Below are 72,089 nucleotides of genomic sequence, written 5' to 3' on the forward strand. Positions count from 1 at the left end.
TAAGGCTTGGTATTTGATGCACCTTGTCTAATAAAAGGAAACTCACAAAAAATATTTTATGTGATAATTCTTATTCTGTTGAAGAACTTAACTAGAATTGTTTGAGTGTCACAACTGAATAGTTCAGGTTGTAAGGTTGAGTTTGAGAACAATATTGGTAAGATATATGATACTGATGGAAATCTAATGGGGAAAGGTAATCAAAATAGAGGTAATCTTTTGTATCTTTATATGGATGATGCTACTTTTCTAGTTGTAGAATTTGATGATGTGTGGTTATGGGATAAGAGTTTATGTCATGTTAATTTTGATAACTTGGATGGTATCAATAACATGAGAAGAGTAAGAGGTTTTCCTAAGTTGAAGAAACCTAAAAATATAATTTGCAAACAATGCCAGTTAGGCAAGATGACAAAGTCAAGTTTTAAGAGTAAGACTCGTACCTCTAAAGAAATTTTGGAGATTGTTCATATTGACTTGTGTTGACCAATTGATGTGCAAAGCTACGAACGTGATAAGTATGTTGTGTTATTTGTTGGTAAGTCCTCTAGGATGATTACAGTCATGCTTCTGAAATATAAATTTGATGCTTTCCAAGTATTTAAGTGGTACTTAGCAAGAGTTGAGAGGGAAACAAGAAAAAGTCTGAAATGTTTGAGTTTTGATAGAGGAGGATAATTTACATCAAATGAGTTTGGGATGTTTTGCAATGACAAAGGAATAAAAAGATAAACATCTTCCCCTAGAACCCCTCCACAAAATAGAATTGCTAAAAGGAGGAACATATCTATAATGGATTGTTCTAGGAAACTCATGATGGAGAAGAATGTTGCTTTAAAATATTGGAGAGAAGTTGTAAGTATAGCTCTCTATACCTTGAACTATGTAAAAGTCAAGAAAGGTACTCATTCAACACCTTTTGAACTATGGTATGGATACTCACCCAATGTAAAATATTTTAAAGTATTTGGAAGCAAATGATTTAGTCTCAAAGATTTTAGGAATGGTAAACTAGATGCAAAAAGTGAAGAAGGTATGTTCCTATGTTATTCCACTAGAAGTAAAGCTTATAAGTGTTTAAATACTAACACTAACAAAGTTGTGGAAAGGAAAAATGTGAAATTTGATGAATATATAGAAGTATATGAGGCTGAACCTATGAAGGAATCACAAGAGTACAAATCATTTGTATACTTTTATGAAGGTATGCCTATTGAAGAAAATGTTGCAAATCAAGTTACAAACCAACATCAAGTTTTAGTGATTGTTGAGTCACATACTATGAATACTGAGTTGCATTCAGGAACTGAGCTACATTCAAGTGCTAAGTTATAGAAAGAAGTTTAGGCTCTTCTGATTCTAAGGTTAGTATATATGAGAGAGATTCTAAAGTACCTAATAGAGATGTACATAATGAGTTTGAAGTTGAAAGACCAAATAAAGAAACTAGAGCTAAACCAAGATTGTCCAAGTATGTCAATAGACATCATCCTACTACAAAAAGCATTGGAGATATAGATGCTAGACTAATGAAAAAGAATTAGTTGAGAAATGATACATGTTCGTTGAGCATGAAGGAACCTAAAACAGTGAAATATGCCTTAGAAAATTTAGACTAGAGTAAATCCATGGAAGAAGAAATTGAACAAATTGAGAAAATAAAACATGGACTCTAGTTCCTAGACCAGAAGACAAAAATGTGATTGGTACCAAGTGGGTATATAGAAATAAGCTAGATGGAAATGGTGAAGTCATCAGGAAAAAGGAAAGATTAGTCTACGAAGGATATGTGCAAGAAGAAGGAATTGACTATGAAGAAACATTTTCTCCCATTGCTAGATTGGAAGGAGTAAGAACTCTGCTTGCTTATTCTACATACAAAAGTTTTAAATTTTATCAAATGGATGTTAAATCTGCATTTTTGAATGGTATATTAGAGGAAGAAGTTTATATAGAATAGCCAAAAGAATTTTTTGATGTTAACAATAAGAACATGGTATGTAGATTTCATAAAGCTTTACATGGTTTGAAACAAGGACCATAAGCATGGTATGAGAGACTTCATAATCATCATATGAAGATTAGATTTGGAAGGACTGATGATAAGAACAATATATACTTGGAGATAGAGAAAGACAAAGGTATTTTGTTATCTAATTTTTTTTTGATGATATCATATTTGAAGGTCAAGATGCTTTATGTAAGGATTTTACAAGTGAAATGAAGCAAGAATTTGAGATGTCTATGTTTGGAGAGATCAAGCTCTTTGTGGGTTTGCAAGTACACCAAATTAAATTTGGTATATACATCACTCATTCAAAGTATGTCAAGGAGATACTAAAAACTTTTGGATTGGAAAATTCCAAATCAGTAAGTAAACCTATGGTGACAAGACAATAATTGTCAAAGAACGATGATTTAGCTAAGGTGAATCAAACATTATATAGGCCTATGATTTCCAAATTACAATATGTAATACATAGAAGACCTAATATTGTATTATCTATAAGGATAGCTATTAGATTCTTTCCTAATCCTAGGGAGAATTATTTGATAGTTCTAAAGAGAATAATGAGATATATGAAAAGAATAGAGGAATATGGTCTATATTACAAGAAAAATGAGAAATTTGAATTAAGAGCCTATACTGATGTTGATTGGGCTAGAAATGTTGCTAATAGAAAGAGCACTAGTGGAGGAGCATTTTTCTTAAGCAAGAGGTTGGTTACATGGACTAACAAGAAACAAAATTTCACTTCACAATCTACTACTAAAGCTGAATATGTTGTTGCTGCTATAAATTGTACAAACATTGTATGGATCAAACAACAACTCAAAGGTACGAAGGAAGAGATCATTGTTCCAATGATACTTTATTGTGATAATACAAGTACTATAAATATATCAAAAAATCATGTGACGTACACAAATACTAAACACTTTGCAATCAAGTGCCATTACTGGAGAGAATTAGTTCAAGATAAAGAGGTGAAGATTGAATATGTGAATACAAAAGAGAAAATAGCTGATATATTCACAAAATCATTGTCTAAGGATTTTCATGAGTATCTAAGAGGTAACCTAGGGGTGATACCACTATCTAAGGCTATTTAAGAAGCATGAGAAGTGCCCTCCATCAAGTAAGATGATTGACATATGTTAGACATTGATGGAATGTATCTTGCTTTAGGAGCTTCTTAAAGTAATCAAAGAGTTGGAGCTACAAATTAGTCACAAGTTAGGTGATAGAGGGAGAAATTGAAAATGTTCATATCTACATATTAAGATGACAAGTCTTTGGTATTATTGTCAAAGAGGGAGATATTGGTAGAAATATTATAAAGATATAAGAAATATGGAATATCTACTCAGAGGTAGCTAGTGTACCTATTGATTACTACAGAGAAAGAAATGATTACATCTACCTAGTAAGAGGGAGATAGTACTGAGGGAGATATAAGAACTGATCAAGAGAGAGTCATAAGGATGAGTTTCTTTTTTGTTGATTAGAACACAATTTTCTAACCTATATAGAAGATGAAAGTTGTTGATAGAGGGAGAGATTTCAATACAAGGAATTATTTTCTTTTTGGTATTATTTTTGGTTGTACTAGTTGAACTAGTTTTCCATCAATGCCAAAGAGGGAGATTGTTGAAAGTAGCTTGATACAAGTATGAGAATGTGTTTCAATTATTGTTTTGTCACTGATGTCAGACCTGTTACTTACTGGTAAGACAACTACTTAGATGATTTGAGTACTATCATTTGTTTGATTGATGAGGAGGTTTTGATCAAATGAGATAACAATAGGACCTAGAGGAAAGGTTGAGTTATAGTATGAAAAAGGAGTACAAAGACCAGTAAAGATAGTGATGTTATAGTGCATTCATTATCTACTTAAGGTTGCAAATGATGGATACACTAACAAAGTCTCAAAGAACAAATAAGAAGAATTGAGTCTGTTAACCTTGACTGAGTGGACAGTAGGTTCTGAAAAAAGTTAGTGCAAGTCGAGTAGAAAATTTGTTGGAGCTGAGCAAAGTCAAATTTCAGTGTATGCCAAGTGATATCGTGTAAGTTGAGTAAAGTTTAGTTGATGCCAAGCACCAATAAACTTTAATGTTTGTTGATTGATCTAGTTGATGATGAGTGGAAGAACAATATGGAAGCCAATTGATAACATATTAATGCTAAGTGTTAGTATTCATGTTAAATTGTGAATTTGATGAATTTGAGCCAAATATTTTTTTTTCTTGAATTTTGTGAAGTGTGTAGAAGATAACTATGATGAGTTGGTGGCACAAAATTTATGGTAAACCATTTTGAGATGAATTCAAAGAAGATTGAAGGAAAAATTTCTAGAAGGGAATAAAATGAAAATATGGTTAGATTCATTGAATCCTACCTAATCCTACCTAACCCTAAAATGGATGATAGAGTTTGAATGACAAAAGATATTATTTTCTATTTATAGAGATGGTTGGTCAAAAGCAAAGGTGATCATGTGCGAGAACCTAAGGAAGAGAGGGAGTGTAAGGTGTTGCTTCATCCAATTACCAAATAGAAGATATTGCTATTGGAAAGCAAAGCAAAAAGGTTTAAGGCTATGGATGCTTGAAGGGTGAACATGCTATTAGAGCTAAAGTGTGTGAAAGTCAAGTAAAATGAAGGACTGAAATAAAGATCTGTAATCTACAAAGTGAGTTGTAAGTTGTTATTAGATCAAGCCTTGCTATTAATTTCTAAGCATTGTACTAGTCTACTGTAAATCCTTTGGATTAGGGTTTACCTATCAATCATTTGTAAATCCTTTAACTAGGTGACATTCCAAGTGAATGATCTAAAGTCCTTTAATAGGGCTCACTCCTAATAGGGTGATTGAAATCCTCTAGCTAGATAACATTTAATAGTGTGTACTATAACCTTTAATAGAGTTGGCCTTTTATAGTGCATCACTTCAAAAGAGTGAGAATGAGTAGCATGTTATTGATGGTTTTTACGAAATTGGGTTTCCATGTAAAATCATTGTGTCAAATGTGTTATTGAATCTATTATGTTTCATACTTACATTTCTACAAATTTGATTTGATAGCAACCTACAAGTTTAAGTGATTGTATGATCTAATGGATGCACGCATGATGAATATTTTTTATGGATATGGGTTCATTAAGTTAGGTATGTACAGGATCATGGTCAACCAAACTATGGCCTTAAGTGATAGTGAAAAACCAACAAATCCGGGTTACGTCAACTTGACACATAATTTTAAAGCAGTTTTGGACTTTGTATCAAAAAATTTTAAGAAAATAATCTATAGGAAATTGAATGTAGTTTCTAAACTACTAGGTCTTATCGAGAGAAAAAGATAGTTGATTGGTCAATAGTTTGGATTTTAATGCAGTACTACAAAAAATTTAGGACGAAAATAAAAAGTAGGTGTACATATGATCACCTTAAGCAAGTGTGGACATTATTATTACATATGATTATGATTATTATTATTAAATATAATATAGTTATAAATATAATTATTATTATAACTAAATATAATATAGTAATATATATGATTATTATTGTTATATGATCTAATAATATATATTATTATTATATTAAAATATATAGTTTTATATTATTATTAAATATAATATTGACATGAAATCCTTCGAGAGGGGTCATAGGTTAACTTATGACACCTCTCGATGCATTTCATGAAAACATATGTCCCTAAGGCCCCTAGTGGCCCCTTTCAAAGCATTCTCAATGGGACCCTAGGGGTTATAGGGCTCCTAGGGACACATGTTGTCATGAAATGCATGGAAATGGTTCATAGATTAAACTATGACCCCTCTTGATGCATTAGAACCAACTAAATGCGTCCCTAGGGGTCCTATAGATCCAAGGGACATATGTTGTCATGAAATATGTCGAGAGGGGTCATAGGTTAACCTATAACCCCTCTCGATACATTTGAACCAATCAAATGCACCCTTAGCGGCCCTAGGGCCCATATCGACATATGCATCATGAAATATGTCGATAGGGATCATAGATTAACCTATGACCCCTCTTGATGCATTGGAGCCAACCAAATTGGTCCCTATAGGTCCTAGGGACCATAGGGACATATGTTATCATGAAGTGCATCAAGAGGGGTCATAGGCTAACCTATGACCCCTCTTGACACATTAGAATGAATCAAATGTGTCCCTAGGGATCTTAGGACCCATAGGGACATATGTTGTCATAAAATGCATCAAGATGGGTCCTAGGTTAACATACAACCCCTCTCAACGCATTAGAAACAACAAAATATGTCCCTAGAGGTCCTAGGGCCCCTAGGGACATATATTGTGATGAAATGTGTCGATAGTCTATGACCCCTCTCGATGCATTGGAACCAAAAAAATGTGTCCCTACGGGCCCAAGGGCCTCTAGAGACATACATTGTCATGAAATGCATTGAGAAGGATCATAGGCTAACCTGTCTCCCCTCATGATGCATTCAAATAACTCAAATAGGTCCCTAGGGCCTATAAGCACATACGTTGACATGAAATGCATTGAGAGAGGTCACAGGTTAACCTATGACCCCTATCAATGCATTAAAACCAACTAAATTTGTCCTTAGGGCCCCTAGGGACATTTTTTGTCATAAAATGCATCAAGAGGGGTCATAGGTTAACATATGATCCCTCTCGATGCATTAAAACTAACCAAATGCATCCCTATGGGTTCTAGGGCCCATACGAACATATCTTGTCATGAAATGCATCAAGAGGAAACTTATGACCCCTCTTGATGCATTAGAACCAACCAAATGCATCCCTAAGGGCCCTATATCCCCTAGAGATATTCGTTATCATGAAATAACGTATGGCCCCTCTTGACGCATTGGAACAAACCAAAAGGGTCCTTAGGGGTCCTAAGGCCCCTAGTGACATATGTTATCATAAAATGCATTGAGAAGGGACTTAAGTTAACCTATGACACCACTTTATGCATTAGAACCAACCAAATGCATCCCTAAGGGTCTTAGGGCCCCTAGGGACATATATTACTATGAAATGCATCAAGAGGACCTATAACCCCTCTCGATGCATTAGAAACAAAAAAATGTGTCCCTAGGGGTCCTAGGGCCCCTAGGGACATATGTTATCATGAAATGCATCAATAGGGATCATAAGTTATCCTATGATCCCTCTCGATGCATTGAAACCAACCAAATGCATCGCTAGGGGCCCTAGGGGCCCTAGGGCCCTTAAAGATATACATTGTCATGAAATGTGATAAGAGGGGTCATAGATTAAACTATGACCCCTCTCGATGCATTGAAACAAACAAAATGGGTCCCTAGGGGCCCTAGGGCCGTTAGGAACATACCTTATCATGAAATGCATTGAGAGGGGTCATAGGTTAACCTATAACCCCTATCGATCCAATATAACCAACCAAATGCATCCTTAGTGGCCCTAGGGCCCCTAGGGACATTCATTGTCATAAAATGTGCCAAGAGGAGTCATAAGTTAACTTGTGACCCCTCTCAATGCATTAGAAGCAACCAAATGTGTCTCTAGGGGTCCTAGGACCCCTAGGGACATATGTTCTCATGAAATGAGTTGAGAAGGAACCTATGACCCCTCTTGATGCATTTCATGACAAGATATATGGTTTGTTCCAACATGTAAAGAGGGATCATTGGTTAAAGGTTAACCTATGACCCCTCTCATTACATTGGAACCAACCAAATGGGACCCTATGGGCCCTAGGGCTCTTAGGGACATTCATTGTCATGAAATGTGTTGAGAGGGGTCATAAGTTAACCTATGACCCCTCTCAATACATTATAACCAACTAAATGGATCCCTAGGGGCCCTAGGGCCCCTAGGGACATTTTTTAACATTAAATACATCATAAGGTATCATAGGTGAACCTATGAACCTTGTCAATGAAATAGAAACAACCAAATGCATCTCTAGGGATCTTAGGGCCACTAGGGACATATGTTGTCATGAAATACATCAAGAGGGGTCATAGGTTAACCTGTGACTCCTCTTGACACATTACAACCAACCAAATGTGTCCCAATGGGTCCTAGGGACTCTAGACACATATGTTGTCATGAAATATATCAATAGTGGTTATAGGTTAAACTATCATCCCTCTTGATGTATTAGAACCAATCAAGTATGGCCCTCGGGCCCCTAGGGACACAAGGAACATGTCATGAAATGCGTCGATGGGGGTGATAGGTTAGATGCATTCAAACCAACTAAATGGATCCCTTGGGGCCCTAGGGCCCCTAAGGACATGTGTTGTCATGAAATACATTACCTATGACCCCTTTCAACACATTAGAACCAACCAAATGTATCCCTAGGGGTCCTAGGGCCCCTAGGGACATATGTTGTTATGAAACACATTGAGAAGGAACCTATGACCCCTCTCAACACATTGGAACCAACAAAATGAGTCCTTAAGGGCACTACGACCCCTAGGGACATTCATTGTCATAAAATGCATCAAGAAGGGTCATAGGTTAACCTATCACCCCTCTCGATGCATTTGAACCAACCAAATAATTCTCTACAGGCCCTACGGCCCTTACGGACATATGTTGTCATCAAATGCATTAAGAGGGGTCATAGGTTAACCTATGACCCCTCTTGATACATTAGAATAGACCAAATGCATCCCTAAGGTTCTTAGGGTCCCTAGCAACATATGTTGTCAAGAAATGAGTCAAGAGTAGTCATAGGTTAACCTGCGACCCCTCTTGATGCATTAGAATCAACCAAATACATCCTTAGGGGTCCTAGAGTATGTAGTAATATATGTTGTCATGAAATTGATTAGTAGGGGTCATAGGTTAACCTATGACCCCTCTTAATGCATTGGAACCAACCAAATGGGTTCATAGGGGTCCTAGGGTCCATAGGGACAAATATTGTTATCAAATGTGTCAAGAGGGGTCATTGGTTAACCTATGACACCTCTCGATGAATTATAACCAAATCAATGCATCCCTTGAGGCCCTAGGTCCCCTAGTGACATACGTTGTCATGAAATGAGTTAAGAGGGGTCACAAGTTAACCTATGACCCCTCTCAATGCATTGGAATCAACTAGATGGGTCCTTAAGGGGTATTCATTGTCATGAAATGCATTGAGAGGGGTTACAGGTTAACCTATCATCCCATTTGATGGATTATAACTAACCAAATGATATATTTGTTGTCATGAAAAGCATCGAGAGGCATCATAGGTTTACCTATGACCCCTCTTATATATTCAAACCAATCAAATGCATCCCTAGTGGTCCAAGGGTCCCTATGGACATATGTTGTAATGAAATGTGTCAATAGAGATCATATCTTAACATATGACACCTCTTGACACATTAGAACGAACCAAATGTGTCCCTATGGGTCTTAGGGCCCCTAGGGACATATGTTGTCATGAAATGTATTGAGAGGGATCATAAGTTAACCTATGACCCCTCTTGACACATTTTAAACAACCAAATGCATCCCTATGGGCCTTAGGGCCCCTAAGGACATACATTATCCTTAAATACATCGAGAGGGGCCATAGGTTAACCTATGACCCCTCTTGATGCATTCGAACCAACCAAATGCATCTGTCAGGGCCCTAGGGCCCCTAGGGACATTTTTTGTCATGAAATGCATTGATAGGGGTCATAGGTTAACCTATGACCCCTCTTGATGCATTATAACCAACTAAATGCATCCCTAGGGGTCTTAGGGCCCCTAGGGACATATGCTTCCATGAAATGCATCAGGAGGGAATCTATGACCCCTCTTGACACATTGGAACCAACCAAATGCATCCGTGGGGGCCCTAGGATCCCTAAGGACATTCATTGTCATGAAATGCATTAAGAGGGGTCATGGGTTAACCTATTACACCACTCAAAGCATTTGAACCAACCAAATGGTTCCCTAGGGGCCCAAGGGCCCCTCGGGACATATGTTGTCATGAAATGCATCGAGAGGGGTCATAGGTTAACTTATTACCCCTCCTAACACATTAGAAATAATCAAATGCATCTCTAGGAGTCTTAGGGCCTCTAGGGACATGTTTTCATGAAATGTGTCAAGAGGAGTCATATGTTAACTTATGATTCCTCTCAATGCATTAGAACCAACCAAATCCATCCCTAGGAACTCTAGGGACATATGTTCTCATGAAATGAGTTGATAGGGTTCATAGGTTAACTTATGACCCCTTTCGATGCATTGGAAGCAACAAAATGCATCCCTAGGGGCCCTAGGGTCCCTAGGGACATACATTGTCATGAAATGCATTGAGAGGGGTCATAGATTAACCATTGATCCCTCTCAACTCATTAGAACCAACCAAATGTGTCCCTTGGGGCCCTAGGGCCTTTAGGGATATATGTTGTTATAAAATGCATCAAGAGGTGTCACAAGTTAACCTATGACCCCTCTCAACACATTGGAATCAACTAAATGGGTCTCTAGAGGCCCCAAGGCCTGTAGGGACATTCATTGTCATGAAATGCATCAACAAGGGTCATAGATTAACTTATGACCCCTCTTGACACATTAGAACCAACCAAATGCATCACTAAGGCCCCTAGGGAAATTTATTGTCATGAAATGTATAGATAGGGATCATAGGTTAACCTATGACCCCTCTCAAAGAATTCAAATAAACCAAATGTGTTCTTAAGGGCCCTACTACTCCTAGGGACATATGTTGTTATGAAATGCATCGATTAGGGTTATAGCTTAACCTATGACATCTCTCAAAGCATTAAATCAAACCAAATGCATCCTTAGGGGTCCTAGGGCCCCTAGGGACATTTTTTCATGAAATGAGTTGAGAGGGGTCATAATTTAACCTATTACCCCTCTCAATGCATTAGAACCAGCCAAATGTGTCCATAGGAGCCCTAGGGACCCTAGAGACATATGTTGTCCTGAAATGCATGAAGAAGGGTCATATGTTAATTTATGAACCCTCTCAATGCATTTGGACCCACCAAATGGGGCTCCCTAATGACATATGTTGTCATGAAATGCTTGGAGGGGGTCATATGTTAACCTATGACCACTCTCGATGCATTAGAATGAACCAAAAGTGTCCATAGGGGTCCTAGGGCTTCTAGGGACATATGTTGCCATGAAATGCATCAAGAGAGAACCTATGACCCCTCTCAAGGCATTATAACCAACCAAATGCATCCCTAGGGGCCCTAGGGCCATTTGTTCTTATGAAATGCATCGACAGGGGTGATAGGTAAACCCATGACCACTCTCAATGCATTCGAACCAACCAAATGCATCCCTAGCAGCCCTAAGGACCCTAGGGACATATGATGTCATTAATTGCATCAATAGGGATCATATTTTAACCTATAACACTTTTTGATGCATTTGAACCAACCAAATGGGTCTGTAGGGGTCCTTAGGCCCTTAGGGACATATGTTGTCATGAAATGCATCAAGAGGGGTCATAGGTTCTCGATGAATTACATTCAACCAAATGTGTCCCCTAGGAACATTCATTTTCATGAAATGTGTTGACAAGGGTCATAGGTTAACCTATGACCCCTCTCAATGCATTAGAACCAACCAAATGCATCCCTAGTGGTCATAGGGCCCCTAGGGACATATGTTGTCATTAGATGCATTGAGAGACAACCTATGACCACTCTCGACATATTAGAACCAACAAAATGCATCTCTAGGGGGACTAGGACCCCTATAGATGTTTTTTGTCATGAAATGTATTGCGAGACATCATAGGTTAAGCTATGACCCCTCTCAACATATTGGAAGCAACTAAATGGGTCCATACGAGTCCTAGGGCCCCTAGGGACATAATTTGTCATGAAATGTGTTGAGAGGCTCAACACATTAGAACTAACCAAATGCATACATAGGGGCTATAGGGCCCCTAGGGAGATACATCATCATGAAATGCATTGAGAGGGGTCATAGGTTAACCTATGACCCCTCTTGACATATTCAAACAAACCAAATGGGTCCCTATAGGCCCTAGGGCCCCTAGGAACATATGTTGTCATGAAATGTGTTGAGAGGGGTCATAGGTTAATCTATGACCCATCTCGATGCTTTAGAACCAAATAAATGCATCTCTAGGCCCCTAAGCACATTCATTATGATGAAATGCATCAAGAGGAATCATAGTCTACTATATGATGCCTCTCAATGCTTTAGAAACAACCAAATGTGTCCATAGCAGTCTTAGGGCCCCTAGGGACATATGTTGTTATGAAATATGTCAAAAGGGAACTTATGACCCCTCTCGATGCATTAGAACAAATCAAATGTATCCCTAGGGGCCCTAGGCCCTAGGGACATTTGTTGTCATGAAATACATCAAGAGGGGTCATAGGTTAAACTATGACTCCTCTTGACACATTGGAACCAACAAAATGTATCTCTAGGGGCCCTAGGGCCCCTAGGGACATTTGTTGTAATAAAATGCATTAAGAGGAGTCATAGGTTATTCTATGACCCCTCCCAACACATTGGAACCAACCAAATGTGTCCCTAGGGGCCCTAGAGCCTCTAGGGACATATGTTGTCATGTAATGAGTCGAAAGGGGTCATAGGTTAACTCTTGATGCATTCAAAGAAATCAAATGGGTCTATAGGGGCCCTAGGGCCCCCAAGGACATATGTTATCATGAAATGCATCGAGAGGAGTCATAGGTGAACCTATGACCCCTCTTGATGCATTGAAACTAACCAAATGTGTCCCTAGGGGCCCTAAGGCCCCTAGGGATATACGTTGTCATGAAATGCATCCAAAGGAGTCATAGGTTAACTTATGACACCTGTCAACACATTAGAACCAACCAAAAGTATCATAGGTCATAATAATAATAACAACAGTAAAAATATATATGTTCTATACTATATTTAATAATTATAGTAAAAAACATAATAATATATTATAATAATCATATAATATATATAGGTCATAATAATAAAAATAATAGTAACATATATTATGTTATTATATTTAATAATAAAAGTAAAAATCATAATAATATAATATAATTATCATATATTTGTATATATATTTTATATATTTATAGGTTATAATAATAATAACATATATTATTATATTTCATAATAATATAATATAATAATCATATATAATAATAATAATCATATATATATTAATCATACATTTAAGTTAATGAAATTTGTTTACATTTCCTATAATTCCCTCCAAAATTTGGGAATCAATATCAGATATGTGATCTGATATCAGATACCTAATTCCGCTGGCATGATTTTCCCAAGATATTCCCTGTCACTGTAGACTTGACAATATTGCATTTTGTGGGCTATTTTCATGGGTTTCAAGAAAACTAACTTTTTGGGACCTAAAAAATCAAAAAAAGGTTCGATAATATATCATTAGGTGTCTAATATTGTAATCTAAATGGGGAGTAGTAGTCATCAAAAGACTAAACACAAAAGCAAGGTACCGAATGAAGACATTGCAACATGTAGGGAAAGGGACAAGGTATGTTAAATCTGAGTCAAGTTGATGATGTATTGGTTGAAGGTGAAATCATAGTTTTAGATAATGAATATGTTCAATTGGGGAATGAAAATGTACCAATTGATAACGATAATGTTAGGATTAAAAATTTAGAGAATGAAAATTTGGAGAATGAAATGCTACCAGGTCATAATGTAAATTGCATGATTGACCATGTCGAACATGACAATGCATAAGAACCTTACATATCTCCTAATTATAATCAACATGAAGGTTCTAGAACACCAAAATGGATAATTAAAATTGATGAAATGATTATTACCAATTTGGAAGGGAAAAAATCACAAAAAACCATTCGGTTATAGGCTTGAAGACTATATAAGATGTTTTTCAGCAACGAGATAGTGGTGGAGCAATGTCAAATTTTTATGCACTTATTAAAGATGCAAAAGATGAGACCTATGCTTTCGAAGTTGAAGATTCATATCAATAAAAAATTGGAAAGAAATGTCATTATTGTGAAGAATCTTTTTAGTGCTCTCAATAGTATTGGAAAAAATAGTTGGGAGAATGATAAGAGAGCTGCTTGAAGGGTTATCACAACCTCTTTGGTAAGTTATTATTTGAGAAAGGGTAGATATATGAGACAAACTTGTATTGACTTGAATCTAAATCACACTGCTTTAAGAAGAGCACTTAGTAGATGAGAGAGAATTGATGATTCTCTTCAAAATGAAACAAGGTTTTTTGGTGGGAGACTTCCATGTTTTGATAAGAAGCTATTCAGTGATGTGAAGGAAGATATTATACAATTTTGGCACTCTAGCTCAAGAGTATCACCCAATGCTAAAATTGTGTTAAAGTTGAGAATTGACATCAGAGACTGCACGCCACATCCTAAATGTTATTTGGAGGTAAGTCAAACTATGTTGTTCAAATAATTTAGAGAGAGTCATCCAAGTCTTCATATATCACAAAGGGCTTTTGAATCTTTGAAGCCATTTATTGTGTGCCACTTAAAATTTGAAATACATGTTGTTGCAAATATCATGTCAAGTTTTCTATGCACCATGAACTATTATTCTCCATCCATTCTACTTTGCATAGTAAAGAAATTTTAGAAAATTGTGGTGCTAGTGGTCTTCCAAAATCATCAAGAGACTTTCTAGATCAATTTTTATGTCAGAGAGTTGATGGTTGTTTCTTTTATAGAAATGTTTTCTTAAATGATAAGTGTTTAGAATGTGGTGGCTTATCCAAGTTTGACACATGTTTCCATGAGGGGTGTGAGTAAGATCTTGGGAAGACAATAGTTAAAAAAAAAAGTATATGAAATGGTGAAATACACATTGAAGAGTGAGGGTGAGGGCTCTAGATGTGAATTGGTTGCAAAAGAAATTAGTGTGGCTAGTTTTATTTCAAATTTCAAGACAAATATTTTCTACAAGTATGCAAGACATAGTCACAGGTCTCAGTGGTTGTATCAACAATTTAGAATGTGTAGGGAGACTTATACCATTAGTACTATTATATCAATTGTTGAATTTTTTGAGAACTACACATTGCAGCCTCAAAATGAGACACAATCTCAGTATTACAACTCCATTCATATTGTTATTTTCATCCACATAACATATAGACATGCCCCTAATAGTGCAGAAGATAATTGGAAGATTATTAGAGAGTATCATTTTTATGAGTGATGATAGATCTAACTCTCATGAGTTTGTGCAACATTGTTTTGAGAATTTTTTTAATTTCTTATAGGAGCATGCAATTTCTATAGATAGACATATCATTTGGTTAGATAACTATACAGGTCAATTCAAGAATGGTCACATGTTTTATTGGTTTTGTAGGATGCATGTAGAGAGGGGGTACCTCATATTTGGAGTTTTTTTGAGTCCATCCATGGGAAAGGGGAACATGATGGAGTAGGGGCATGTGTGAAGAGAGCTCTAGGTAAGGAGGAATTGAAGATTTTAGGCATAGAGCTTCTTGATGCTCATAGAATTGTTGATTGGTGTAGTTCAACATTATCATAGGGAGGGGACTCTTGATTCAGTAGTACATAGGTTCTTTTGGTTGGTTAAGGAAGGGTCTAGAGGTGATGGATAAGATTGTGCTATAGTGAGTGACCCATTAAAAATGCATTCATTCTAGGGCTCTGATTCAAGTACATGGACCATTTGGACATGATAGCTAGCTTGCTTTTGTCTTAGTTGTTTTCAGTGTGATTGGGATCACTGTGAGTTGAGTGGGTGGGTGGACACATGGGCTCCTCATTATCTTACTCAATTTCTACCATACCCTCTATCATAAATAATGACATGGAAAGTTCACTTGAGCATAACCATCTATCAAAACTTCTTCAGCTAGGACATGTCTTTGCATTGGTTGCACCAAAAGGGAATGATGAGAAATTAGATTCTTGGTTAGCACATTGTGGAAGAGGTAAAAAAAAGATTGCATAACCAATCATATATGATGATAGATTCACATATCCTACTGGTTCAGTGGTTTTCGCTGGAACATGGTTACAGACATACATGCTTAGAAGGAATGGAATTCTTACATTTGAAGACTATCAAAAGCACAAAATAATTCTCAAATATTTGCATCTTGTTATAGCAACAAATGTAAAGTTGTTGAAGAATCAAGGGAGACCAAAACTAAAAGAACTTTTTAATATTACTAATGTTGATCATGAAGCCCTATTAGAGACCCTAAAATAGAGAGAGGACCCTACTAGAACACTTGACTAGGTATATTTACTTCTTATATTATTTTGTTCATAATGATCCTATGAACTGATGATTATCTTGTTTAATACAATAAGTTACTAATATTTTTTATGATATTGGAATGTAGGTACATCATAAAGAGTAGCCATGCATGAAGATAAAAACACTAAATAAGGAGTAGAATGAACAAAAATCTATTATATTTTTGACACTACAATTTTTGGTATTTGTCTATTGATGTAATAATGATGAAACACTTGATATATTGTAAATGTAAACTTTTTTATTTAATGTAAGAAACAAAGATGATTTTACTTAATGCAATTTATGTTAAGGGACCTAAAAAATGATGGTTTTAATACATACTAACACCAAACTTGCACTATTCCCAATGCCAAAAACTTGAGAGAGGTAAAAAAAAATATTTTTCTTTTAATACTAACCCTAGTGATACCCTTGTTATAGCCATGGAGAACCTCCATTTTTCGAGGTCACCTTGTACCGAGGAGTCTCCAAGGTGTTCTAAGTGTGTGTCGAGGTCAATATTCCGAGGGTCGTAACTCAAAGCTCATGGAGGCTATCAATGAAATGTCAAATGCTACAAGATTTTCATGTCGAGGCCTAAAGTAACCTATCTCATTTTTTAGAGATTACATTCCATTTGAATTTGGCACAACGATCTTGCTTGATGCCAAAACTTGTAGTGTGCCTTAGTTCACTGGTGCACCACAGTATATCTTTGAAATTGTTGATTTTGGCATCAAATCATCAGTTTCATTAGCTCTAGATGGGTGGGTGAACCCTATTGAAACCCTTTTCTGACTGCAAAGAGCCTCCATAGTCCGCAGCCACCCTATACTGAAGACTCTCCAAAGTGCTCTATGTGTGTTTCGAGGTCAATCTTCTGAGGGTCATAACTCAGAGCTTGTGAGAGCTGACAATGAAATGTCAAATGCTATAGGATGGTCATGTTGAGGCTTAAAATAACTTATCTCATTTTTAAGAGATCATATTTTGTTTGGATTTGGTACAATGATCTCGCTCGATGTCAAAACTCGTAGTGTGCCTCAGTTCACAGGTGCACCACAATGCAACTTTGAAACTTCTAATCTTGGCATCAAATCATTAGCAGCATTAGCTCTAGATGGGTAGTTGAACCCTAGTGACACCCTTGTTTCAGCCATGGAGAGCCTCCATCATCTGTGGCCACCCCATACCAAAGAGTCTCCAAGGTGCTTTAAGTGCGTATCAAGGTTAATCTTTTGAGGGTCATAACTCAACACTCGTGAGGGCTATCAATGAAACATCAAATACTATAGGATGGTCATGTTGAGTCTTAAAATAACCTACCTCATTTTTGAGAGATCATATTCCATTTCAATTTGGCAAAATGATCTCGCTCGATGCAAAAACTCATAGTGTGCCTCAGTTCATAGGTGTACCATAGCTTAACTTTGAAACCACTGATCTTGGCATCAAATTTTCAACACCATTAGCTCTAGATGGTCAAGTGAACCATAGTGACACCCTTTTTATGGCTGTGGAGAGCCTCCATTATCTGCGGCCACCTCATACCGAAGAGTCTCCAAGGTGCTCTAAGTGTGTAGTGAGGTCAATCTTTCGAGGTTCATAACTCAGAGCTCATGAGTGATATCAAGGAAACATTGAATGTTATAGGATAGTCATGTCAAGGCCTAAAATAACCTATCTCATTTTTTAGATATCACATTCCATTTGGATTCAACACAATGATGTTGCTCGATGCCAAAACTTGCAGTGTACCTCAATTCATAGGTGCACCATAGCTCAACTTTGAAACCACTAATCTTGGCATCAAATTGTCAGCACCATTAGCTTCAGATGGGTGGGTGAACCCTAGTGACACACTTTTTCTGGCTATGGAGAGCCTCCATCGTCCACAACCACCTTGTACCAAAGGGCCTCCAAGGTGCTCTAAGTGCATATCGAGGTCTATCTTTTGAGGGTTGTAACTCAAAGCTCGTGAGGGCTATCAATGAAATGTAAAATGCTACAAGATGGTTATACTAAGGCCTAAAATAAACTATCCCAATTTTGAGAGATCACATTTCATTTGGATTCAACACAGCGATCTCGGTTGATGGAAAAACTTGCAGTATGCCTCAGTTCATAGGTGCACCATAGGGTAACTTTGAAATCATTGATCTTGGCATCAAATCGCTAGCTCCATTAGCTTTGGATGGGTAGGTGAACCCTAGTGACACCCTTGTTCTAGTCATAGAGAGCCTCCATCATCTGCAACCACCCTGTATTGAAGAGTCTCTAAGGTGCTCTAAGTGCATATCAAGATCAATCTTTTGAGGGTCATAACTCAGATCTCATGAGGGCTAATGATAACCCCTTACCAAGTTTGGGGAACTCATAAAATTAAGAATTTAAAGTTATAGCAAAAAAATTTCAAAATTGCAAAAGGTGCAAAATTGCAATTTTGCAACTATTGCAACTTTTTCTTACAAAGTGAAAATGAGTGAAAAGAGTTATTTAGGGATTTTAACATGACCATACAAGGTTGGAAACACCTATATAAGGTGTGAAATGATAGAATGCATTAATAAAGTTGGTTTACATAAAAGTTACAATATATGCAAAATATGGCGCAGAAGGCTAATCATGGGAATGTAAGGGATTATAGGGCTTGTAGTACTATATAGGGTGGGAAATGTCTTATTAGGGCCTTTAGATGTTGATTATATCAATAATGGAAAAAAAATGTAATGATAATTTAAATTGAAATTAAAACTTGACAATAAGTTGTCATCAATTGATTCAAAGGAAGTAGAAGTCAGTTACTGGAGAAAGTTGGTCAGTTTATAACTCTTAGAGAGCATATTTAAGGTATATTTTTCAAATACATACAAGATTTATGGTTTATGATTAATAAGAATTAATAAAACAAAGTTTATTTCTTCAATTTGCATCATTTTCCATTGTTACACTTTGTTGGTAACATGTTTTAAATGAGTTTGTCAAAGGAAGATTGTTTTAAATGAGTTTGTCAAAGGAAGATTGTATCTTAATTTTCCACCATTGCATTGGCATAATTTTTGGATATTTTATGAAGGTTCAAGTGATCTAATTACTAGATGGTTGGATTGAGGAAATGAAGTATGGTTCAAAAGTTATGAATGATTATGTTTGGGTCTATAGAAAGGACAACAAGAAGCTATGTTTTGGATTATTTGGTTCCTAAGTTTTGTTAAGTGGATCAATATGGGTAACTTGATCAATGTGAGAAATGTATATATGTTATTCATATGGATATGGTATTGGGGAACCAAGTTAAAAAGGTTTGATCCAATCAAGTCTCTTAAGTTGGGATATTTTGAGGTTATGTTGAAACTGAAAAGTTGTAGTATGAGGATAGTAACAAAATGAAGGGCAAGTTGTCAAATATTATGAGTCTAGGAATGAGTTCATGGTTGGGAATAGAATCCATGGTTGAGGAGTGGAGTTCTTAAGTGTGTTGAGATTAGATTTGAAGCCAAGAGTTAGTTTCAAGGTTGAAGGTGGAGTTTAAAATAAAATTTGGGGTTATGTGAACCTTGTGTAGGAGGCTAAAAAGTGTGTTGATGTTATTGTCTAAAATGCCATGGATATTTGTTGAAGCCTTCGAGTTCATCCCAATTCCTTGATAAACTACCATTCTTTTGTGAATCCCCTTACTTCAATTATTGTTTATTAAAGGTGTACCAAAGGGCTCTACATCATTCTACCAAGATAAGGAATAAATCCAATCTAAAACTAAAACCACAAGGAAAACAATGGTTTTTTGTATGTCAATCGTTTCTATGGTTTCTCTCTATAAATAAGGTTTCCCTATTTTTCTTACTCTAAATCACATGATAGAAAGTGACCTCTCATATATTAAATATAGAATTTTTGATAGAAAAAAGATATAACTCATGATAGCATTTCAAATTAAACATTGCATCTAAATTTGATAATAAAGGTTGTTAAAATGTTATTCACAAATTATTGCATTTGAATTGAATATAACAAACATGATCAAAATTAATGATATTTCATAAACACGAACAATAAACACGATTCATGATAAATTGAACAATACTAGATAGTAAATTAATATGTATATCATTGTGCACATAAATGACAAAAATATATCAAAATACATGTATCCATAGACAAATTACACAATCTAATTGAAAAGCTCATTGTTTAAGATAAAAAAGGGAGATTGTTGTTTTCAATCATTATTTTGTCATTGATATCAAACCTGCTATTTGTAGGAATGACATTTTCTTATAAGATCCAAGTACTATCACTTAGTTGATTGATGAAGAGAATTTGATCAACAAGATGTAACAAGAGTAACTAAGGGAAAGGTTGAGTTATGATGTTGTAATGAAGTGCAAGGATTATTTAAGACAATGGTTAAATGATGTATTGATAACTTACTCAAAGATATAGAGTTTGGTCACACTTAGAAACATTGGAGGAGGAAGTTGTAACAAGGTTGACTGCAAAGCTTAAACTAAGATCATTAGTGGGTGCCGAGCAAGTTAGTTGAAGCTGAGAAAAATATTAGTTGGAGTCGAGTAAAAGGAAATCTTAGTGTGTGCTGAGTGATTTTCAAGTGTTGAGTGAAGTTCAAGTGTCGAGCATTAGAAAATTCTTAGTTGATGCCGACTTAAGATTAAGTGCCAAGCATTAGGAAAAATATAGGAGATACCAAGTAACACAGTATGTGTCGAGCACCTATATTTCAATAGTGCTAAGCTACTAAACTATTTCAAATGAAAAATATTTTCCAATTCTAAGCCAAAATAATTATTTTCTTGAATTTTGTGAACAAGTTGGAAGATAAGGATGATGAGCTAGTGGCATAGAATTCTATGTAAACCATTTTTAGGCAAATTCAAAAGGATTATTCAAGAAGTTTTTAGAGGAAACCAAATATGGGTTAGATGAAATGAATCCTAATCCATAAAAATTTGAATTAAAGGAAGGATGAATTGAGAAGGAAAATAGAACTCCAAGACTTCTATTTAAGGAGTCATAGATGAAGAAGCAAATGCTACTGATGTTGTTGCTTCCAAAAGAGCCAAATTGAGAAGTGGTTAGAAGGGTGTCAAGGAGAAGATATTTAGAGGAAGGAAGAGCATAGAGGCTCTTCTTCTACATGTGGTTAGGAGGAGATGATTGCATTGATATATTTTGCATGGAGACTCAAGGAGACTAAGCTTGAAGGGTGGACAAGATGTCAAGTGTTGCAGAGATTGTAAGCCAGGCAATGCTATAAGCTAAAAAGTGATCTAAGATCTACAAGTTTAGTTATATTCTATAATTAGGTCAAAATCCCTAATTGTTATTCTCTAGAAATTGTATCAATTAGGATAGAAGGAAAATCCTATGGACTTAAGTTGGCCTAATAGCCATTTGTAAATCCTTTAACAAGGTCACATTCCAAGTGAATGTTCTAAAGTCCTTTAATCAGGCCCACTTCTAACAAGGTGGTTAAATCTTTTAACTAGGTAACATTTAACAATGCATTGTAAGCCTTTAATAGGGCATCACTTCAAAAGAGTGAGAATTGAGTAGCATGTTACTGGTGGTTTTTCCCAAATTGGATTTCCACATAAATTACTATGTCATTTGTTGATTTTTCATGTGTTATGTTTGCATGTTGATTTACAGTAACTTGCTGATTAGAAAAGTTAACTCTTGGATGAATAAATGAATGAATGGGCTTACTATACTTAGTGAAAAGTTTGAATAGGACATTTGGACCTTGAATAACTGATTCAGTGCACACCCACGCCCCCCAGTTGTTCTAAAGTATTTCTAACAATTGGTATCAGATCCATCTCTTGATTTACTTTTAAGATACTAGAAGTAGGAAGATTAAGATGTCTAAGAGAGAGGTTCCTAAGCTTAACAAGGAGAACTTTATTACATTGAAAATTTTAATGAAGCTGCATCTTGGATCCATATGAGATTATGCACAAGCTTCAATTACAACTAAACATGTTGACCCAATCAGCGCTCCTACTACAAATGATTTGAAGAAGAAGAAAGAACACAATTAGGCAATGTTGGAGATTGCCTCTGCACTCAACTATGCTGAATTTGATGACATGAAGGGATGTGACACTCCATTCAAGATGTGGAAAGCTTTGTCAAATATCTATGGAGGAGATCAAAATGTACAAAGAGCCAAGAGAGAAAGCCTCAGAGAAAAATTTGATGATATGAGAATGGAAGAAGGTGAGAATGCTACGCAATTTGCTGCTAGAATAAAGGAAGTGGTAAGTGCTATAAGAATTTTAGGTGGTCAATTGGATGAAGATATTGTTAAGAGAAAATAATTAAGAGTTCTACTCCCAATCTATGCTATTAGAGTTTTCGATGTCTAGGAGTTGAGATGTGTACCAAGAAATGCACTAACTTTTGAAGGAATAGTAGGAAGACTCATTGCATTTGAATTGTCCAACTTTGACAACTATACACCTAAGAACCTTGAATCTACTTTCAAGGCCAAGCTAACTTTGAAAGACACTGAGGAGGTAACATCAAAGAAGAAGAGTAAAAAAGGAAAGCATGCATCCAGTGACAACAAGACAAATGAGGAAGATGTGGAAGAATTGGAAGCATTATTGGCTAGGAGATTCCATAGAGGCAAAGGTAAATTCAAAGGTAAGTTGCCTATCATTTGTTTTAATTGTAATGAAGTAAGCCATATTGCTGCTAGGTGTACATAGAAGAAGAAATACAAAGAAGGAAACAATTAAAAGAACAAAAGAGAAGATGATAGCGAAGACTACAAGGACAAAGGCAAGAGATGCTACATTTTTGAAGAAAATCTTGATGAGAATGATGATGAAGTAGCCTATGTGGCCATGAAGAATGAATCAGATGAAGATGAAGCAACAACATTGGTTATCTATGTGAACAAAAATTACAAGTCTATCATAGATAGTGGATTCTTACATCACATGATAGGAGATAAAAGTAAGTTCATTACCTTTACTCAATATAATGGAAATCATGTTAGATTTGGTAATGATGCTCCATGTCAAATCAAAGGAAAAGGTTCTATCAATCGTATAGAGAAAATCTCATGTGATAATGCATAGTATGTTGAAATATTGAATTACAATTTGTTGAGTGTATCACAGTTAGGCAATTAAGGTTGCAAAGTAATACTTGGAAACAAATCTGATTAGCATCAACAACAAGAAGAAAGTTAGAGGATTGCCAAATCTGAAGAAACCTAAAAACACAATGTGCAAATAATGTCAACTAGGGAAAATGACTAAGTCTAGTTTCAAAAGAAAAACATACACTTCCAAAGAAGTATTGGAATTAGTCCATACAAACTTATGTGGTCCAATAGAAATTCAAAGCTACCCAGGAGCCAGATACATAATGGTACTTGTAGATGACTATTCCAAGATGATGATTGGTATGTTTTTAAAGAAAAAGTCTGATACATTTCAAATGTTTAAGTGGTATGTGGCTAGAGTTGAGAAGGAAATAGGAAAGAGTCTAAAATGCCTAAGGTCAAATAGAGGAGGTGAGTTCAAATCGAATGAATTTGAAATATTCTGCAATGATAAAGGTATTAAAAGACAAACATTAGCACCAAGAACTCCACCACATAATGGTATTGCTGAAAGAAGGAATAGGTCAGTAATTGAATGTGCAAGAACTTTGATGATGGAGAAAAATGTTGCACTAAAGTATTGGAGAGAAGCTACAAGCACTATTGTTTACACCCTGAATAGAGTTCAAGTCAAGAAAGGTACAAATGCAACACCTTTTGAATTGTGGCATGGTCACTCATCTAATGTCAAACATTTCAAATTATTTGGCTGTAAATTCTATATTCTTAAAGATATTAGAAATAAAAAGTTTGATGCAAATACTGATGAAGGTATATTCCTTGGATATTCCACTAGAAGAAAAGCATATAAGTGTTTGAATGCTAACACTAACAAGATTGTGGAGAGTGCATATGTAAATTTTGATATGCATTCATAAGTTCAAGTTGATAAAACTAAGAAATTAGAGGATTATAGATCCTTTTCATACTTTTATGAAGGAATGATTGTTGAAGACAATGTTGCAAATCAAGTTGGGAATCAACAATAAATTTTAGTATTTGTCAAGTCATAGCCAGTGAATGCCAAGCTACATTTAGAAGCTGAGCTACAGAATGTAGAAAATGCATATTCTAATTTTGAAAATAGTATATATTAGAGGAATGATAAAGTGCCAAATGAAGAAGACCAAAATGACTTTGAAGCTAAACAATCAAACATGGAAAGAAGAACAAAACCAAGATTAGCCAAATATGTGAGAAGACATCACCCTGTAGATCAAATCATTGATGACAAGAATGCCAGACCAATGAAAAGGAATAGAATAAGGAATGAATCATGTTTTCTGAGTAAGGTTGAACCTAAAATAGTGAATGATGCACTACAAGATGATAACTATTATAAAGTCATGGAAGAGAAGATAGATTAGATTGAGAAGAACAAAACATGGACCCTAGTTCCTAGACTAGTTAACAAGAATGTGAATGGTACCCAATGGGTGTTTAGAAACAAACTTGATGAGAATGGTGAGATAAAAAGAAACAAAGCTAGACTAGTTTGCAAAGGCTATGCACAAGAAGAAGGACTAGATTATGGGGAAACATTTGCCCCTGTTGCAAGAATGGAAGAAGTAAGAACATTACTTCCATATGCTGCATACAAAGATTTTAAAGTGTACCAAATAGATGTTAAGTTTTCTTTTTTGAATAGTATATTGGAAGAGGAAGTCTACATGGAACAACCTAAGGGATTTTTTGATGAGAAGAACAAGAACATGGTCTGCAAACTACACAAATAAATTTATGGATTGAAGCAAGCCCCTAGAGCATGGTATGAGAGACTAGACAAATATCTTGTGAAGATAGGATTTGAGAAAATAGATGACAAAAGAAAATTATATATCAAAGCTAAAAAAGGTAAAGACATTTTGATATCAAAAATCTTTGTTGATGATATAATATTTGGAGGAAAAGATGTTCTTTGCAAATATTTTTCTAATCAAAAGAAACATGAATTTGAGATGTGAAAGTTTGGAGAAATCAAATTCTTTGTTAGATTACAAGTACATCAATTGAAACATGGTATATTTGTTACCCAATCCAAATACATCAAGGAGGTACTCAAAACATTTGGGTTAGAAGATTCAAAGCCAGTCAACACACCAATGGCAACTAGACATAAGCTATCTAAAAATGATGAGTCTGTTGAAGTGAATCAGACATTGTATAGATCAATGATTGGTAAGCTACAATATGTTGTACATAGTAGACCAAACATTGCATTAGCTATCAAAATAATGGCAAGATTTTCATCAAATCCAAGAGAAAATCATTTGATGGTAGTAAAGAGGATACTGAGGTATCTAAAAGGAACTAATGACTTATGTTTGTACTACAAGAGAAGTGAAAAATTTAAACTAAGAGCCTACATTGATGCAAATTGGGGAGGAAACATTGATGTTAGAAAAAGCATCAATGGAGGAGCAATTTTCTTGGGAAAAAGGTTGATTACATGGACCAGAAAAAAGCAAAGTTGTATCTCATAGTCCACTATTGAAGTTGAATATGTAGTAGTTGCTATCAATTGCACAACTATTGTATGGATCAAAAACTTGTTGCAAGGTATGAAGGAAGAGGTAAATGAGCATATGATACTTTATTGTGATAATACAAGTGATATAAACATATCAAATAACCCTATAATGCATGCTAAAATAAAGCATATTGCAATCAAGTATCACTATATATGAGAGTTGGTGGAAGACAAACAAGTGAAGATGGAATATGTTAGCTCAAAGGAACAAATTGTTGACATCTTCACAAAATCTCTACCTAAAGATTCTTTTGAGTATCTTAGAGGTAAGTTAGGGGTGATACCCCTAGCTAAGGCTACTTAAGCAAGAGCAAGTATGCCCTACATCAAATGAGCCAATTACTAAAAGATATTACACATTGATGTAGAGGATGTTTACTTTAGGATTCATGCCTAAAGTAGCAGAAGTGCTAAAGTTCCAAATTAGTCACAAGCAAGGTGATAGAGGGAGAAATTCAAAGAACCTACAAAAGCTACACTTGCATATTAAGATGCTAATATGTCTTTGGCATTGTTATCAAAGAGGGAGAAGTTGTGAGAAACTGATCAACACCATGTGATCCAAATGAAGATAGAGAGAGAAGTTGACAAAAATAATCAGAGGTTGATCAAAATAATAGAAGATGAGCAATACAGAGGGAAGAGAAACAAAGATCAAGGTTACAACAACTAAGAGGGAGAAGCAGAAATGAATTAATCAAGATAGTAGAAGGAGATGTGAAAAATGATGGTGATATAATTAGTTTTTGGCATTTGACTTACTGTTCTAACCTATTTTAGTCTAATGGTTTATCAGTTTGGTTTGCCATTAATGCCAAAGAGAGAGATTGTTGGAAATCTGGTTGAAAAACTCATTGTTGAAGATCAAAGAGGGAGATTGTTGTTTTTAATTATTTTTTGTCATTGATTTCAAACCTACTATTTGTAGGAATGCCATTTTCTTATAAGATCCAAGTACTATCACTTAGTCGATTGATGAAAAGGATTTGATCAACAAGATGTAACAAGAGTACCTAAGGTTATGATGTTGTAATGAAGTGCAAGGATTAGTTAAGACAATGGTTAAATGATGTATTGATAATTTAATCAAAGATATAGAGGTTTGTCACGCTCAGAAACATTAGAGGAAGAGGCTATAACAAGGTTGAATGCAAAGATTAAACTAAGATCATTAGTGGGTGCTAAACAAGTTAGTTGAAACCGAGAAAATTCTTAGTTGGAGCTAAGTAATAGGAAATATTAGTGTGTGCTAAGTGATCTTTAGGTGCTGAGTGAAATCCAAGTGTTGAGCATCATAAAATTCTTATTTGATGCCAAGTGAAGGTTAGGTGCCGAGCATTAGGAAAAACATAGTTGATGCCGAGTAACACAGTATGTGCCAAGCACTAGTATTTCAATAGTGTCAAGCTGCTACATTATTTCAAATGACAAAGATTTGCCAAATCTAAGATGACATAGTTATTTTCTTGAATTTTTTGAATGAGTTGGAAGATAAGGATGATGAGCTGGAAGTATAAAATTCTATGTAAACCATTTTTGGGTGAATTCAAAAGGATTATTCAAGAAGTTTCTAGAGGAAAAAAAATATAGGTTAGATGCAATGAATCCTACCTAATCCAAATGAATTGGAATTAAAGGAAGGAAGAATCAAGAAGGAAAAGAGAACTCCAAGACTTCTATTTAAGGAGTCATACACCAAGAAGCAAATGCTACTGATGCTGCTACTACAAAAGAGTTGAATTGAGAAGTGGTTAGAAGGGTGTCAAGGAAAAAATATTTAGGAGAAGGAAGAGCATAGAGGCTCTTCTTCTACAAGTGGTCAAGAGGAGATGATTGCACTGATATATTGAGCATGGAGACTCAAGGAGGCTAAGCTTGAAGGGTTGACAAGCTATCAAGTGTTGCAGAGATTGTAAGCCAGGCAATGGTATGAGCTAAAAAGTGATCTAAGATCTGCAAGTTTAGTTGTATTATGCAATCAAGTCAAAATCCCTATTGTTACTCTCTAGCAATTGTATCAGTTAGGATAGAAGGAAAATCCTATGGACTTAGGTTGGCCTAACAGCCATTTGTAAATCCTTTAATAGGGTAACATTCCAAGTGAATGTTCTAAAGTCCTTCAATTAGGCTCACTTCTAACAGGGTGGTTAAATCCTTTAACTAGGTCACATTTAATAGTGTGTTGTAAGCCTTTAACAGGTTAGGCCTTTCATAAGGCATCACTTTAGAAGAATGATAATTGAGTAGCATGTTACTAGTGGTTTTTCCCAAATTGGGTTTCCACATAAATCAATATGTCATGTGTTGATTTTTCATGTGTTATGTTATACTGTAACTTGCTAATTAGAAAAGTTATAGCTTGGATGAATGAATGGGCTCAGTATACTTAGTGAAAAGTTTGAATAGGAAATTTGGACCTTGAATAACTAGTTCACACCCCCTCACCCCCTCTCAATTATTCTAAAGCATTTATAATAGCATCATCAAAGATACAAAACTCTATTGTCCAACCTCCTATGCACTAGAAGTTTCCTAGGAGATACAAAATACTAGTTGTTAACATCACGAAAATTAGTTTTGAATTTATTTATGAAAATGAGGAAAATAAAAAATAAATGATACTTATACATACAATGGGGCTCTCAGTGCAAATGGAAATGCTAGAGCATCTACGACACAAAATCTGCATGGGCTCATCACCAATAGCCACAGCCTATACAATAAAGAATGTAATTAAATTTCATTACCATAAACATTTTACAAGAATGCACTGATATTTAATCAAATAGAAAGTACCTAATTACCTTTCCCTTGTCAATGGGTCCTAGCTCATCCCTGCACTTTGATGCAGGCGCATCTCATTACTAAATCATTTCAAAGGTCCAAGATTCTCCATATATTTTAAATGGTCAATTTTAATAATTTAGGATTATGTCTTAGTGGATAGAATTAGGTGTTTTATTAAATAAATGTTATAATTTTTATTCAAATATGTTAGAGAGTTAGAGGAAAGGGTTAATGATGTTAGTGTCAGTTTTAGAAAGGATAAAATTAGTAATAGAAATGCCATGTGGTCAATAATTAAAAGAATCTCATCAGAAAGTTGGTGGAAATTTTAAGAGTGTTCATAATGATGAAAAAATGGCTATGGAATAAAAGAAACTGTTTCATAGTCCTTCTATTTGAAGGAAAGTTGGTTTTCTTTAAAAAGCCAATCCTATTCTTAGCAGTTACAAGAATATCCATGATTGCTGCATGGTATTGATGGTAAAGCATCTTTCAGATTCCTATTCTTAGCAGTTACAAGAATACCCATGATTGCTATATGGTATTGATGGTAAATCATCTTTAGATTCCTATTCTTAGCAGTTACAAGAATATCTATGATTGCTGCATGGTATTGATGGTAAAACGTCTTTCACATTCCTATTCTTAGATGGAAAAGAAAACGTTTTTATTACTACTGAATAACAAGGCCAGTCAGACTTTGGTTATTAAAAAGCCAATCTTTTATGTAAAAAAATGATTTGAACTTGGGGAGGAATTGGAATTTTTATGTCTCCTTTGATCTCCTGTGTTTTTTTTTCAAGATTATGGTTCTACTATTATGCTTCATATATTTTTCATGGCAATCAATTTAGGGAATAACAATTGCAGAAAAATGTATTCTGATGTGAGGTCAATATCTAGGGTTTGAACTGTTGGATTTCTCTCAAATTTTTATACGTTGTTTGAAACTTAGTTACACCAAATATCAATGGTTCGATTGAGTAAATCTTTTCTAGTTCGAAAGTTATTCGTGTCTGAGTGCAGGTCTATCTGAAGGAAGCAAGAAGATATTTTGGGGGATTTTATTTTCAAAGTTTTGTTTATTGAATCTAATTTTAGTGTGTGATCCTTAAGGTTGTAGATGCCCCTTGAAGCAACTCAGTTGAGTGACTAATTCCTCCTAAATTTTCCAAGGTGTGGCTCTGCATCATTTTTGGTATCAGAGCTCAACAAAAGGTTTGGGAAAAAGTAGTTGTGTATATTTTTGTGTGATTGTGAAAGATTGAGAGAAATAGTCTAAGAAGAAGTCCAGGAGACTAGATAAGAAGAAAATAACCTAGCTAAGGAATGATGGGACAAGAAGAAGCAGCTTTATTGTATCTTTTTAGAAGGTATCGGTAGAGAAAGGATTCTAAACAGAAGGAGATAGAGGAAAAGAAGAAAGAGAGAAATAAGAAAGGAGAAAACAAAGAGAAGAGCTAAGCAAGATAGAAGAGGAGATAAAAAATTTGAGAAGGAGACTTGAGGAGAATGATGCTAAGTTGAAAGAAGTGCAGCAAGAAAAAAAAGTGCAACAACAAGAAGTGCAGCAAGTATCTCTTGACGAGAGCAGTAACAAGAGAAGCCCTATTGGATTTGAATGCAAACAATCTGTAGTTGGAATAGTAGCATGTCCTTTGAAAATAGAGAAGAGTACAATGCTGGAAGGTACTCCTATGAAAAATATTTTGGAGGCTGAGGATAAGAAGGAAGAAGTGATTCAAAGCACATAGGTAGAGGATGAAGAGTTAGATCAAGAAGAGGAAAACAATCCATTAGAAGGGCATAGACAGCAGGTGAATGTTGGTGTAGAGACTAAGAGTGAACAACAGGAGGTCGTTGTTGAACCTTGTGAGGAAAAGGTTCTTGCAGATGAAGAAGAGTTGGTGACAGGTATAGTTGTAGACAATATTTGCCCAGATGATGGAGATGTTGACACAAATGATCAGAAAGGAAAAGATTTAGTGCAAAGATCAGATGTTGAAGAGAAGACTATTGATGACAAGAATGAAGTAGATAAGTAGGAGATGATTTTCACAGCTAGTCAAATTGTGATGTGAATATCAGGATTTAACTGTGTGATTTTGAGTCAAACTCGATGACCCATGTTTCATGAGTAGTGATTCAACATGAATCCATCTCTCATGAGAATAAATGGAACACTTAGCACTCATTGGATTTAGGTGATGCTCACAGGGGTGAAGCACCGGGACTTCCCGGGAGGTCACCCATCCCAGTACTACTCCAGCCTGAGCGCGCTTAACTACGGAGTTTCCTCCATAGTTAAACCCAAAGCTTGCAACCCCAGTTAACTATGGGGTTGCAAGCTTTGGGTTTAACTATGGAGGAAACTCCGCAGTTAAGCGCGCTCAGGCTGGAGTAGTACTGGGATGGGTGACCTCCCGGGAAGTCCCGGTGCTTCACCCCTGTGAGCATCACCTAAATCCAATGAGTGCTAAGTGTTCCATTTATTCTCATGAGAGATGGATTCATGTTGAATCACTACTCATGAAACATGGGTCATCGAGTTTGACTCAAAATCACACAATTAAATCCTGATATTCACATCACAAGAATGAAGTATTTTTTGATCATTATGATTCTCTAGAGATATACAAATGAGAAGTAGATGTTGGTATGATAATTTGGTATTTTTATGCAGGTGATACTAGGTTGTTAAATATATTTGTTCCAAGATTCAACATAGGTACCATGGAAGGTATTCATTCTATAGTTTGGAATCAGAATGTTCTGGCAAGCGAAATCAATTCCATCATTCTTATGGTGACATTATTGTTTACATACAATTGGAAACTCCGAAAAAAGATTGCAGCAATTCAATGGGACTTGAATTTTTCTGTCCCCGGGAGTATGATGCAAGCGCATCTCATTACTAAATCATTTCAAAAGTCCAAGATTCTCCATATATTTTAAATGGTCAATTTTAATAATTTAGGATTATGTCTTAGTGGATAGAATTAGTTGTTTTATTAAATAAATGTTATAGTTTTTAGTCGAATATGTTAGAGAGTTAGAGGAAAGGGTTAATGATGTTAGTGTCAGTTTTAGAAAGGATAAAATTAGTAATAGAAATGCCATGTGGTCAATAATTAAAAGAATCTCATCAGAAAGTTGGTGGCAATTTTAAGAGTGTTCATAATGATGAAAAAATGGCTATGGAATAAAAGAAACTGTTTCATATTCCTTCTATTTGGAGGAAAGTCGGTTTTCTTTAAAAAGCCAATCCTATTCTTAGTAGTTATAAGAATATCCATGATTGCTGCATGGTATTGATGGTAAAGCATCTTTCAGATTCCTATTCTTAGCAGTTACAAGAATACCCATGATTGCTATATGGTATTGATGGTAAATCATCTTTTAGATTCTTATTCTTAGTAGTTACAAGAATATCCATGATTGCTGCATGGTATTGATGGTAAAACGTCTTTCAGATTCCTATTCTTAGATGGAAAAGAAAACATTTTTATTACTACTGAACAAGAAGGCCAGTCAGACTTTGGTTATTAAAAATCCAATCTTTTATGTAAAAAAATGATTCAAACTTGGGGAGGAATGGGAAGTTTTATGTCTCCTTTGGTCTCCTGTGTTTTTTTTTCAAGATTATGGTTCTACTGTTATGCTTCATATATTTCTCATGGCAATCAATTTAGGGAATAACAATTGCAGAAAAATGTACTCTGATGCAGGGTCAATATCTAGGGTTTGAACCATTGGATTTCTCTCAAATTTTTGTATGTTGTTTGAAACCTAGTTATGCCAAATATCAATGGTTATATTCAGTAAATCTTTGCTGGTTTGAAAGTTATTCACGTCTGAGTGTGGGTCTATCCGAAGGCAGCAAGAAGATATTTTGGGGAATTTATTTTCAGAAAAAATGTACTCTGATGCGGGGTCAATATCTTGCGTTTGAACTGTTGAATTTCTCTTAAATTTCTATATGTTGTTTGAAACCTAGTTATGCCAAATATCAATGGTTAGATTGAGTAAATCTTTTCTGGTTCGAAAGTTATTCATGTCTGAGTGCAGGTCTATCTGAAGGAAGCAAGAAGATATTTTGGGGGATTTTATTTTCAAAGTTTTGTTTATTGAATCTAATTTTAGTGTGTGATCCTGAAGGTTGTAGATGCCCCTTGAAGCAACTCAGTTGAGTGACTGATTCCTCCTAAGTTTTCCAAGGTGTGGCTCTGCATCACACTTTGTCCCCTAGGGATAGGTGATACCTACAAGAAAAAATAAATATTAGAAACCATATATGCTACAATATCAAATAGAGAAAACAATGAGAACACAACATAATGTACCATAGATGTCTCAAGGACAAATGAAATAGCTAAGAGTGTGGCATCATCAACCTATCTCAGCTCCTCCTCAGTCATCAACTAAACATGAATGAAGATCACATACATGTATAAGTTAGTATGGCTTAAAAATTAAAGTTACTCTATTATAAAGATTAACTTTAAATTGTATATGTCATAACAAAAAAATGTGTCCATTTAATAGCATAGAAGGAGTCAATGCTCTACATGCTCCTCCTCTCTCGCATCAGAGTTGATAGTCTCTACACATACATCTGGTGTATCCTCCTCAAATACAAACTAATACTCAAAAAGATCACCTATGAGACCCAAAAGAATATTCTTGCATGTTATGAAAGTATGGGGCACACAAACATGTGATGAGCTCCTCGATGATGAACTCATTCCAGCATCATCAACATGGGGAGGCAACACTAACCTAGCCTGAGATATCAATAGGCTACTCAATCTATGGATGGGTCTAATAGTCTAATAGCTAGCCTTTGCAATGATATTAGGATGTTGCACTCAAGGAGGGGGGAGACATTAGTAGGGGGGAAAAAAGTGCCAACTTTCTTCGATTGGGAAGAGGGTCTATCTTTAGGAGCTCCTCCTCCTACACCCGTGTTGGGCTTCATGCTCCAACAGTTCACCTTGAGGCCCAACACAAATTCTACATACAATTTTCTAAGGAAATAAAATGGCACCTCTAAATTGCTATGTCGGAGGATGTTAAAAATTTCCACTAATGATCCCAAAAGGTCACACATTTGGCATCATTTATACACCATTTAATTGATAGTTTGGGCTTTTGGCAGTTGATTTGTAAACTAGTTTTTGGGTTCACAAAAAGGGCAACCAAATCATCTTTACTTATATTGAGGGCCGCAACCTCATCATAGTCCAACCCATCGTCAAACATCTCATGCATTTTGTCACACCAATGAAGAGTGGCATTTTGTTCATTGGTAAGTTTTTCAATGTTATCCACTATGGTGTTTAACATGGATAACATAGGAGCTAATGTGGGTATAGTATTATATGTTGTTTGCAAAGCCCTCAATTCGGTGAGATTTTCAAATATCAAATCCTTGATTCAAGGAGGGTTTTTAGGGCATAGCGAATCATTTGGTGAATGAATCTGAGGGGGCACTAGATCATTTGGTGGAGGGTTACGAGGAATAGTATTTCTTGCCTTAGTATCATCATTTTAGTTAGCCATATCTATTAATTTGCAAAACATAATTTCTATTTAAAAAAACCTAAATTTCAACAATTTCTATAAAAAAAACCTAAATTTTAACAAATTCAATTAAAACTAACAAATTTATAATAAAATTGATTGAAATTTTTTTTTTAAAAAATCACTAACCTATATCATGTATCCATTCATAGATCAAATATCGGAGTTGAAAACACAAAATGCAGTGTGAACAAACAGCCCTTGGGTTTTTCTTTTTAAAAAATAAATCATAGTACAGGTATTGGGTATCCAATTTCATATCGGATATTTGATAATATCGGGTATCCGATATGAAATCAAATACTCGATAAGGCTTGGGCCTACTTTTTAGCTCTAGTATCAGGATGGGTCAAAAAAAGTTAGAGCAGATTTTGGAATGCTTTTACACATTTTCAAACTCTATATTTTTAACATCACCAGTTTTTGGCACACCATGATCCTACACATACCCAATTGTGAAAATTTTTATTTGTACTTTTGGACCTTGAATAATTGATTCAACCCCCCACCCCTCCCCCCCACCCCCCCACCCTCTTAGTTATTCTATAGAATTCCAACACTTACTATGGATTAGATGACACTAGAATCACTCAACATTCCTTAACCATTTACTCTATTGCTTGACTTAGTTTAACTTTCTTGATATAAACAATCACTTTATCTCATCAAAGTCTAACTAATCAAATGTCCATTGAACTTTTGTTTCATAACTCAACCTTTCCTCTAGATGTTATTGTTATGAGAAATTTCTCAAATCCTCTTCATCAATCAAAGAGATATAACATTTAAATTAGGTAATAATATGTCTTATCAATAGATTTCATATCAATGACAAAACAACAATTGCTATAATATTAAGTTTCCAACAATATGATATTTGGAGAACATGAAATGTTATGAAATAATTTGTTGAGGAAGTGAGGAAAGAATTTTACATTTCTATATTTGGAGAAATAAAATTTATTTTTGGTCTACAAATTCATCAAATGAAGGATGTCATCTATATCACTTAGTCATAGTACATCAAGGAAATATTATTACATTTGGAATGAAAGAATCCAAACCACTTGGAACACCTATGTCTACATGACATAACCTGTTAAAGAATGATGATTCAAAGGAGGTTAATCAGACTATCTATAAATCAATAATTGGGAAAATCTAGTATGTGGTACACACACGACCTAATATTGTATTGGCAGTCAGTATAGTTGCAAGGTTTTTTGCTAATCCTAAATAAAATAATATAATGAGAGTAGAAAGGATTCTAAGGAACCTAAAAGAGACTTAATAATATGGTCTATGGAACAAGAAAGAGGTAAAATTTGAGTTAAAAACCTTTACTAATAAAGATTGGGTAGGAAGCATTGTTGATAGAAAATGTACTAGTGGAGGAGAGTTCTTTCTTTAAAAGAGATTAGTAACGTGGACAAGGAAGAAGAAAAATTGTGTTTCTCAATCAACAATAGAGGTAGAATATGTTGCTACAGTAGTTAGTTGTTCCAACATAATATGAATCAAACAATTATTGCCATGAATGAATGAAGAAATCAAGGAGCTAGTGGTTATCTACTATGATAATGTTGGTGTCTCCAACTATTGTTGTCTATAAGTGTTAAACACTTAGTCATTTACTAGGTAGAGTCAAACAATCATCACTACAACTTGTAATACCCCAAAATTGGCACATTGACATGTTAATCAATTTTGGTCTATTTAATCAACCCTAAGTCCTATTTTACTAAGAAATTATGATTTTGATACTCACTACTTGACCTAAGTGTCAGATGTAGAAAACCCTAATCTACATTAATCACATTATTTGTTTAATTCCTAAGTATCAACTCAAATTATCTACATTAAACCTATTGAGAAAATTTAATTTAATTTTAAGTGTTCATGCTTTAATTAAATTAAATTACTTCTTTAGCTAATGTACAAAGGAATTAAATATATTTAATTTAATAATGTCCTCATTTTCATTATTGGGTTTAATTACTTAGTTAATTAAAAATATGCATTTATGAGGTCATATCTCATTTTATTAAATTAAATAATCTCTTCAAATATTCTCTTTAATTTAGGAATGGGAATTATGAGTGATCTATCTCTTGAATTGGAATTGAACTAATCAACTTGTTCTCACACTCAAGTGAAATTCAGTTAACTCTTCATTATACTCAGGATTTAAGTTAGTTAACTTCACCTAGATTGAGAATCTTCCATCTTGATTGGATCTCATCTTCGATCTTGACCATTCATATCAATTGATCTTGACCGTTGATTGATTTTGGGAATTCTATTTAAGAGGCCTCCAATTCCTCATTAAAAGAGGTTAAATTTTTTATGCATCGAACATATGCTTGAATATTCAGTCACTTGCTTAATACTTTCATATCTTTCATAATTGCCTAGTACTAATGTCATATAGATTAAAATGAAGTCATATAGTGTAATTTTCTTTTCTTGTTATTAGATTAAAATGCATATCATATTAGCTTAATTTCACTTTCATATAGTTGCATAAATCATTTGTACTAGAGGTCTGGTTTTCTGCTTCTTGATCTGAGAGCAAAGGAAAAATCCTTCTAGTTACAACGCAATAGGTCATACTATTGGATTACTTGGATGAGAAATTCAATATTCATTCTGGGATGAACTCTCAGGTAATGACTATGTTGAAGTGTGTATGAGAATTAGAGGCCCACATTTTACATATATGCAATTGAGTTACTCTATATAGGCCAAGTCATGTACATAAGTATGTATTTACCAAGCTTTATAGAAGTCAATCAAGTGTGTGGTCCCTGAGTATTTTCTATACAAGCCAACCTACACACCTCCCAAGTAGTCCAAGAAAACAAGTGGTGAGTTACATAGTATGTGCTGAGTACAATATAGACTGAGCATCAACAATGCCAAGTATCAGAAAGCAACAAGAGCTGAGCAATGCAAAGTACACATAGAAGTTGGAAATGATATAGATCTTGAGCTAAATAATTTTTAAGCCAACATGGAAGGAACATTTATAATTTTAGATGCTTTTATAGAGAGTTTAATGCATTTATGACATGGATCACAAATATCTATGTTTTGTGATCAATGATTCAGCTGAAGACAAAATATATGGAAGTGTCTACAAAACTATTTACAAACCTCTTTAAATAGAGAAGATTTTAGCAAGAGAAGAGTGCAGGAAATGAAAAGTGATACAAATAGTGTGCTAGACCAAGGCATAAGATGAAAATGATAAAGTGAAGGATCAAGATCATTTGAGAAGTTAATGATAGTATTATGTTATCTCTTAACAGATAAAGTTACCTAGTTAGAGCAATGAAGGGAAACAAAAGTTTAATCATAATAGAAGAGAGGATCAATTTTCAAAGAGAAGGCTCAAAATTAGCTTTCAAAGCATACCAAGAGGCAGGTATTGAATCAATTTTAATTAACTTGAATGAGGGAAAATCTCTTTAAAAAGTGGTCTTAATAGGTCTTTATAAATCTCCTAATAGTGTCCTTACTTTATTATAAGTTTTAAATAATCTAACAAGGTGATACCTAATAGTCCCAATCACCTTTAATAGAGAAGAACCCTCATAGGATAGTCTTAGCATGAATTTTGATGATGCTACTTTGGTGGAGTATCCTAAGCATTGGAAAGTATTGACATGTTGCATTCACAACTATGTTTGTCATTGATGTCAACATACCAATAAGTCTATATAATCTAATAGAGAAGTAGAAAAAGATCTTAGTTGTACCAATAATATTTTCATTTTCTGGTGATGTGCATTCATGGACATGATTGATACAATGTCTTGATGATAAGGCTCAATGCGCAATACCTAAGTTGAAGATGTACGAAAGATATGCTTGATTTATAGAGAGCAGTAAAGAGACAGAGTACCTAAGAAGTAGTTTCTATTGTTTGTGTGATGTCTTCTAACAAAGATATAATATGGAGATGCAAAATCATCTAGTCACCTACAAAATTTTTATGACGACATCATTCAATGTCAAGCTCTAGTGTTTTACATGTGAGAAGTTGTACAGACTATGAGTTGACAGTGCTATTCCAATTATGAATTAATTAATCATCTTATTATAATTAACTGGGAAAGCCTCATGGTTGACTTTATGAGTTATTTTGAGGATACGGTATGAAGGAAAGATGTTTTCCTTGTTTGTAAAATGTGTTGTCATAATTGTATTGAGTGCATAGTGTGAAAAGGAGAAAATTATTTAGTTAATGTGAGTAAGAAATCTAAGGGATTATTGGATGTGAGATTTGTGATTTGGTTACATGATCAGAACAAGCATAATTCTAGTTGATACAACAAAGAAAGAGGAAGGAGGAGCATTATTCATTTCTATTATTGTGCAAGGAATAATATAGAGATCATTTTGATAGTGGGTTCATTGGTCTTTCCATGAAGCTATTTGGATAGTGGGTTGATCTGTCTTCCATAGCTCCTAACAGGGTTGGCATAACTCCTAATATGGTTGGCACAACTCCTAAAAGGGTTGGCATCTCCTAACAAGGATTCAAAGTCTCCTACTAGGGACTAATATATACTAAATGTTGTTATAGATTCCTAACATGGTCCATCCTCTAACAAGGAATATGTGTATAAGTACATCATCTAGTGGGTACCATCCCATTGGGGATTTCCCTTAGATCAATGGTTTCCCTAGTTAACATATCTAGTGTTATTGTGCATGAGTATCTTGCTATGGAATTTGATTGTATTACTAATATGGTTAAAGTTTAATAAGGTTGATAATTATGATAATAGTTGGATAATTGATTCACACCCCCCCTCTCTTAGTTATATTGGTGGACCATATATTCTAACAATTGGTATTAGAGCATCAGGTCCTTAAAGGAGAAGCTTTGGGAGATCATTGTCAAATCTTTTTAGAAAAGATAGTCCCAAGTCAAATAGAGGAAATTTTGACCTGCAGAAGATGGATATTCTTGGTGAGTTATTAGATATGTGTAAAGATTTGAACATTGAGTTTCCTAATCCAAAATTATTTTGTTGGATACAAAAGAATAGAAGCTTAGGAAAATCCTTATCTAAAGAAGACATGAAGATCCAAGAAGGAATTGACCTATTTGTGAAAAGAGAGATAGAAGTTATGAAAATATTCATTTGTTGGACATGTGAAGAGCTTGATCATTTTATCAAGATGTCTTATGAGAAAGAAAATCTAGAAAGAGTTCACTTTCTGATGAACATAATAAGCGTGAAATGGTTAAGGAAGAGGAAGTAAAAGAAGAGTTAGCTCTAGTAAACCATGGATAACTTTATGAAACCTCCCTTCAAAAAAAAACATAAAATTTTAGTGAACCAAACATTAGTTTAGGGGACAAAAATTAATTACTATTGGCAAAATTTTATTTTTAAGTAGGAATTTTTCTAATTTTATTGGTGATTGTTTTTCAATCATATGAAAATTCTATAAAATTCTGATGAATCTTTCATTATTGATAAAAGTCATGGAAAAAAGTACACATGTCTAGAAATAATAGTTTTATTATAATAATAATTTTATTATAATAATAATTTTAATATTATTATTATTATTACTATATGGAGCTAAATTAATTATCAAACTTTAAGGTTAAAATTTGGCCCACTTTTATCATTACAGTTTCCTTCCAAATTATTAAATGGTGGTTTGGAGGAAGAACCACTATTATTTTTGACTGGTGGATGATCCTAAATCAATGGCATAAATCCTATTTCAAGCCAAATACTTAAAAGGATACCAAGTTTTAAAGAAAGTTCCTAGAGTAAAGACGCATATCTCGAATCAAATCTATTTCACAACAAAGTGAGAAAAGATAAAAAGTTTCATGAAAAGTCTTTAGAATAGAGACACATGCAAAATCTACTTAAGTTGGAGTGTAACTTAATTTTTTACCAAATATTGGTGAGCATGACCATCAATTAAGGAAAATCTTTAAAATTATAGGCAAAAATATGTAATTTACTAAGTAGAAAAATTGGGTTCCATTGGCGAAGTCATCCCTAAAATATAAATATTTATGTTTATTATTGGAAATTAGCCTAAGCATGGGACCCAATTTTGGTAAAGTGCAGGTGACATGGACACCCCCAAAGTGCAAAAATATAATCCAAATCTAGGGTCCTCAATGAGTGAGATTAGCCAATTAGTGAATATTAGCCACTCAAGTTATCCTTGCTAGTAACTACTATTGATGATTATAATCCAGAGATTGTTAGATAAAATGCAAAAGTTTTCTCTAAGACTAAAAATGATCTATAGAATTATGTACAAACTATTGAGAAAAGAGGAGAACAAAGATCTGAACCAAGAGATGAGATAAGGTATGAGTTGGAAACTCCTACCTCTAACAAAAATATGACAAAGAATCACCCTCCAAAGCATATAATTGGAAGCTATGACAATGGTGTGATGACAAGAAACAAAGTTAATGAGGAATTATGTTTAATTTCTCAAGTTGAACTTAAGAGTGTAGATGAAGCATATAAATATTGTCATTGGATTCAAGAAATGAAGGAAGAACTAGATCTAACTGTGAAGAATGAAACATGGGAATTAGTCCCCAGACCTGAAAACAAGAATGTTATAGAAACCAAATGGGTATTTAGAAACAAGATGAATGAGTATGGTGAAGTTGTAAGAAATAAGGGTAGACTTGTTTCCAAAGGATATTCACAGCAATGAGGAATAGAATATGAGGAGACATATGCTCTTGTATCCAAAATGGAAGCATAAGAATGTTCTTGGCTTATGCAGTGAATAATAAGTTCAAAGTATATCGAATGGATGTTAAATTAGGTTTTTTGAATGGAGAACTTGAAGAAGAGGTATACATTGAGAATCTTGAAGGTTTCCCTCTAGCAGAAGACAAAGATATGGTATGTAGACTAATGAAATCTCTAGCTGGTATGAAGCAAGCACCTAGAACCTAGTATGCAATGTTGGACAACTATTTGGCAAAACTAGGATTTGTTAAAGGTATGACAGATAGTAATTTTTATTTGAAAGAAATGGAGAATGGTTTGTTGATAATAGTAATATTTGATGACATTATATTTGGAGGTAATGACGAAGCAAGTGATCAGTTTTCTAAAGAAATGAAGACTGAGTTTGAAATGAGCATGATAGGAGAAATGAAGTTTTTCCTAGCTTTGCATATTGCACACAATAGTGATGGCATTTTTATTTCACATGCTAAGTATTTGAAATATTTTTTGAAGAGATCTGGATTCAAAATTTGTAAGCATATTGTCACACCTATGAAAACTAGTCAAAAGTTATCTAGCACAAATAAGACACCTACAACTAAGAAGAAGTAGTACAAATCAATGATTGGAGGTTTGTAGTATTTGACACACACTAGACCAGATATAAAAAATGCAGTTGGCATTGTAGCTAGATTTCAAGATGATCCCAAGGAGTATCATTATGCAAAAGTAAAGAGGATATAGAGATATTTGAATAGAATATTTGACTATGGAATATAATATGAAAATTTGAGTGATTTCATTCTGTGTGTATATACTAATGCAGATTGGACATGTAGTATGGATGACAAAAGAAGCACCAATGGTGGAGCATTTTTTTCTTGGAGGAAGATTGGTTTCTTAGTGAAGGAAAAAATGACATTGTATTTCATAGAGTAAAACTAAAGAAACTTATGTAGCAACAATAAATAATTGTAATCAAGTTATGTGGATGGAATACATGCTAAATGATATTGGGATTGAGTTTACAGAATCTATTATTATATACTATGATAATACAAGTATAGTAACTATGTCTAAGAATCCTGTCTTGCATTATAAGACTAAGAATATAGCTATTAAGAATCATGTCTTGAGAGAGAAGGCCATAGAGAAAGAGATTAGATTGGAATATATGTGAGTACTAAAGATTAGATTGAAGATTTCTTTATGAAGCCCTTAGCTAAAGATACATTTGAGTACTTGAGAGGTATGTCTAGGGTTATGCCCCTTCCTACTTCTAAGTAGATGATGTAGAGATTGTATTAGTCTAGTGGTACAAAGCACTATTGTTAGACTAGAACAAGTGTTGATGTTTCCTATATGGGGGAGTATTGGTTATGAGCTGAGTCTTTGAGGACTCTTGGTATTTGGTATTGAACAATGTCTTTGGACACTTGAATTGGTTGAAGACTTGGTGTGGTAAATTGAAATAATGAGGCCTTTTTCATTGATTTCCATGGGGGATAAGAGCTAATGAAAAACATAACATCTCCTAAGTGTGTATGGGGAGAAGAGTGCATGAAATTCTCTACTTTGTTAGGGAGATTTAGAAATGTTCATGTAAGAAAGAAGGAGGAATATTTCTATGTGGGAGATGTGCAACATGAGGAATTTTGATGTATGGTAGGTTTATTAATGTGAACAATTGTTGTTGATCCTAAAGAAGATGCAAAATAGAGCAATGTTTGAGAGGATTTCAAATTTGATTGATGAAAAGGATTTGAAAAGATGAGTTCAACAACAACAACAAAAAAGTACTATTTGGTATTCTTGGAATGTAGATGTTTTTCATCCATGTTGCCATCAATGTGAAAAGGGGAGATTATTAGCATTAATGCTAATGATACTACTTTAGGGGAGTATCCTAAGAATTGAAGAGTATTGACATGTTGCATTCATGATTGTATTTTTCATTGATGTCAACATATTGGTAAGTCTATGAAGACTGATAGAGCAATAGATAGAGGTTTTAGTTGTATGAACAATATTTTGATTGTCAAGTGATGTGCATTCATGGACATGTTTGATACAATGTCCTCATGATAAGGTTTAATGTGCATTACCTAAGTCAAATATTTATAGAAGATATGCTTGATTTATAGAGAGTCATAAAGAGATAGAGTGCATGCGAAGCATTTTTTTCTATTTGTGTTATATCTTCTAACAGAGATATAATCTGGAGATGCACAATCATCCAGTGACTATGAAAGTCTAATGATGACATCAATGAAAGTGTAATCCCTAGTGTCACATGTGTGAGAAGTTATATAAACTATAAGCTGACAGTGCTATTGTAATTATGAATTAATTAATTATCTTATTAGAATTAATTGGGAAAGACTGAAAGATGACTTAAGGAATTATTTTGAAGATATGATATAAAAGAAAGACATTTCCTCATTTGTAAGATGTTTTGTGATCATTGCATTGACTGTGAAGTGTGAAAAGGAGTAGAGTTTTTGGTGAATACAAGTAAGCAACCCAAGGGATTATTGGATGCAAGATTTATGATCTAGTTACAAGATTAGAAGGAGTAGAAGTCTGATTCACAAGATAGAGAAAGAGGAAGGAGTAGTACTATTCATTTCTATTGTTCTACAAGGAATAATACAAAGATCATTTGGATATTTGGTTCATTAAACTTTCCCTAAAGTTTTTTGGATAGTGGGTCCATCTATTTTCCACAACTGCTAAAAGGGTCAAGACAACTCCTAATAGGGTTAGAATCTCCTAATAGGGAGTCAAAGTCTCCTAACAGGGACTAATATGTACTGAATGTTGTTATAAACTCCTAATAGCTTCCATTTTCCAATAAGGAATATTTATATTAGTACATTATCCTATGGGTACCATCCCCATTAAGGTTTTCCCTTTGATCAAGGGCTTCCCTAGTTAACATATCTAGTGTTATTATGCATGAGTATCTTGTTGTGGTTTCTAATTATATTACTCATATGGTTAAAGTTTAATAAGGTTGATAATTGTGATATTAGTTGGATAACTTATTCACCCCCTACCCCACTCTCAGTTATATTGGTGGGCTATATATTCTAATAGGTACACCATATATCATGATCAAACATTCTAACCAAAATAGGTTAACTTTATTACTGTAGTAGTGAATATTTGTGGGTGTCATCCCTACCCTAGTTTTATGTTCAACTTGGAGGGTTTCTAGGTAACAAATATTGTGTTATTTTTTTTATTTTCATGCATGTGATAGATTAGATTTACATGTTACAACAAGTTTATTATTAAAAAATTTACATGCACAAGAGAACTCATGAATGTGTGAATGAATTACTAAAATGTTAAAGTAGATTCCTATTCACAACCTCTCCCTCTTAGTATTTTGTGTATACTTCCATCAATCAATAATTGGTATCAGAGCTTTCATTCTCTGAGAGAAGCTTAATTGTTCAAAGATGGATGCTTATAAAGTGGACGAGGTTATTGACAATTAGGTGATTAACATCCAACTCATACTATGGAAACTTGAGAAAGAAAGACAAGATATGAAAAAATCCCTAAAAAGAAGAAAGTAATTGGCTATTCAGGATGAACAATTTTCCTATGAAGAAGTTGAGACTAAAGGACCATTTGAATCAATCAATCCAAATGACAAAGCATCTATAGATCTACTTGAAAAGAAAAAACTCCTTAATGAATAAATAAGAGGACTAAAAAGAGAACATGAAATCCAATGAGTAAGATTCTATGAAGTGACCAAGAAAAAGAATTTTTTTTAAGAAGAAAGAGCTATGGATGATGAAGAGAAAAAATTAATGGCTACAAGACGTAAAGAAATGATATCAGATGTATAGAAGCTCACAAACACTCAACTGGACATGATGATGTTAGAATATATAGTCCATCAATATAATTGAGAGGGGGGGTTAATAAATTATGAAACTAATATCATAGTTATAAACCTTATTAAACTTTAACAATATCATAAATATAATTAGAAATGACAACAAGATATGCATACACAATAACATTGGATATGCTAAGTAGGGAAACTATTGATTAAATGGAAAACCCTGGTGGGGATGGTACCCACAAGATGATGTACTAATATAAATATTCCTTGTTAGAGGATGCACTTTTAAGAGTCCATAACAATATTTAGTACATATTAGTCCCTATTAGAAGACTTTAAATCCCTATTAGGAGATTTAGACCCTATTAGGAGTTGTTGAAGACAGATGAAGCCACTGTCCAAAAAACTTCAGGGAAAGACCAATGAACCCACTATCCAAATGATCTTTATATTATTCCTTATAGAATAATAGAAACGAATAGTATTTTTCCTTCGTATTTCTTTGTCCTATCAACTAGAATTTTTCTCTTTCTAATCTTGTAACTAGATCACAAGTATCGCATTCAATAATCCATTGGATCATTTACTTGCATTCACCAAACACTTTTCTCCTCTTTGCACTTTGCACTTAGTACAGTGATCACAAAACACTTCTTACAAACAAGGAAAACATCTTTCCTTTATACCATATCTTCAAAATAATTCCTTGAGTCATCCTTGAGGCTTTCCTAATTACCTATAATAATATCATTAATTAATTCATAATTATAATGGAACTATTGGCTCATAGCCTATGCAACCTCTCACATGTGTGACACTAGGGCTTGTGTAGTTTTTGATATCATCATCAAACTATCTTATATCACTACTTGACTACACATTTTTAGATTTTATTTCTATTAGATGATATAATACAAACATCATAAAATTCTTCTTAGGTACTCTTTCTCTGTACTTCTCTCTGCAAATCAGGCATATCTTATGTAAATATTCCACTCAGGTACTACACATTAAACCTTAACATGAACAAACAATATCAAACATGTCCATGAATGTGCATCAACAAATAATCAAAATATTGTGCATACAACTAAGATCTCTATCTCTTACTTTTCTAGTCTTCACAAACTTTTATGTTGACATCAATGATAACCATGGTCATGAATGCAACATGTTATTACTCTCTAATACTTAGGCTACTTCCCTAATATAGTATCATCAACAATCATGAAATAGGTGGATCAATTGATTCTTGCAAATTAAGAATTGAGTCAAAAAGATGTGGAAGTAGAAAATCTCAAATCACAAAAGGACATACTAGAAAATAATCTGAAAATTGAGAAATAATCTATAGAGAGATTCAACAAACCAAAAGAAGCAATGGAATACTCTGAAGAACTTATGAAGTCATCTAGCAATACTGATGGCTCTAGAAATTCATACACTATGTAAGGACATATCATGAAGTGTATATTTAATTGATATATCATACATAATTTCCTTACATGAAATGTACTAAAGTTCATATTTGCATATATAAAGATGCATAAGAAAAAATCTATGAAGGGATGCCAAACATCAATAAAACTATCTATGTTCACCAAGAATTACAACATGGACCGAGAAATTCAAAAGAAAACTAGTATAAAGGTCAAGTGATATGGAAGAGACCAAGCTGAAAAGAAAAGACCTAGTTCAAAGCCACAAAATTTAACCAAGATAGATGGCTTCCACCTACCTAAGTACACAAAATTAATGGAGACCCTAAATTGACCAAAAGAAGGTATATAGATTTTTTTTAAGACATTATCTCACACCTTGCATACAAATTTCAAGAGCACATAGAAATTTGAAGATTTGAGTAACTAGAAAAAGATTTCAAGAGTGATTTGGACAAAAGGCTTTAACAAGTGAAGATCTAAGCTATGTTGAGTAATTAAGAGGATAAAGAAAATAATTCAAACCTTAGAAAAGAAAATGAAAGATTCATCTACCATAAGAAGGAACCAAGAGGTTATTAAAATCCAATCGGTGAAGACTGATGCTTGTCCTTCACCAAAGCTTCTTACTATTCTAGAAATTGCAATGAAATGAGATTGAATGGGTTTGCTATCCTTGATACTGTCCAAAGTTATTATGATCCATGATGTAAGGAGATATTATATGTGTAAGATCTAAGAAGTAGGAGATTATGAGATAAGAGAAGCATATGAGAATTGATGTAATGAAGGAATCTTGAAGGATGAATTTAAAGTTATTGAAAGGAAAGGGTTAAGTCGTGCCCTAGAATTTCCAAGGAATTTCAAGATTAAATGAATTAAAATTATTTTAAGTAGAATGCATCGTATCAAGTTTTGGTTATAGAATGGACCTATGGAGATCATGAAGAAAATGATTCATAAAGTTACAGTCTATCCAACCCTATATAAGAAGAAAAATATGCAAATCTTGAGTCGAAAGAAAATTGAGGAAACATAGGTGTAGAGTGGAATGGATGAGGTTTGCCACTTAAAAACATTTCTAATCCACTAATCAAATATTTTTGAGATTTATAGCTCACAAATTCTACTAGTCAAGGAGATGGAATAGTGTCATGAATGGAGGTGGATCAAGCATGGAGTATAGTGATGAAAGATAATGACTATGATCTTGTCAAGCTTCAAAGACCACAGTTACAAGAGAATCTATTATCTATCAGAAAAGCAAAGAACTCAATGTGTAAGTTTGAATCCCTCATGATGTGTATTTTGTTTTATATATAGAAATATTTTCTTGGTATTGGTGATGTTGTTTGGGAAAAAAAATAATGACAAGACGAATAAGAAAATACATTACTCAATTAGGAGCAAATTTTGTGAATTTCATGGATACTTATTTTGAGGAATTCAAGAAAATAATGAAGATGAGGATGAGAATACTTGAATGATTGGTTACAAATTATTAAAAAGACATATGTTTTCTTTTAGATATTGATAATACATTTGTATAGGTAGTGATGCTAAGGAAGGCTTGGTTACAAGTTGTTGATTATGAAATTTATAGTGACTTAGGGAATGAAAACATTGTTGGTCTATTGAAAAAATAAATAGATAGTGAAGCTGAATTATTTGGAATAAATGACAAATCTAAGGCTAGAATAACTATGAATATTAAGATATCTTCTAACGTGAAGAAAAGGAAAAGAATTATTGAAGACCTAGAAGAAAAACTAGGCATCTTAGATAAGGGAAATGAACCATTGTAGATTACATAAGGTCTTGGAGAAGATGAACAAAAATACAGTGGTAATGAGGAAGAGGAAAAAGAAGAAGGAGACAAGGGTAAATCCCTAGTTTTTCTTACTCCATTGAGTAAGAATGCTAAAAGAACTAATAAGAAGCTAGTAGTGACACCCCTCTCTCCTCCTCCACCAAATAAGCCAAGAACTAGGACAACTTCTAGTGCTGAGAAGATTGCAAAACAAAGAGTAGTATAGACTAATGAACCTAGTGCATCTAAACTTAAAAGAAGGAGATTGGTCAGTTGACCATCCAAAGGGAGAAAAAATTCTATTGGTGAGGTATGTGTTGATCCTAGAAGATCTTCATGATTATCTAGTTCTAGATTTGTAAAATATGATACATTGGATAATACTCACAAAACCAAAATTGAGGAGGCTATGGTAGATATTATTGAAAATAATAAGCTATATCTAATTAAAATTAAGAAAAAAATACCCAAGGATTAATATGATAGACTAGAAAGAAGATGGCAATAGGAAGAAGAAGAAGAGAAAAAGATAAGGACTAGCACGCTATTCAAAGTCATGCTTGATCTATCTCAAGATCAATAGGAAACATTTTTGGAAAAATATAGCAACATTTTTTTTCCTAAGTAAATAATATTTTTAATTTTACAAAATAAAATGGAAGTTGTAGCAAAATAGGATGAATTGTTTTGGAAAAGAAATTTTGGGTTATCCACCAAGGGGGAAGATACAGAGAAAGGAACTTTGATTGGGACCATCAAAGATGACCACATAAATGGTGAAAGTTCAAGTGTATTGAGTCTGCAAGGTAGCATGTCACTAGTATATGCTAATATCCCTAACACTCTAGAGGTTAAGAAATAAAGGCTCAAAAGTAATAAGGAAAAAAATGAGATAAAGGATACAAATGTAGATAGTCAAACTATTTTAGAACCTCACATTGAGGAAAATAAAGAGATGAGTATAGCTCAACTGAGTGCAATAATTGTTGTCTCAAGCACTGATGCACCAAAATGACAGAGTGGGGAGAGTATTGTCGGGAAACAATGCTCCTTCACTAAGTAGAGAAAAAACAATAAAAGACACCTCACCAAATATTGAAGTCAGTTTGGATGAAGTAAATGAAATGCGCTACAATTAGATTTGGAAAATCTTACATTGGAACAAATAAATTTTTTACATGAAATTTTGGCAAAAAGGAAAAGGAAAGAAGAGCTAAGAAGAGAGCACAAATAAAAGGAGGTATTAACATTTTTATTGATGTTTTTGATATTCAAAATTTTGATGATGAAGCCCTAGTTATTGCCCAACTTGTAAATATTGTTGAACAAGTAAATGTTGGTAATATGGAATCCAATTAAAAATTAATAGATTGGTTGGGAAGAAGATTTGAAAATAATATTATAGATAAAGTTCCCATGATAATTCCTGAATAGAAAGTTCAATTACAAGAGTGTGTACAGGTTATGACTTAACTAATATAGAAAGTACAAAATTTGTACAACATTTGTCAGACATGCCAAGATTCATAAATGATATTCAGGCACAAATACATAACATTCAAGTTGAGATGGAGAGATCCAACAATATTATTTCATAGTCAACAACATCTAGTATAGATCACTAGAATAAGTTATTGAATACTAAAGGCATATTGGTTGAGCTTCAAATAATTGATACCAACATGAGATCTAAATTGATCTCTATTCAAGAAATTTTGATACCTCATTTAGAGGTCATGCAAAGGGAGATGCAATTAACTTGAGATCTTATCAAAGAAGATCACAATCTTTTAGTGGTTGGTAGCTTCATTGACTTAGCTGCATGATTACTATTGTAGAATCAAATTTTGGAGGCTACAAGAGCCATATGGGATCATGCACTATCCATGATCAGCTAAGTTCATTTGACATTAATTGATAAATATGGTTTGCTTCCACCTAGTCAACCCCAACAGCTATGACATATGTGTTCGAAAACATGGGGGAATTATTTTGTTGTCATAAAGAAGAGTATGTGGATAAGTATTCATTTATACATTGTTTACTCATTATTCATTTTGGCATAAGTTATAAGACTTAGGGGGAGAACTTACTCATATTAGATTGTATTTGTAATAATGTAATCATGACAACATATTGTTCTTAAGTACCACTAATGTTAAAGGGGGAGATTTTTGGTATCTCTAACTATTGTTGTCTATTAGTGTTAAATACTTAGTCATCTACTAGGTAGAGTTAGACAATCATCACTATGCTTGAGCTAGTCTATATAGGATGAGTCATGTACAAAAGAATGTATATATCAAGCTCTATAGGAGCCGAGTAAGTGTGTGATCACTGAGCATTTTTTGTACAAGCCAAGCTCAATACCTATTGAGTATTCCAAGAATATAAGTGTTGAGTTACATGGTACATGCCATGAACAATATAGATTGAGTATTAGGAAATAAAAAGATCCAAGCAATGTAGAGTATACATAAAAGATAGGAATGATGCAGATTTTGAGGAAAATCATTTTAAAGACAACATGAAAGGAACATTTAATATTTGTAGAGGTTGTTATAGATAATTTTACACATTTATGATGTGGATCACAGATGCCTATGTTTTTTGATCAACGATTCAAATGAAGAGGAAAAATATGGAAGCGTCTAGAAAATTCTTTACGAAACTCTTTAAATAAAGAAGATTTTATTGAGAGGAGAGTGTGGGTGATGAAATGCGATTTGACTAATGTGACAAACAAGGAGTAATATACAAATGATAAAGTGAAGGGTCAAGATTAGATAAGAAGTCAATGGAAGTGTTATATTATGTCTTAATAGAGAAAGTGACCTATTTAGAGAAATGAAGGGAAATAAAATTTTATTAGAGAAAAAGAGAGGACCAATTTGCAAAGAGAAGACTCAAAATTAGCTTATAGAGCATATCGAGAGTCAGGTATTGAATTAGTTTTAATCAATTTGAATCATGGAAAGTCTCTTAATAGAGCGGTCTTAATAGACCTTTGTAAATCTCCTAAGAGAGTCATCACTTTATTGTAAGTATTAAATCATCTAACAAGGTGAGACCTAGAGTCTTAAATTCCTTTAAGGGTAGACCCCTTATAAAATACACCATATATTATGAATAAACATTCTAACCCTAATAGATTAACTTTATTACTCCAGTAGTGAATATTTGTTGGTGTCATCCCCACCCTAGTTTTACCTTCATCTTGGAGGGTTTATGGATAAAAAATATTATGTCATGTGTTTATTTCAATGCATGTGATAGATTAGATTTACATGTTACAACAAGTTTATTATTACAATTTTTATATGCACAAGGCAATTAGTGAATGTGTGAATGAATTACTAATAAGTAAAAGTGCTTAATATTCTAAATCACCCCCCTCTATTAGTAACTTTTTATCCTATTTATAATTCAATTAATGAATAGATAATTCAAGTTCATTTAAAATATCTAAGAACCCTATGATGCACATAAAGGCAAAACAAATTGTAATCAAGTATCATTACTTGAGGGTATTGGTTCAAGATAAAGAGGTGAGATTGGAATATGTGAACACTAAGGAACATATAGAAAATATGTTCACTAAGATATTACCTAAGGATTCATTTATGTAGCTAAGAGGTAAGTTATGGTTATTCACCTATCTCATGCTTACTAAAGCATAAAATAATGATGCATCAATTGAGCCCCATTAAAGATCTACCAAGTTGTTGTAGATTGTCACACTTTAGGCATGAAATTCAAATCTAATTGCATATGAATAAGTACAAAAGGTACATTGAAAATTTCATTGTCTATATCCTTTAGCATTTGATGTCAAAGGGGGAGAGATTGGCAAAAATATGACATTGACAGATTAATAAGAAAGAGAATGTACAACAAAGAGGGAGAATAATGACAAAATATCAAAGAAAATTGATGAGAGATAAAAGAGGGAGAATAATATTGGAAGTTGCTAAGACAAATCAAGAAAAGATCATAGACGGATTTTTTATGGATGAAAATCAAAATAGAACTAAGGATATTATAAAATTGTTCATGTTTCTCTTGCTCATATTGCTCTAACTTTTATCATTATATGTTGACATGTCATGTTGCCAGCAATGCCAAAGAGGGATATTTTTGGAAACAATTATTTAATTTTATGTTATCATTGATGCTACACAAATGTCAATGTTAACTGAGCATAGTCAGGAAATAAAAGGATTTCAGTATCAGCTAAATGCAATCAATGTTAAGTGAGCCTAGTCAACCCAAGAAGGATTTTGGTATCAATTAAGTTCAGTAGATTAATGAAGAAACAATATTAACCAATTAAAGCCAAGCATTGAAGAAAGGTCAGTGTTAATCAAATGATTAATCCAAGTTTGAACTGAGTGTCAGCAAATTATATGTGTTGACTAATTACCTAATTAAAGCTGACTAGTTGAATGCTTATTGATTATTTGTAAAGGAATTCAAGATGAATTAAATAACCATACAAAATATAAGAAAGGAAAAGATATGAAATGAAAATATGCAATTGTGAAGAAAGTGGAAGAAGTGGAATTAAATGAATATCTAAGATGGAGCAGAGCATCCCAATGTGGAAGATATGAAACAAAGAATATTTTGATCATCAAGGATCTAGAGGTCAAGCAAGAATAGAAATATGAATCTACAATGATATTTTCTTCATTAATTAGGTCAAATAATTATTACGTTCTAACCATTGTAGTGGTGAAGAAAATCTCCTAACTGAGTTGACTTAATAGTCAGATTGTAAAGCCTCTAAAAAGGTGACATTTATAGATTGAAGTGATTTGAAACCTCTAACAAGGCCTTTCCTAACATAGTAAACTAAATACTCTAACAAGGTCATAGTTAATAGTATGTATTGTAACCTTTAATTGGCTTGGATCCTAATAAGGCTCTATTCAGAAGAGGGAAAAATATTGTGACTAGTTGGATAGTGATTTTCTCAAATTGGGTATCCATGTTAAATATTGGTGTCATCTATGTTCATGTTATTTTATTTATGATTTATGATTTTGTAAATAATTTACCAAAGGTTAAATCAAATTAACATTATAAGAGTGCTTTGTTAATTGAATTATAGAGAAACATTTAGTTTTAACTAAACATAATAAGAAATTGAATTATTAGTGAAAATTTTAAGTTGATATCTAAGGGACTTGAATTTTTTTGTAGTAATTGATTCACCCCTCCCTTCTCCATTACTATCTTCATTTCAAAAAATATGTGCAAATATCTCTCCCTGATCAATACCTTATTTTTAAGCATAACATTTAGAAAGTAATTTAGCTTTTTTCCTCACAAATTCTACATATTCTTTTAGTGTATTTATGAAAATCCACTTAGTTCAAATTAAATTCTTATCTATAGATCTAGGCATAAGTGTTGATCTATTATTCTTCTCAATGTGATGTATTTTTTTATTGATAGCATTGATCTATTCTTTGTTATAAAGTTCATCTTTCACAATCCTTGGATCAAATTCACCATTTAAATAAGTATCATCCTTCAACATACTTCTTTTCATGAATTGAATGATCTTGTTGTTGACATTTAAGGCCAATTTTTCTATCACTGACTCAACACTTAATCAAATGGTTCCATTGCTACCGAACTCTACAGTTGCTACTGAGCTTATCATTCATCCAACAGTGTTAATCAAGTGTCTTTTTTGCTACAAAACTAAATAGATAGTTTGCAGTTCATACCAAGCTACATAGTATCTACTAAGCATCAAAGATAGTTTTTAGTATACTCCAAGTGTAGAAGTGTCTACCAACCTATCCAGTGGAAGTGATTGAGACTCTAGTGTTAACCAAGCTCTATAGTGCTAACCAAGATATATTATGTCTACCGAGCTCATAGGGTTAATGAAGTGAATCTAGAATTAACTGAGTCATGTAGTATCAACCAAGTGATTTAGTTATTACCGAGTTTCTTAGTGTTCATCGAGCCACATAGTGCTCACCAAGTTTAATCTACTTGAAGAGTTATTAGTATGAACCGAGTGTTAACTACAACTAAGTGCCAAAGTTTGTCGAGCACTGATAGTGTTTTTCATAGATTAGAACATCACCACTGACTGTGTCTTCAGAACCTGAGTTACAGTAGTTGGGTTAACTTTGTGAATTATGATGAAATTGATATTGTAGTCAACTCCATAAGGTAATGAATTGGATTGGTACATATGTAATGTATTGTATGATATCCAAATATGTATGAGAAGAGTATTATAATGTGCATAAGTGTGAATTGAAGAAGGCTAAAAGCAGTATAAGGGACAATGGAGATTTATCTATCATGATTAGGTGATCATCACAATAGAGGAATCTCATTTAGCAAATTAGAGTTGGAGATTAGAGATCAGCCATTGATTCATCCTAACAGAAGTGTCATTCAAATCCTTTAATAGGGTATACTTAATAGTCTTTTATTAAATCTCTTAACTGAGTGCATACTTCATTTTATGTTTATAAATCCTTTAACAAGGTGGACCTCATAGTCCTTATTGCTCCTAACAAGGCAGATCACCAGAAGTGGTCAATTCTAAGCTTTAATAGGTTAAATTTATACTACAGTACTAAAGCTTGTGGGTATCATCCCCATCGTAGGTTTACTTTCTAATTGGAAGGTTTCTGGGTTACCATATCTTGTGTCAAAGGGTTATGAATGTTCTATTGCTTTCATTCATTCATGCATGCAATTAGATCAAAATATTATACGAAAGATTATTTGGTTAAGTAAGATAAAGTTTTATCGGTTCTTGATTCACCCCTCTACTCTTAGTAACCTAGCCTATCTTATATTTCCAACAATTGGTATCAAAGCTACTATTTCTCACAAAAGAAGTTTGGCAACTTGAGATAAGATTAGAGAAAATGGAGGTATATATGCTAGATAAGGCAATTGAGAATGAAAAGTTGGATCTGGAATTGTCCATTGGACAATTGAAGAAAGAAATAGAGCAACTCTCAATCATTGAAAAGAAGGAAAGATATTGTAGTACAAATGGATGATAATATGTATATTGAAAATACAATTGAAGAATTATGTCTAGAAAAAAGTTGAGATGAAGCTAATGTAGCAATCAAAGACCTATTGAAGAAAAATTCCAATCTTCAAGAAGAAGAGAGAAATCTAAAAAGAGAGCAAGAAATCCAATCAGCCAGATTATGTGAAGTCATGGAAGAAAAAAAAAATCTAAATAATTGATAGAAGAGAAGGATAATGAAATTCAACAGCCATCCATTTAACAAGTAGACTTTATTGATCAACTCAATGATGCAAATTAAGACCTTATCAATCTAAGGACAGAGAATGAAAGACTAGACAATCATCTCAGCATTGAAAAGAAAACCAATGAGAGAATGATGAAATCTTAGGAAAGCATGAGTTAATTGAATGAGTAAAGTCAGTATAGACAAAAAGGAAAAGCTAGATTAGGATACATAGGAGAAGGTGAATCATCTTAATAGGGAGCTCAAAAGGACAAAAGGCCTACTTGCAATCATTGTGGTAAGATAGGTTATACATCAAAAAAATGTTGGATGAATGGTAAAGAAAAATTCAATGGAAATCGTTATAGTTGCAACAAGCATGGTTATAGAGAAATTAAATGCACAAAGAAACCTAGGTTTGAAGGAAAGTTTCACAATTACAAGAAAAAAGGACACATATATTTAGAGTGCAAAACCAAGAAATGGAACCCAGTAGAACAAATTGTGAAAGTAATATTTGGATGGGATTACAACACATGGTATAGATGTCACTACTATGGTAACTTTGGGTACATTAGAGAAAACTTTTTGAAACATCACATGAGGAAAAGAGATACTACAAAAAGATGTTTTATTTTTACAAAACATGGACATCTTGCCAAGAATTGCATGAACATAGGAAGAATTGAAGATGAAAAGAAAGAAAAAGATGACAATATTAAAAAATAAATGACATAGTAATAGGTACCAAAACCTCCAACAAATGCAAGCCAAAATAATGAAGTGGTTGACACCCAAGTCAATGAGTTGGGTGGCACAATCATTTCAACTTAGTTCCCTATGGAGATCAATAGAACTGTGATTCAGAAGAAGTCATCTAACATCAATTCTAGCTAGAAAGTACAAAGATCCATATCAACATTCAAGATGCACAAGGATCATTGATCTAGGTCAGGTTGCAAGACCTTACTAAGAAATTTCAAGATACACTAACATTGGGTATAGGTACCAAGTGAATGTGACTCTATAGAGCTATGAATGTCTCCTGAGCCTTAAAAGCCAAACCAAGTGGAGGATAGTCTGTCACTGAGCATGTATGTGTATGAAGCATTAATGGTCATCGAAAAAGAAGAAATTCATTAAAAGGAAGAAATCAATTGTATCATTTCATCACAAATTTTTAGAACTATTTGTGAAGAGAGAATTCAAAGCCCCTGAGTGATTTGAGTATTTATTGTTGAATATTTCTCACATTTTCAGAAACCCTACCAAGCATGGATCATCAAGTAGCAAAGTCAAGAGAGGTTCTAAAATGTTAGTTTGAGAAGTTGACATCTAGACACCTACATTCAAGTTGAGTTTGGTGACTATAGAGGTGCTTGACCCAGATAGTGCTTAGTCCCAAATTTTGCCCAAGGTATTTGTGCATGCATGACATTTGTTCATTCTATTAGTGTTCTATTTAGGAACTTGGTACCCTAGAAATGAATGAGGCATTCAATAAATTATGCATGGATGGTGTATTAAAGCCCAAACATCAACATTTCAAAACAAAGGGTTTGACACATATTTAACATATGCCAAGGGATTTTCATGTCAAATAGATTAGACTTATTCTAATCCATGTTTATAATGGTAAGCTATGGTTGGATCAACCCATTCAGTTAACAAAGAAAATGATTCATAGAATCACTAGATTGACAATGTTGAATAAAGAAAAGAACACCAAAACCCTAGATCGGGTTGAATTGGCTAAGCGAACTCTTGTCAAGTGGGATGGAAGGAGCATGAAATTGAGTGGTATAATAGACATGGAGCTAAAGTTTTGAATCCATGTGATTGCTCACAAGATTAATAGGTCTATCAAGTTGAACAATGTGTCTTGTGAGGTTGTTCATCTTGCATACAAGGTGGTAAAGAATAACTTATCTTTTGACCTTATTGAGTTGTTGTGATAAAATTTAGCAAGAATATGGAAAACATCATAGTGTCAAAGAAAAAATCATGTAATTTCAGTTCTCTTTTTTACATTTCTATTTTAATTTGTTCAAAATTTTTTCCCTTCCAAAGGATCTATAGTATGGATGAAGTATGTTTCAATATTATATCAAATAAATAAATACATAGTAGAAATGGGTGACAATTTTGACAACATCAAGGACAATTATTTTGAAACATTCAAAGGAAAGATACAAAATAGCTTTAGGATAACCAAGAAGGTTGTAGAAGACTATGAGAAAGATATATGTTTCATGGTTGGTTGTGACAAAGTATACATTCAAGTAGTTAGACCTAGAGTGGCATGGATTAAGCCTCTAGAATATGAGGTTAACATTAATGACACTAAGGATATCATTGAAGCTCTACTGAATGATCCTATGGATCCTAAAGCCACTTATTTTGGAACTTATGATGAAGCCAAGGAAATAATTGAGCTTGAGATCATGCTACCTCAAGTTCTAAGAAGAGGAAGAAAGAGGATAGAAAAGATAATAAAAAATGAAAAATCATCAAGCTCTCCTCTAATTCTTACCAAGGGAAAAGGTGATGATGTGGAAGATGATCTTGAAGAGGATGAAGTAGAGGAATTTGAATATGAGAAGCAATAGCCTCCCAAGAAGAAGGGGAAGATAATCATAACCAGGCCTACTAAGTCCTCCTCTATAGTATTCACAAGAAGAGCAACCAAATCCAAGAGAAAGAAAAATTTAGGCAAAGATGAATTAGAATAGATCATCTTTAAAATGTTTGCACCTACATTTCAAGAAAATTTGAAGAAGATGGAAGAAGAAGCAAGAATGACATGTTTTAAGTCTCTTAAGTATGAGACTAGAAATGAAAAGGAGAAAAAGAATATAGAAGATACACTCATGGAAAAAAGAAGATAGGAGATGTCTAACTTTGATAACTACACACCTGCTACTAGTTCTTAGCAAAGGGAAAGGAAAACAATTGAAGAGAGATAGTGATAGTTTTGAAGATGAGCTTGATCAACTTGAAGCCCTTATTACAAAACAATTTGAAAGAGGAAGAGGTAAATCTAAAGGTAAACTACCTATTATTTTCATCTCATGTAACAAAGTTGGCCATATTGCTACTAGGTTTTGTGAAAAGGAGGATAAGGATCAAAGAAAGGAAAGCAAGTATAAAGAAAAAAGAGGTTACAAAGACTACAAGAGAAACAAAGATGAAAAAGGTAAGAAACCTTGTTATATTTCTAGAGAAGAAATTAACAATGAATCTAAAAGTAATGATGATGAAGTTGTAACTTTATGTGAAAGAAGATTCTAATGAAGATGAGAAAACTACATAAATCTCATTTGTAAACAAAAGTGATAGATTAATAATTGATAGTGGATGCTCCAAACATATGACTGGTGATAAAGATAAATTTGAGGATATTTGTCCTTACAAAGGTGGATGTGTTGTTAGAATATATAGTCCACTGATATAACTAAGGGGAGGGGGGAGGTGGTAGATCAATTATTCAACTATTTTCACAATCGTTAACCATGTGAGTAATATAAACTAAAACCACAACAAGATACTCACACACAATTAACACTAGATATGTTAACTAGGGAAACCCTTGATTAGAGGGAAAACACTGGTGGGAGTGGTACCTACAAGATTTACTAATATAAATATTCCTTGTTAGAGGATAGACCCTATTAGGAGTCTATTACAACATTCAGTACATATGAGTCCCTTTTAGGAGATTCCAACCATGTTAGGAGTTGTTCCAACTGTATTAGGAGTTGTGGAAGACAATTGGACCCACTACCCAAGTAGCTTCAAGGTCAAGGTCAATGAACCCACTGTCCAGATGATCTCTGTATTATTCCTTATAGAATAATAGAACTAAGATGTACTTCCTTCTTCTATCTCTATCCTTTCAACTGAACTTCTACTCCTTTAGATCTTGTAACTAGATCTCATATTGTACATCCAATGATCCTTGAATCACTTACATGCATTCAGTAAGCATTCTACTCCTCAGACTACACACTAATAGTTCACATTCCACTTGATCTTTTTCTCCCTAATACTTTACAAATAAGGAAAACAACTTTCCTTTATACCATATCTTCATAATAATTCCTTGAGTTGGCCTTGAGAATTTCCCAATTAATTAAAATAAGGTAATTAATTAATTCACAATTGTAATAGCACTGTTGGCCCATAGTCTATATAAAAATTCACACATGAGATACCACATCTTGCACACATGCTGATGTCACCACATGACTTTCTTCTATCACTATGTGATTGCGCACTTCTTTATTACATTTTAGATCAAAGATAGCAATAGATCATCAAAACACTATTTTCTAGTACTCTATTTCTACACTGCTTCTAGTAAATCAAGTGTAACTTTTGTACACCATTAACTTAGACTTAGTTCTCTTAACCACATCATTAGAACAACCTCAGGAACATGTCCTTCATTGTGCATCATCTAAACCTTCCTCAACTTCTTGTCATCATAAGATCTTTGATGGCTATTCTTCCTTTCCTTATAGAATTATTGCTATGTTGACATTAATGACAAATACACTCATGAATGCAACATGTCAATACTCTCCAATGCTTAGGATACTCCCCCAACATATTATCATCAGCATTCATACTAAAAATCTCCCCCCTTGGCATTGATGGCAACATAGATGGAAAACATATAAGTTCCAAGAATACAAAACTATACTTTGTTACTGCTACTGACATCTTTTCAAATCCTCTTCATGAATCTAAAATCTTATGGCTGCTATAACTAGCATCAATTATTCATAATGAACAACTCACAATAATTTTCTTGCTGCATATCTTTCCCATAGGATATTCTTTTGTGTAGTTACATTTCCTTGTGTGCACTAACATATTATTTTGCACACTAACATTTCCTTCTAGGCACTAACATATTCTTGTACACACTAACATAGTCTTCTAGACACTTACATGAATCTTTCTAGATCTCCCTAAAGAGATAACACTCCCCTGTTGACACCTCAATAAATTCCTCTTTCATATTTTCTCTCTCCATTGCCTAGGAGATGTTTTTCATATTCACATTCTCTCCCCCATTGACATCAATGTCAAAGGTGTCAAGAAGTACAAAATACCAATTACTATTTACCAATTGTTATAATATACTTCTTCCAACTCTTAAATCAGCTCAAGTATCCAAATACCAAATACCAAGAGTCCTTAATGACTTAGTACATACCAGATACTCCCACGTATAGGAAGTATCAGCATTCTATGTAGTCTATCCATAGTGCTCTATACCATTGGACCTATGCACTCCTTGCATCATCTACTCTAAAGCAGGCAAGGGTATAACCCCTAACATACCTCTTAGATACTCAAAAGTATCCTTAGGTAAAGGCTTCGTAAAGATATCTACAATCTAATCTTTAGTATTTACATATTCCAATCTTATTTCCTTCTCTATTGTCTTCTCTCTCAAAACATGATACTTAATGGATATGTACTTTGTTTTAGAATGTAATACTAGATTCTTAGACATACTCACTACACTTTTGTTATCATAGTAAATGATAATAGGTTTTGTAAGCGCAATCCTAATATCCTTCAAGATTTGCTTAATCCACATAACTTGATTACAATTATTGTTGCTACAACATACTCAACCTTAGCTATACTCTAAGATATATAGTCCTATTTCTTTCTCAACAAATAAACTAATCGTCCTCCAAGAAAGAATGTTCCACCACCGGTGCTCTTTCTATCATCCATATTGCCTGCCCAATCTGCATTAGTATATGCACACAAAGTAAAATCATTTGATCAATCATACTAGATTCCATAATTAGATGCACCCTTCAAATATCTAAATATTCCTTTTACTACTACATAATGATACTCTTTAGGATAAGCTTGAAAACTCACTACAATCCCAACTACATTTTCTATATCTAGTCAGGTGTGAGTTAGATATTGTAATCCTCCTATCATAGATCTATACTTCTTCTTCTCAACTATAAGTGTTTCATCTTTACTAGATAACTTGTTACTAGTTATCATGGGTGTACCAATAGGTTTGCAACTTTCTAAACCAAATCTTTTCAAGTCTTTCAGATACTTTTCATGTGAAATTAATATCCCATCTCTGCTCTGCACAATTTGCAATCCTAGGAAAAACTTCATTTCTCCTATCATGCTCATTTCAAATTCATTTTTCATCTCTTCAGTAAAGTTATCACTTTATTTATCATTTACTCCAAATAGTATTTCATCCACAAATATTACAATGATAAACAAACCATCATCAATTTTCCTTAAGTATAGATTACTATCTATTGCGCCTTTAATAAATCCAAGTTTAAACAAATATCTATCCAACCTTGCATACCAAGTTCTAGGTTCTTGCTTTAGAGCATATAGTGATTTCTTCAATTTGTATACAAAATCTTTTTCTTCTATTAGAGGGAATCCATCAAGTTGCTCAATGTAGACTTCTTCTTCAAGTTCTCCATTCAAAAAAGCTGACTTGACATCCATTTGATAAACGTTGAAATTCTTGCTTGCTACATGAGCCAAGAACATCCTTACTACTTCCATTCTTACCACAAGTGCATATAATTCCTCATAATCTATGCCTTCTTGCTATGAGTCACCTTTGCAAACAAGTCTGGCCTTGTTTCTCACAACTTCTCCTTGCTCTTTCATCTTATTTCTGAATACCCACTTGGTTCCTATCACATTTTTGTCTTTAGGTCTAGGAACTAATTCCCATGTCTCATTCTTCACAATCAGATATAACTCTTCTTTTAGTACTTGCATAAATTAGACATAATTCCTCATTCACTCTATTCCTTGTCATTAGACCTTTATCCTTGCTCCCAATTATCTTCTCTAGAGGGTTATTCTTTGTCATGTTTCTACTAGAGGTAGGAGTTAACATCTCAACTCTTATCTCTTCTCTAGGTTCATATCTTTGTTCTTCTCTATGCTCAACAGATACATCATTCTGCAAGTTATTGTTAGTCTCAAAAGGAACTTTAGCATTTTGTCTAACAATTCTAGAATTATCCTCTTTTTCATTAGAATTATAATCTACTATCTTCTCTTTAGTATCAAAATTTTCATCAATCCTTACATTTGTGCACTAAACTATTGTCTTAGTTCTATAGTTGAAATATTTATATGCTTTACTTTTCAATGAGTAACAAAGAAACATACCTTAATTGCTTCTAGGATCAAACATACCAATATCATCATCTCTCTTCATGCAACACTTACTTCAAAATATTCTAAAATACTTGGCTGATGGTGAATGACCAAATCATAACTCATAGGGTGTCTTGCTCATACCTTTTCTAATCTGTACTCTGCTTAGAGTATATATTGTAGTATTAACTACTTCTCTCCAAAATGTCTTTGGGACATCATTCTCAAATAACATCATTCTTTTTGGTTCTACTATTGAATTATTTCTTCTTTCAACAATCCCATTCTGTTCAAGTGTTCTTGGTGAAGATAATTGTCTTTTGATTCCATTTTCTTTACAAAACATGTCCAACTCTCTAGAGGTGAAATCTCCTCTATGTTATCTCAAACATTTAATGTTGACACTAGATTCATTTTCAACTCTATTCTTAAATATCTTAAATCTCTCAAAAGCTTCAAACTTCTCTTTAAGAAATGCTACCCATATCATTCTAGTGAAATCATCAACAAAAATCATAAAGTACCTTTCACCATATAATCCTCTAGTTCTTGTAGGACCACTCAAATTTGTGTAAACAATCTCCAATTTCTCTGTAGTAGAGAACTTCTTGCTAGGAAAAGACACTTTCCTCTACTTAGCCAAAATACATTCCTTGTAGACAACATTGGTAGGCTTAATAATCTTAGGTAGATCTCTCACTGCAAATGTACTTCTAACCTTCAAAATATTATCAAAGTTTATATGATAGAACCTCCTATGTCATAACCAAATGTTATCAAATTTTGCATCCAAACATGTTATTTCATTAGGATTCAATTGAAATATATTACCTCTAGACTAGTTCCAGTACCAATCAACTTACCATCTTTTTCTTTGATAATGTAAGTCTTCTCTATGAGCTGCAATAGATATCCCTTGTCTACCAACTATCCAACACTTAATAAATTATGTGCCAAACCATAAAAAAAAAACATCATCAGTGTTATTTTTAACATCTAGTGTAATAGATCTAGTTCCTATAATATGGCAGGTTGCATTGTTACCAACTCTAACAATAACTCCGTCATGATTTCTCAACTTAAAAAACTTGTTCATAACACAAGTCATGTGATGTGAACATCCACTATCAATTATCCTATTTGATTTCTTCTCATCTTGGCTAACTAGAGATCTCTCTTCTCTAATTTATCTATCAAGATCATCTTCCTTAATAGCCAAAAATCCTAATTCATCATCACTTTCACTCGGATCTCTTTCATTAGATTCTTCATCTTCATTAATATGTAAATAATTTATATCCTTATCTCTTGTAGGATTAAATTTTCCTCTAAATTTTTTCTCTCATTTAGCAAATTTAGATGCATAATGATCATATTCATCACAAGTCCAACAGTTAAAGATTTTCTTACCATCTTTCCTTCTTCTTACCAGAAGGGTTATTCCTTCTTCTATCTTCTTATCTTCTTAAAATCTGCTACTCCTAGAAAATTCTCCTCTTACACTTGCACTTCTTGATAGATTAGGTCAAATATTTAGAATACTAAAATATTTCTCAACTTTGGCTAGTTTTCCAAATTGTCTCAATTTTGCTTCTACATACTTCAACCTTCCAAACAATGTTTCCTTTGTGAAATATTTGGTGCAGGGCATTACTAGCTGAATCATCTGAGCTATCTTCTTGAATGGTGGTGTAAAAATTTTCAAAATCTTCCATATAACCTCATCATCTTGTTTAATTCCACCAAGAGACCAAATACCAATAATAATTTCTAATATTCTACCAACATAACTTCTTATAGATTCATCTTTCATGATCTTAGAATCTTGAAATGCACAAATCCATTTTCTCAATGTCATTCTTTTTGCATGATCACCACCTTCAAAAGTAACTTATAATGCTTTCCAAATTTTATGAGAAGTTTGGAATTTCTTTACCTAATTGTATTCATTATTTGAAAGAGTTGATAGTAGGGCTTCTTTGGCTCTCATGTTACACATGAATAGATCTCTTTCTCCCTCACTACATTCCTCTAGCTTTGATTCTTCACGAATTGCCTTATTAACTTTTGTCAAAAGCCAATATCTTGGACCCATGCATAACATATGAGTCTTCATCTTTTCCTTCCAACTATCATAGTTGGCCCCATCAAATCTTTGATTATCTTTCTTGAACATATTTTCCATCAATCTCCCAAAGTTGTTAAGCCTTATCTTCAAGAATCTGATGACCTTTGATACCAATTGTTAGAATATATATTCCAATGATATAACTGAGAGCTAGGGGGGTGGAGGGGGTAGTTAATAAGTTATCAAACTATTTTCACAATTATTAACCTTAAAAAAACTTAACCATGCGAGTATTATAAACTAAAACCACAACAATGTACTCATGCATAATTATCGCCAGATATGTTAACTAGGGAAACCCTTGATTAGAGGGGAAACCCCAGTGGGAGTGGTACCCACAATATGATGTACTAATATAAATATTCTTTGTTATAGGATAGACCCTATTAGGAATATTTTGCAACATTCAATACATATGAGTCCTTGTTAGGAGACTTTTAATCCCTATTAGGAGATTCCAACCCTGTTAGGAGTTGTTGAAGATAGCTGGACCCACTACTCGAACAACATCAAGGTTAAGATCAATGAACCCACTATCCAAATGATCTCTATATTATTCCTTGCAAAATAATAGAACTAAAATGTACTTCCTTCCTTTTTCTTTGTCCTATCAACCAAAATTTTTCTCCTCTAGATCCTGTAACCAAATCTCATAGTGTGCATCCAATGATCCCTTAGATCACTTACACACATTCAATAAGCATTTTGCTCCTTCTCACACTACGCACTAATAATTCACATTCTACTTGATCTTATTCTCTAGATACTTTATAAATAAGTAAAACAACTTTCCTTTATACCGTATCTTCATAATAATTCCTTGAGTCAACCTTGAGGCTTTCCCAATTAATTAAAATCAGGTAATTAATTAATTCACAATTGCAATAGTACTATTGACTCATAGTCTATACAAAACTTCACTCATGAGATACCACATATTGTGCACATGCTAAAGTCACCACACGAATATCATCTATCATAGTCTAACTATACATCTCTTTATTACATCTAAGATGAAAGATGGTGATAGATCATCAAAACATTATTTTCCACTATTTTATTTCTACACTACTTCCAGTAAATCAAGTGTAACTTCTATACACCATTCACCTAGACTTAGTTCTCTTAATCACATCATCAAGACAACCTCAAGAACATGTCCTTCACTATGCATCATCTAAACCTTCTCAGCTTCTGTGCATTATAAGATCTCTGACACCTATTCTTCTAGTCCTTACAAAATTACTACTATGTTGACATTAATGAAAAATACATTCATGAATACAACATATCAATACTCTCCAATGATTAGGATACTGCCCCAATGTAATATCACTAGCATTCATGCTAACATTTATTAAATTTGGTAATGATATCCTATGATTTGTAAAATGTAAAGGTGTCATTCAATTGACTAACAAGATAAAATTTAACAATGCTTACTAGGTTGAAGGATTTAACTATAATCTATTGAGTGTTTCACAACTAAACAAATTATATTACAAAGTTGAATTCCGAAAAAGGAAGGCCAAGATATATGTTGCTAATGGTAAGATGATAGGACATGGTGATCAAATAAGAGGTAACTTGTTTTATCTAGATATATCTAATGAGACATGTTTTTTTGCACAATCAGAATATGTTTGGTTATGGCATAAGAGGTTGTATCATGTAAACTTTGATAATTTGGTGAATATTAGTAAAATGAAGAAATTAAGAGGGTTCCCTAAAATAAAGAAGCTTAACAATGCTACATGTAAACAGTGCCAATTGGGAAAATTGACCAAGTATAGCTTCAATGAAAAAACATACACCTCTAATGATATTTTGGAATTGGTTCATAATGACCTATGTAGACCTATTGATGTGCAAAGATATTGTGAAGATAAGTATTTCTTTCTATTTGTTGATGACTACTCTAGGATGATGACTATGATTTTACTTAAAGATAAATCTAATTCTTTTCAATTATTCAAGTGTTATTTAGCAAGAGTTGAAAAATAAATAGGGAAGAATCTAAAGTGCTTGAGATCTCATAGGAGTGGTGAGTTCATTTCATATGAGTTCAATACATTCTGCAATGATAGAGGAATAAAAAGATGGATGTCATTACCAAGGACCCCTCCTTAGAGTTTTATGGTTGAAAGGAGAAATAGATCAACAATGGACTATGAAACAATATTTCTAATGGAGAAGAGTGTATCAAAGAATTATTGGAGAGTAGTTGTTAGTATTGTTATCTATACGATGAATTAAGTACAAGTCAAGAAAGGTACAAATGCTACACCTTTTGAACTATGGTATGGATATAATCCTAATGTCAAATATTTCAAAAAGTTTAAAATTAAATTATATATACTAAAAGATAATAAGAATGGAAAACTTGATGCAGATATTGATGAAGGTATATTCCTAAGATATTCTATCAAGAGTAAAGCTTACAAGTGCTTAAACTCTAACACTAACAAAGTTTTGGAAAGTGCAAATGAGAAAGTTGATGAGTTTATAGAAAGAAGTGACATTAAATACAATGAAGAACCTGAAGATTATAGTACATTCACCTATAAGGATGAAGGTGTTCCTAGGACTCCAAATGAACAAGCAAATCAAGTTGTTGTTTCCTAGCAAATAGGAAATGATGTAGCACAAAAATAAAATAAAATTGAACAATAGATAGTGGGTGTGGATTAATAGACTGAAGATGCCTAGTCATAGACAAGAAATGTTGATCATCAAATAGAGAATGTCAAGAATGAAAAAACTAGACTAGAACCTTAACAAGAAAGAGAAAATGAGTTTGATATTTTTTTCCAAGATGAACCTGTAAAAGCATAGAGAAGGAAACCACGTATGTAAGACAAGTTTCTAAGAAGACATCACAAACCTGAACAAAAATCATTGGTGATGCTAAATCAAGTGTTATGACAAGGAAAAGACTCAAAGATAATACATTCCTACTTTGTGAATTTGAGCCCAACCAAGTAAAAGATACTTTAGACAATGAAGATTTGATTGAGGCAATGATTGAGGAGATTGAATAGATTGAGATGAATAATACTTGGACTTTAGGGCCAAGACCTAAAGACAAAAATGTTACTGGAACAAATTGGGGTTTTAGAATTAAACTCAAAGAAAATGGTGAAGTAACAAGAAAAAATGCAAGACTAGTTTGCAAAGGATATGCTCAAGAAGGAGTTGATTATGGAGAAGCTTTTTCTCCTATGGAAAGACTAGGAGTTAGAACTTTGATTGCATATTTTGCCTACAAGAATTTCAAGGTATATCAAATGGATGTCAAATCTGCATTTTTGAATAGTATACTTGGGGAAGAAGTATACATTCAACAACCTCAAGGATTTGTAGATCCAGACTAGAAAAATATGGTATGTAAATTGAACAAAGGTCTTTATGGATTGAAACAAGCCCAAAGAGTATAGTATGAAAGACTCCATAATTATTTGGTGAAGATTGGTTTGGAAAGGATGAATAATAATAGTAATCTATATTTAAAGAATGGTAAGAACAATGCAGTATTGCTATCTAAAATATTTGTTGATGACATTATATTTGGAGTATGAGAAGCATTCTATAAATCATTTGCTAATAAAATGAAGAAGGAATTTGAAATGTCTATGTTTGGTAAAATCAAATTCTTTGTTGGATTACAAACATGTCAAATGAAGTTTGGTATTTTCATTACTCAATCCTAATATATCAAGGAGATACTAAAGATTTTTGGAATGCAAGATTCAAGACCAGTGAGCACACCTATGTCTACAAGAAATAAGCTATCTAAGAATGATGCATCCTCTAATGTGAACTAGACCCTATACAGATCGATGATTGCAAAATTGCAATATGTTGTTCATAGTAGACTTGATATTGCATTAGCAGTTCAGATAGTTGCTATATTTTGCACAAACCCTAAGGAGAATCACATGATGGTAGTGAAAAGGATAATGATATATATAGAAGGTACAAAACATTATGGATTATATTACAAGAAAAGTGATAGATTTCAACTACAGGTATTCACTAACTCTGATTGGGCAAGAAATATTGATGATAGAGAAAAGCACTAGTGGAGGTGCATTCTTTCTAGGAAAGATATTGGTGCAATGGACAAGCAAGAAACATAATTCTATTTCCTAATCAATAGCTGAAGTCGAGTGTGTGGTAGCTATAGTGAACTATTCAAATATTATGTGGATAAAGTCATTATTCAAAGGAATGAAAGAATAAATTACATGTCCAATAGTTAGCTATTGTGATAACACAAGTTCTATTAACATTTCAAAGAATTTAATGATGCACACTAAAAGAAACACATTTCTATCAAGTATCACTACATGAGGGAACTAGTTCAAAACAAAGAAGTAAAGTTAGAATATGTGCACACTAAAGAACAAATTGTTGACATATTCACTATAGCCCTGCCTAAAGATTCTCATGAATATTTTAGAGGTAAATTAGGGGTGATCCCCCTAATAAAAGCAACTTAAGGAGAAAAGGTGCATTGCATTAAATGTGCCAATCATAATATCTTGTACATTGATGCAAAACAACTCTACTTTGGGAAATTCCTAAGGTAGATAGTCAAGTACAACATAAAAGATCAGTAATAGATAGATGACATAAATTAGTTAGACAAGCAAATATTGAGATAATTTAGATTTATAAAGTGATTGAAGCTAAGAAAGACACATGTCTTTGGCATTGTTTTCAAAGAGGGATAGATATAAAGAGAAAAAGCAATAGAGATCTACAAAAGTGAGATATTTATTACTGAATGAAAAATGTATCCAAGAGGGAGATCTATTAACTCAGAGGGTGAAAATCAATAAAGAGAATTAGACTAAAACTAAGGATATTGATCATTCATGATAGAGAAATCTTTTGGATTGTATGGTAATAGAGTAAGATACATTGAGGGTAAGATATTGAGATGTTTCTGTTAATGCCAAAGAGGGAGATTATTGGAGATCAAGGAAGGTATTGATCTACTTATGAAAAGGGAGCTAGAAGGTATGGAAATTTTTATTTGTTGGGTATGTAAAGAGTTTGATCATTTTTCATCCACATGTCATAAGAGCGTAAGATAAGCTAGAAATATTTTTTTCTCTGATGAAGATGAAGAATTCAAAGCAAGTATGGAAATATTCTTGAATTATTGTGATGATAAAGATAATGATCCTAAACTGGTTAAGAAAGAGGAAGTAATAAAAGAGATAACTTTGGTAACTATTGTTGATCCAAAGGCTAACCAAGAGTATTTAGAAGTTACCATTGAAACTAACAATGATTTTTAGAATGGGAATTAGGTTGAAGAGAAGAGATATGAGCCTAGTGTAGAAGAAATATTTGAGTTGACAAATCCTAGCAGAAGTATATCAAAGAATCATCCTCATGAATAGATCATTTGGAGTAGAAATAGAAATCAGGTAAAAGAAGTATGTGAATTATGTTAGTTTTCTCAAGTTGAACCTAAGAGAATAGATAAAGGATGTAAAGATAATAATTAGATTTAGACAACGAAAAAGAATTAGATTAGATTGTGAAGAATGACACATGGGAATTAGTTTCAAGCCCTAAAGATAAGAATTCTATTAGAACCAAATGGGTATTCAAAAAAAAGATGAATGAACAAGGTGAAGTTATGAGAAACAAGGCTAGAATTGTGCATAAAGGATATTAATAGAAAGAATGAATAGACTATGAGGATACATATGCCCCTAACGCTAGAATAGAAGTAGTAAGAATGTTCTTGTCTTATGCAGCAAATAATAAATTCAAAGTGTATTAGATGGATGTCAAATCAGCCTTCCTAAATGGAGAATTTGAAGAAGAGGTATACATTGAGAATCTTGAAGGTTTTCCTCTAACAGAATAGAAAGATATGGTATGTAAGTTGAAGAAAGTTCTATATGGCCTAAAGCAAGCACCTAGAACTTGGTATGCATAGTTGGACAATCATTTGGCAAAGTTTGGATTTTCTAAAGGTACAATAAACAATAACTTGTATTTGAAAGAGATAGAGAATGATTTTCTGATAATGGTAATATTTTCTCATGACATAATATTTGGAGGTAATGATGAAGAAAGTGATAAGTTTGCTAAAGAAATGAAGAATGAGCTTGAAATAAGTATGATAGGAGAAATAAAGTTTTTCCTTGGTTTGTAGATTGTACAAAACACAGATGGTATTTTTATTTCACAAGATAAGTATCTGAAAGACTTATTAAAGATATTTGGATTGGAAAGTTGTAAGATTTTGTACATCAATGTTAAATTGGTCAAAAGTTATCTAGAAAAGATGAGACACCCATAGTTGAGAATAATATGTATAGATCCATGATTAGAGGTTCATGATATCTCACTTACACTAGACTAGATATAACAAATGTAGTTGGCAGTGTAGCTAGATTTCATGTTGATCCTAAGGAGTATCATTATGCAACAACAAAAAGGATATTCATATATTTGAAGGGAGAATTTGATTATGGAATATGATTTATAGGTTAATTTATTTCACTTTGTATTTTTATACTAATGCAAATTGGGCAAGTAATATGAATGACAGAAAAAGCACCAGTGATATGGATGAAGTAGATGCTAAAGGATATTAGGATAGAAGTTTTAGAACTTTTAATCATATATTGTGATAACACAAGTGCAATAAGTATGTCTAAGAATCATGTATTGCATTCTAAGACTAAGCATATATCTATTAAGTATCATGTTTTGAGAGAAAAGGATGTAGGTAAAGAGATCATATTGGAATATGTGAATACTAAAGATCGGATTGCAAATATCTTTACAAAGACCTTACCTAAAAATACATTTGAGTACCTAAGAGGTATGCTTGGGGTTATGTCCCTACCTACTTGAAAGTAGATTATGCATAGATTGCATCAATCCAATGGTACATAGCACTATTGTTTGACTGGACTAAATGTTGATGTTTCTTATATGGGAGAGTATCTATGATGAGAAGAGTCATTAAGGACTAATGGTATTTGGTATTGAACAATGGCTTTTGACACTTGAGATTATTGAATACTTCAAGCAGTTGATTGACATAATGAATCCTTTTCCATTGACGTTAATGAGGGAAAAGAGTGCATGAAAAACATCTCCTAAGGATGAATGGGGTAGAGATAGTTATTAGGGAGTTTTAGAAATATTCATGTAGGTAAGAGAAGGAATATCTCTATGGGGGAGATATGCACCATAAAGAGTGTTGATGAATGTGGGATAAACTAAGAAGTTTCTTAATAAATAACTCATGATTCATATCTAGAAGATCCAGAATAGAGCAATATTCTAGA

Source organism: Cupressus sempervirens, chromosome 5, assembly GCF_028749045.1.
Source record: "Cupressus sempervirens isolate cs-2001-9-10 chromosome 5, ASM2874904v1, whole genome shotgun sequence".
Taxonomy (NCBI): domain Eukaryota; kingdom Viridiplantae; phylum Streptophyta; class Pinopsida; order Cupressales; family Cupressaceae; genus Cupressus; species Cupressus sempervirens.